Source organism: Hemiscyllium ocellatum, chromosome 46 (assembly GCF_020745735.1).
Source record: "Hemiscyllium ocellatum isolate sHemOce1 chromosome 46, sHemOce1.pat.X.cur, whole genome shotgun sequence".
Taxonomy (NCBI): Eukaryota; Metazoa; Chordata; class Chondrichthyes; order Orectolobiformes; family Hemiscylliidae; genus Hemiscyllium; species Hemiscyllium ocellatum.
In genome coordinates, this window is record NC_083446.1 from 15,159,742 (window position 1) to 15,231,830 (window position 72,089).

General features: G+C 41.4%; 3 protein-coding genes across 3 annotated transcripts; 1 reads left to right on the top strand and 2 right to left on the bottom strand.

The window, feature by feature from the left end:
* Window positions 1–912: 912 nt before the first annotated feature.
* On the top strand, window positions 913–1,758 carry LOC132836213 (probable G-protein coupled receptor 139). The gene has a single exon (XM_060855542.1). The coding sequence runs from the start codon at window positions 913–915 to the stop codon at window positions 1,756–1,758; it is 846 nt and encodes a 281-aa protein (XP_060711525.1).
* Window positions 1,759–25,470: 23,712 nt separating this feature from the next.
* Window positions 25,471–29,051, bottom strand: LOC132836214 (probable G-protein coupled receptor 142). The gene is made up of 2 exons (XM_060855543.1): window positions 28,982–29,051; window positions 25,471–26,372 (listed from the first exon to the last, which is right to left on the bottom strand). Exons 1-2 carry the CDS (start codon window positions 29,049–29,051, stop codon window positions 25,471–25,473), a joined length of 972 nt encoding a protein of 323 aa, XP_060711526.1.
* Window positions 29,052–40,926: 11,875 nt separating this feature from the next.
* Window positions 40,927–44,494, bottom strand: LOC132836215 (probable G-protein coupled receptor 139). Its single transcript, XM_060855544.1, has 2 exons — window positions 44,425–44,494; window positions 40,927–41,828 (listed from the first exon to the last, which is right to left on the bottom strand). Exons 1-2 carry the CDS (start codon window positions 44,492–44,494, stop codon window positions 40,927–40,929), a joined length of 972 nt encoding a protein of 323 aa, XP_060711527.1.
* Window positions 44,495–72,089: the final 27,595 nt, after the last annotated feature.

Consider the following 72,089-nt stretch of genomic DNA (forward strand, 5'->3'; position numbering starts at 1 on the left):
ACACCAACCCTCCAAAGAGTAACCGCCACCAGACCCATTCCCCTACCCTATTATCCGATATTTATCCCTAACTAAGACACCTAACCTGCACATCCCTGAACATTATGGGCAATTTAGCATGACCAATTCACCTAATCTGCACATCTTTGGATTGTAGAAGGAAACCGGAGCTCCCAGAGGAAACCCACGCAGACATGGGGAGAATATAATCATCTCGTGGATGTTGCAAGTTGTCGGCATAATAATGTGAGACAATCTGTTTCCTCATCAAACTCCAGCTGAAGTGCAAGTCAAAATTTAATTATGCCTCAGGAGACTCTCACTCTAAATAAATCAAGGCTGTTTCAATGTGTTTCTGAACTAAGTTCTTTTGTTACTGAAGGGCAATGCACGATCCAGCAAATGGACCTATTTTTGCAATTTGTTATCCAGTTATCGCTATTATTGGTGCCCCTGGTAAGTAGTGGATAGAAAATGAGAAATGTGTTTGAAATATAACTCTTTCCATTCAGGATTGGGCCAAGTTTTACTCACATTCATTACAATCTACGTGTATGAGATTTCAGCCAGGTTCCAGCAGATTTCAGTGAATTGAATGATAGAACGTTGTGTTCTGATGAACGACAGTGCATAATCTGTTTATTAAGAGACATTGTGAAAAATGTTATGCTATATGAAAGGATGTCCTTTTCTTTGATTGCTGGAGTATTAACTGCCAGCAATTAACAAAAGCTTGAGAGCAGTTAGTCTCTGGATGTGGAAAATGGGCGGATCTAGAGTAACAGGACTAAATGACAACGAAGTTGAATTGAAAACAGCCCTTTAGTAAGAACTCATCTCTCCTGATCTCTTACAGCCAATTTGATGGCGATTGTAATCTTACGCCAAGGACGATGTGGACTCTCACCATGCATGACTTGTTATTTGGTGGCAACAGCCGTAGCTGATTTCTTTGCCATCGTCTTTGGCTGCATCCTCAACCGTATCAGTGGCATTTATTTTCGGTACAGCATCTTGTCCACCACACCGTTATGCTCGCTCAGCCTTGTACTGATCCGGTGCACACGAGATGTCTCAGTCTGGCTAACAGTGGCCTTCACCTTTGACCGTTTCATAGCCATCTGCTGCCAGAGCCGAAAGGCCAATTACTGCACTGAGAGAAATGCATCGCTGGTCACAGGAATAGTTTGTGCGCTGAGCTGTATCAAAGATATCCCTTTCTACTTCATTTTTAAGCCCTTGTACATCCTGGAAGGGGTTGCCTGGTTCTGTGACATTAAGATGCCTTTTTATACCTTGCCAGTTTGGCAGGTGTACCACTGGATGGATCGCATCTTAACCCCATTTCTTCCGTTCTTCCTTATTCTGTTGCTCAATGTCTTGACGGTCAGGCACATCTTAATGGCCAGCAAAGCCCGTCAGAGGCTTCTGGGTGCCAAGAATTGTGGAGACGCGGAAATGGAAAACCGCAAGAGGTCCATTGTCCTGCTCTTTGCCATCTCGTTCAGCTTCCTCCTCCTGTGGGCCACTTATGTCGGACATTTCCTCTATGTGCAAGTCACAGGTGAGGGTTACTACAGCGGCCAGGATTCCACTGACCTACGTTTCATCCTTCAAGAGTCAGCAAACATGTTCCAGTTACTCAATTCCTGCAACAACGTTTTCATCTATGTAATATCTCAGAACAAATTCCGAGAAGAGCTGAAGAAGTTGCTGTTGTGTCCCTTCATGTCCTGCACTAGATGCTTTAAACGGTGAAAAGGAGAGAAAAAATACATTCTGGATTTTGTTACTTTTCCTTCCGGATGGCTCAGTTTGTAGAATTCTCTCACACACACACATTTAAATCAAAAAGCTGTGCATTGTCGTTCTTGCACTCAAAAGACATTGGGTCAATTCTCCAGCTTCGTCAACTTGAAAATAATGCAGAACTATTGGAAGTACTGCATGTCTGGATGAGTTTCTATACCACATTTCATGTTTCTGGTCATCATTTCAACGTCCCAGTCTTCTCGAACAATATATATTGATTCTTGCAGGTTTTTTTCCCCTTCCTTCTCTCACTTCCTTTTCTTCACTCAGACGTTCCCTTCAGACCCTCCTACATCCATCGGTTTCTTCCGGCTACTGTACCACCCATTTATCCTTCTTCCTCTATTCACTTCGTGAGGTAGGACTATCGTCATTACCTGTACCAATCTCTCCTTTGTGTGCCTTATTTTTTATCCCGAACATGAATGTGTGCTCACAAATTTGGTCTATATCCTTAAACTGTCCATAACATTAATATGGGCAGTTTTACTGTTGTCTCTCTGTGTGCTAAGGCTTGTCCTCCAGAAGATAAAACACTGATTTATTAAAATTTTGACGTATCAACAGATTATTTCTCATAAATCGCATCTGAACACAGATCTATTGATCATCCTTCCTTTCATTCATTCATTTTCATGATATTTCACATTTTGCTTCTTTTTTTTCCATGTTGGAAACCAAAACGAAATTTCCGTCATATACCTGATTTTTAATTCATTTGTACAATTGTGAGGTGATTGTCACCCGAGTGGGGTAAATGCACCCCAAACTCAATTCAGCTATTTTAGCAACTTCCTTTTAAATTGTTTGGGATGAAATATGCATCTTAAACCAATGCAAGAAGAAATTCTGTTTCTATATGTTTCAATGGTGACTATTCAGTGATGGGTGGTCCGTTATTGCAAAAGCAGAAGATTCTTGTAATTTTCACTGAAGAGCATTGAAATGGAAAGACACTGAGTTATCGATTACTTAAGGAAATTGACACATCGATTGAATAAGTTCACTTGCTCGATGGCGCCATGACTTATTTAAAATTCCTGCATTGTACACAGAGATTTTGGCTATTTTAATCCCAGCAGTGCATCCATTCCACTTCAGTTATTCCTTGGTCAAATTTTCCTACAATTATATGGTGTTCATCCAACGTGAAATCTGGTGGTGTATCTGTTAGTCTGGAATCTGTTAGTCGATGTCTGAGGAATCAGTAGCCATATTATGGTCGAATCCAACATTCAATGTGATAGTGAAAAATTTGGCTTGGAATTAAGTATGCCAAACTTAAACACTATCATCAGAAAGGATTAAGTACACGTTGACTACAATGAATGAGAACGTACATTAACTACAGGGGGAAAAAAAACTTGTTGCATAATGGCTGTTGCAGACATGTGTTCATGGGCTCACAAAAAATAAACCAAAGCGACGAGAATAGATTCTAGTAATAGATTAAAGAAACAATAGTTTTGCAAGGAAGTCAAGCACAAAATCAATTTGTAAAAAAACAAAACGGATATGAGGAAATTGCACAAGTACCGGGTATAATCCTATTTACGAAGAGTGTCCTTAAGTTCCCTGACGGTATATAGTTTAGGAGTATGCACTTTTACTGCAGCAACACTGGCTCGATTTGCATCTTGAGATGGAGACGTTTACTCTCGATGCATTCCTAAATTCCAGGAACAGAACATGCTACATAGACCCGTCAGGATTCTTGTTGTACCTCACATTATTCAAGTAAACCATACAGCTCCCGAATAAAACGCTGGGATGATTGAATGGCGGAGTGGACTCGATGGGCCGAATGGCCTTACTTCCACTCCTATGCCTTATGGTCTTATAAAGTGTCAGGATTAAAATGCTACAAGACATTGTCGGTTTCAGTAAGTTCTTTTTAGTTCAGACTGTTTAGCTCTTCTGTGATCGTTTGTTACAAAGTGGAGGATGATTGAATTATTCACTAACACCGATTCGCTGTGTAGCCCATTCGTTATAACAATAGCGATAACGTCTTCAATTCCATGGTCTTTCGTTCAAAATGTTCTGAATGAGTTTCATACGGTGCTGCAAATGTTAACTCTTAATTTGCTTCCACAGAGACGACCAGAACTGTTAAGCTTTTTTACTTTGCATTACCGTGTCCATCTGCAGTTTTTATTTCAGTTCTATCTTCAACTATTGCGGTACATGCAGTGCTGAAACTTCCCAGGAAGGGATTCAAACGACCCTCCATCTTAGTGGTAGCAGCGTGTTTCGAAGTCACTGCAGAGTGTGTATTTTGTTGTCAATTCAGGGTTGATAGTCTGGCAATATTAGGGTTGTTCATGCTGATTTCAACAATCTCATAAGAGGTCGAAATTGAATATTCTGGATATCTAGCTGGTTCAGTGTTCCCATGGTACTTTTAGAAAAGGTGGCTGCGATTTTCCTCTTTGTTCAAGAACTCATGACAGGGACTCAATGACAAGATAATTGCTGAAAATTATCAGGATGTTTGGCTGCATCTGTGGAGAGAAATCCAACTTAATATTTAGGCTCCAGTGGCCTTTTCTCAGAACTGATGACAACTAGAATTTTTTTTTGATTCAGAGGATAGGGTACGCGAGAGGGTAAGGAATAAATGATAGATGGAGATAGAGCCCAAAGCGAGATACAACAGCTGGTCAGACAAATGAGTGATAACGATCTGGCTAGGAGACTGAATAGCTACTAATGGGAACTGTTACTGTCAACAGTGGGTTGTGTGCAATAGCAGACCATGTGTTAATAAGGCCTGGTGTGTGGGCCTTGAAGTAAGCGGAGAAATTCAAACCCTAAAGTGTTTGAAGTCGACAGAGTCCAGAAGGCTGTAGAGTTCCCAAGCACGAAATGGAATGCTGTTCTTCCAGTATGCAGTGAGCGTCTATGGAACACTGTAGCAAGCCTGAGGCAGAGATGTTGGCCAGGGAACAAGGTGCTGTGTTGATCTGGCAGGCAACTAGAAGCTCAGAGGTTTTTTTTCGCGGAGAGAATGTAAATATTCCACAAAGTGGTCGTGCACTCGTTGCTTCGTTTCTCCAATATAGAGGAGATCACAACGTGACGAGCGAATACAGAAGCATAGATTGCGTGAAGTGCAGGTGAAACGCTGCGTCAACTGGAAGGTGTGTTTGAGCCTTGGTTAAATGAACTGGTGTAGCCACCTTATGTGATTGCAGGGGAAGGTGCCATATGGCTGCGGGGCGCGGGGGAAAGTGATGTGTGCCAGGGTGTCCTAGAAGGAACTGTATCAGCGGAAGGCTGACAAGGGAGGGAGGGGAATGCGTCTGGTTCTGTTCTTGTTGGAGGTGCCCGGACTGGCGGCTAATTTTCCTAAAGATTTTTATGTATGCATGTGCTAATTTAAACCTTTGTGTGTACCTTCCTTCTGTGTGTATCTGCATCGCTAAATGCAATGGAAGATGTTTTATTTGTGCGTTGAATGAATTAAAGAAAATGTCAAAATCACTCTCCCATTGTGTGGGGGAAACGACCTAAAAGGGAAATGTCAGAGTAGCCAGGTTTCTGGCATTGAGCCTGGCTCTGCGGCTTATAGGGGAAGGGGCGAGCATAGGGGAGAGAAAGAGATCATGATAGGAGATTTAAAGTTTAGAGGAACAAGAAGGAGATTATGTGGTAGCAAGCAAGACTCCAGGATGGTACGTTGTCTCCCCGTGCCAGGGTGAGGGAAAACCCAGATCGAGGCTGCATGATTCATAAGTGGAAGGGAGAGCAAGAAGAACTTATGGTACACATCGATAACAATGACATAGGTAGGGTAAGAGAGGAGGACCTGAATAGAGAATATACGGAGATGGTAGGAAGCCAGAAGACAGAACGAGCAGAGTAATAATCTCAAAGTTGCTACTGGTGTCACATGCTCATGAGGCTAGGAATGGAGAGCGAGTGCAGATGAACATGTAGCTGCACGGTTGGTGAAGGAGGGAGTGCTTCAGATATGTGAATCATTGGCATACCTTCTGATGAAGGAAGGAACTGAACAAGAAGGATAGATTGTACCTGAACTCCAGAGACACCAGTATCCTGTACGGTGGATTTGCTACAACTTTCTGGGTGGTTAAATCTAGATTGGCAGGGGTGTGGGAACTTGAGCTACCGATCACATGACAGAGTAGGTAGTGTAAAGCCAATTGCAGCTTGCGGAGAGTCTGTGAAGTGAGATAGGCACTTAATAGGACTCCGGTGCAGTCAGTGTGATTTCTTGAAGTATTTTAATGCAAGAAGTGTCAGGAATTAGAGTGACAAACTCAGAGCATGGATCCGTACTTGGAATAATGATGTTGTGGCCATTACGCAGACTTGGATGTCACAGGAGCAGAATTGGTTGTTAGATGTTCCAGACTTTAGATGTTTAAAAGAAACGGGGGGAGGGAAAAGAGGTGGAAGAGTCGCATTTCTAATTAGGGATAGCATCACAGCTGCAAAGATGGAGGTTGGCGAAGAGAGTTAGCACAGAGTCAGTATGGGTCCAATTCAGGAACAGGAAAGAAGCAGTTTCTTTTTTGGGATTTTCTCCAGGTCCCCTAATAGAATGGAGACACGGAGGAGAAGATTGGCAGGCTGATTTTGGAAAGGTTCAAAGGTAACAAGGTCATTGTCATGGGTGACTTTAACTTCCCTGACATTGATTGGAATCTACTTAGTTCAAATAGTTTAAATGCATCAGTTTTTGTCGTGAGTGTCCAGGAAGGGTTCCTGACGCAATGTGTAGATGAGCTGACTATAGAGGAACTGAAAATGTGTTGCTGGTTAATGCACAGCAGGTCAGGCAGCATCCAAGGAACAGGAAATTCGACGTTTCGAGCCAGAGCCCTTCATCAGGAATGTTCCTGTTCCTTGGATGCTGCCTGACCTGCTGAGCTTTAACCAGCAACACATTTTCAGCTCTGATCTCCAGCATCTGCAGACCTCACTTTTTACTTGACTATAGAGGAGGCCATATTAGATTTAGTGCTTGGCAACGACCATGCCAGGTGTCAGATCTGTTGGTGGGAGAGCATTTATCTGGTAATGACCACAACTCCCTTTTCTTTACTATACTCATGGAGTGGGATAGGAGCGGATGGTATGGGAAAACATTTAATTGGGGAAGGGGGAATTATAATGCTATTAGGTAACAACAGATCTTCTCAGGGAAAAGCACGAGAGAAAGGTAGTGGCTGTTAAGGAAGCACTTGCTAACAGTACTGGACAAGTTTGTGCCACTGAGGCAAGGAAGGATTGTCAGGTTGAAAAAACCTTGGGTGACAAGGGGTGTGGAACGTCTAGTCAAGAGGAAGAGAAAGCTTGCTTACAGTTGAGGAGGCAAGGATCAGACAGGGCTTTAAAGGGTTACATGTTAGTCAGGAAGGAACTGAAGAATGGACTTAGGAGAGGTAGGCAGGTCATGAAGAAGCTTTATTGGGTATGATTAAGGGAATCCTAAGGCGTTCTACACTTTTGTGAGGAACAAGAGGATGGCCAGAGTGAGGATAGGGCCGATCAGGGAGAGTGGGGGAACTTGTGCCTGGAATCGAAGGAAGATGGGGAGGTCCTTAATGAATACTTTGCTTCCGTATTCACTACTGAGAGGAACGTTGACGTTTGTGAGGACAGCATGAAGCAGACTGATATGCTAGAGCAGGTTGATGTTAGGAAGGAGGATGCGCTGAAAAGTTTGAAAAATAAATATAGATAAATCCCCTGGGAAAGACTGGGTATACACTAGGTGCGTTGGCTTTCATTTGCAGCCAGATTGAGTTTAAGAGCCGCTAGGTCATGCTGCACATCTATAGAGCCCCAGTTAGACCACACTTGGCATATTGTGATCAGTTCAGGGCGCTTCATTATAAAAGTATTGTGGAAGTTTCAGAGACGGTGCTGAGGAGATTTACCAGAATGCTGCCTGATCAGGAAAGAATGTCTTATGAAGAAAGCTTGAGGGAGCTAGGGATTTTCTCATTGTGGCGAAGAAGGATTAGAAGTGACTTGATAGTGGTTTACAAGATCTTGGTAGGCAAAGATAGAGGGGATAGCCAAAGATTTTTTCCCATGGCGAAAATGCCTACCATGAGCAGGCACAATTGTAAGATAATTGGAGAATGGCTTAGGGGAGATGTCAGAGGCAGGATCTTTGCTCCGAGAGTGGGGATGCGTGGAAAGCATTGCCTGCAATGGTAGTAGAGCCAAATACATTAGAGTTGAAAATGTGTTGCTGGTTAAAGCACAGCAGGTTAGGCAGCATCCAAGGAACAGGAAATTCGACGTTTCGGGCATAAGCCCTTCATTAGAGACATTTAAGTGACTCTTGGATAGGCACAGGGAAGAATGTGTAATGAAGGGTATGTAGGTTAGTCTGATCTTAGAGTAGAATAAATGGCACAACACCAAGGGCTGAAGGGCCTTTGCTGTACTATACTATTCTCTGTTCTATTATATATGCCTGCAATTCTTGGCACCCCGGGCCCTTTGACGGGTTTTGTTGGCTGCTAAGGCATCTGGACGTTGAAAAGCAGAATATGGAAGAAAGGCAGAAATGGGATTAAGTTGCCAACCAGCCAGTCGTATCCATGCCAGACAGACCACTTGTATAACGTGATACTAATGCCACTAAATCAGAGCACTTCCTCCAGGATGTACAAGGGCTTAAAATGACTTTGAAAGGGCTATGTTTGACACAGTTCAGTGTACAAACTATTCTTGGGACTAGCGATGCAGTTCTCTTTGAGCAGTATCTGGCATTTAGGCTCTAGCAGCAGATAGCCATGCATCAGATATGCATGAGGCTGAGAGTATATAACGGAATGATAGACAAGGCACTGCACCAAAAAGAGAGATAGTTATAGTAGATGACGGTTGTAGTTTTGTTCATAATTTCTACCAGCACATAGAAGATATTCATGTTTTTTTTGAAATGCTGATTACTATTAAGTACAAAAACCCGGTTCATGTTTTCTGTTAACTCAGGATTAACAGGTGAAGAGGATATTCTGCGAACATTGACATAATCTTCAACCTTTGGAATAACTCCAGTTAGAGTGGAGTGTGGCGCTAGACAGACATTCCACTCATACAGTTATGTTCACAAATGCAAATATGTAATTGTGCTCTGTCTTCAGAGGAATAACTGTGCCTCTATCTCTATATTTTGATCACACATTGAAACTTGATTTCACATTTCCAAAGTAACATGCAGTACAATGGGACCTTCATCAGATAGGCCAATGGGCCAAGGAATGGCAGACAGAATTAAATTCAGATAAATGTGTAATGTTGCATTTTCGTAAGGCAAATAAGGACATTTATATTCAATATTAGGGCCCTGGGGAGTGCTGCTGAGCAAAACGTCCTTTCAATGCAGGTTCATAGTTCTTGAAGGTGGATTCACAGATAGACAGAGTAGTATTATTCATTCACAGGATGAGGGCGTCGCTGGCCAGGCAGTATCAATTGCCCAGAGTGCAGTTAAGAGTCAACCAAGTTGCTTTGGGTCTGGAGTCACTTAGGCCAGACTAGATAAGGATGTCAGTGACCTTCCCTAAAGAGCAATAGTGAACCAGATGGGTTTTTCCAACAGCATTCAGTCATCATTAGATTCTTAATTCCAAATATTTATTGAATTCAAATTCCACACAGGATTCGAACCTGGATTTCCTGAACATTATCTGGGTCACTGGTTAAAAAGGCTATTGCCTCCCTATAATTAGGTATTAGTGAAGGCATTCGTGCACGTAGCTTTATTGGTCAGTGCATTGAATGTAGGAGTTGGAATGCCATGTTAACTCGGCTGTGTTCACTTTGTTGAGGTCACTTTTGGAAAAAAAATGAATTCAATTCTGGTCTTCCTGTGATCTAAAACTTGTTGCTAAATTTGAAAGAGTGCAAAAATATTTACAAGGATGTTACCAGGGTTAGACATTTTGAGCTAGAGGGAGAGGCTGAAATAGCTGTGACTAATTTTCCTGGAACATCTGATGCCAAAAGTTGCATGAATTCATGAGGAGCTTGAATCAGGTCTTTATTCCCCCCAGTACAGATGAGCCCAGAATTAGATAGCACAGATTTAAGGTGAGCAGGGAAAGATTTAAAAGTGAGCTAAGGAACAACGTTTACCTTCAGAGGACTGTTTGTGTATGGAATGAGCTGCCAAATGAAGTGACAAATGCTGGTACAATAAGATGGTATCAGGATGCGTACATTAATGGAAAGAGTTTACAGGATTATGGGCTAAATGCTTGTAAATGAGACTCGGTTGATTTAGAATTTCTGGTCGATATGGGCAGTTGGACCAAAGGGTCTATTTCTGTGCTGTTCAACTCTACGATTAACTCTATGACGACATTTTTAAAATGCTGAATACCTGGAGAGCACTCTTGGTTTTTGAGAATTAGGAAGAGTATATTACAGATCTCCATACATCACCTAGTCGGAGGGCACCCGGTATTAGCAGGTGTCTTGGCTCAACTAAGGATCATTACCTCTTGAGGAAAGTGAATGCAATACACAGTCTATGTTCAAATTATACAGTGAATGTGGAACCCATTCCAAGTTTAAATTAAACAAGTAAATATGTGTCTTATCAGTTGTTAAAGTTCCTTTGTTGTCCCGAAGTCGAGATAAAGTTTGAATTTCTGATGGCAGAAGCAAGAATTGTTTCAACGTTTCAGTTCAGTTAATGTCTTCAAGAACATCCGAGTCAATGTCACAGCTTCTTAAAATAGATGAAGGAGCCTGGACCATCTCTGTTCTGTCGATCAGTTCAACTTTCATTCTTCTCTGATTCCAGTGCCCAAATTGTTTCTAAACACTCACAAGGTTGGGGGCAATGTTTTCTGATCCCTTTTCTTTCGACTCACAGGAGATGCAGTGATTCCGTTGGTCGGTTTCAGAAATTGGAATTGCACATTAGCCCGATTTAGGGCCACTTCAGCTTAGAGCCCATGTCATGCCCTAACTCATTGTAATGGTCCTGGAGAAGAAGCTTGTATTTTACCGAAAGATGTGTTTTATGGGGTGTACTTTTGCCTGGGAATGGGGTGGAGGGAGCTGACGTGAATCAGATGGAGCATGTATAATCCTTGCTGTATACATCGCTGTCTGCTTTCCTGGTGGTCTAATGGCGCGGACTCAGCGCTTTAAGTGCCGGGGCCGAGTCAAGGAAAAAGCGTTGATGGCCTATATGAATGATTTTCATTCATCATAATGAACAACGAAATCTTGATTGACCTTTTGAAGCATAATTATGTCTTGGACCGTCGGGAACATCAGTTGCAAGTGCCTGACGTGTACTGGATTTAAAATATGATCAGAGGGCAGTCTGGATAAATCAAGGGCTATGATGGTTTATGGGAGGTTAACGCCTGTATAGTAGAGTAAGGTCAACGTGATTGCTGAAGATCGATTTTCAGTGTTTTCTCTGGCACACAGAGGAGCCCACATCAATCACCCTGAATGACTCTATCTTGTGTGTTTCCCTCCGCATGCTTCACCGTGGCGCAATTCCCTCAGAGACTGAGCGCTTCAGTCAGGTGAGCTGTGCGGCTTCATATTAAGACCATGGATGTAGATTCAGACGTAGTCCATTCAGCACATCATCGCTCCTTCACCATCCAATGAGTTCATGGATAATGTAATAATCGTTAAATTCACTTTGCCGCTCCACCCGCCTCCATAAACCTTGATTTCAGACTGATTAAAAAGCAGTCCACCTCAGCCTTGAAACTGACACATCAACGATAGTCGTCTATAGTAAAGAATTCCACAGATTTAGTATCCTCTGACAAAAGAAATGCTTCCTCATCTTTGTTTTAAATGTGAGACTGCTTATTCTGAGATTATGCCCGCGTCAGGTCGCCGAAGAATCTTGTTTGTATGTAATATTTTGGTGGAGCGGTCTAAAGAAGGTGATTGCCTCTGCCAGAATGCTGTCCTTTCTGATAGAAAGCCATTACTGATCGTGGCAGAATTGCTCTGTTTTCACTGTTTTCATTGTCATTGTACCAGTTTGTAAAAATTATCCATATGTCCTAAGAGCATGAGAGCACCACATTAGATTCAGCAGGGAAGGCATTGCCAATGTCTGTTCTTTATTCTCTCAGTGACACTGATTTTTGCGTTTTTCGAATTCAGATTACTTCCATCAGTGGTGCGTTCAGCACAAGAAAGAATATCATACAAGTTCTCAAGTCGATCTTCATTTTATTTCAGCCTAAGGGAAGATTTAATCAGAACGTTCCCTTTTGGTAATGTTGAAGGGAAGAGGGATTTAACAGCCCATTAGAGGTCCTGGTACCTTTATGACATAAACCAAGGCAGCCTAATGTATGACAACGGAGACAGGGCTGAGTGGAGTATATGCAAAAGGCTGGGAGATTTTGTTTTTATTCATTCATGTGACGAGGGCATCGCTGGAATGGTCAGAATTTGTGGCCCACCTCACACTACCGAGAGGGCAGTTAAGAATGAAGCGCATTATTGCCTCAGTCACACTGAGGCCAGACCAGGTAAAGATAGCAGATTGCTTCACTAAAGGGGATTAGGAAATGCAATGCCGAGTCAGTCACGGTCCAGGGAAACATAAATGGAGCCCTCGCCAATTGTGAGTGTGACCTTACTATGAGTCCAGAAAGTATATTTTGTCCTGTGCTTTTTTTTTTACATAGTAAGGTTGATACCGAGTTTGTTTTTAATTATTCATTCACAGGATGTGGGCGCCTCTGGCTAAGTCAGTATCTATTGCCCATCCCTAATGCACATTATTATGGACCAGGAGTGGTGTGTCGGCCAGACCACGTAAGAAGGACGGATTTCCTTCATTAAAGGGCATTCCTGAACCAGATGGGTTTGTCCAACAATCGACAATGGATTCGTGATTATTATTAGATCCAATTCAGGATAAATTTCAAATTCCACTATCTGCCATGGTGGAATTTGTACCTGGGTTCTCAGAACATTAGCTGAGCCTCTAGAATAATAATCTAGCGGTAATGCCATTAGGCCATCACCTTTCCAAAGCCCCAAAGCCAATACAATAAACAGTTTGTGTGGCCACGTTCTTTTTTTTTTAAAGTCGGAAGAATAGAAGCAACCTGAATGATGAGGGTCAAGCTCCCACAGAACCAAGAGTTTGTTTTAATTTTACTATTATGTAACAGTTTCTGTGTCCTTGAAGCTGGATGTTGGAAGACTTTATTCTTCTCTGGGCTAATGCTGGGGTTTTCATCCTGCTGCTGGAATTGCATGGGAGGCAATTTCAGTTTTCAGAATTTGTCTGTATTGGACGTATTTATGAGATGCTCTGGTTAATTAGCAATAATTAATATGACATTTTATTTTGTTAAACATTTCGATGAAGTTGCAATTAAGCCAGTTATTCCCCCTTTTCTATCGGTATTTTAACTGTAATGTAACAATGAAGTGTGTTTCGCTTATATTCAATAGTTTGGCCAATTGAATTCCAACTGGATGTAATACCTTACACTTACTTTTAAAATAAGAAAGGCAGATGTTCTGAACTATCTTCTAAATATACTTTGTGGAGGTCTAGTTCGTCCCATAACATGGGTTAATTTCATACGACCCAGTCTTAAAACCTGAAACCTAAACATTTTTTTAAGATAGGCCCAGACATTTCGACTATTTTAAGGGCTTACAGTAAAGACTATCCACATAACTGGGATAAAGGAATTCCTTTTGTAGTTTTTTTTATGATTAGAGACACACCAAATGAATTGATCAAATTCAATTCATTTGAATTAGTTTTTGGGTATGAAGTAAGAAGACCACTGAAATTGTTTAAGGAGAAATCAATGAGTCAGAAGTCAAAGGCCACATGCTTGTGTCAAACTTTCCGAACGATTAAGTAGAGCAGGGGAGTTGGTTTGACAGCATTTAAAAGAGTCGGAGCATGCAATGAAATAGGAAACGAGCAAGAGAAAAAAAACTTGCAATTTCACTATAGGGATAAGAAGTTCTGTTACTTCCAGAGATAGGTGAACCTTAAAAGACAAAGTTTAGTGGACTGTATCAAGTCGAAAGTAAATTGAATGAGGTGAACAATGTGATAGGAACTCCAGATAGAAAGAAATCTCACAGAGTCTGTCATGTGATTATGCTCAAAAGGTATTTTGATTGGGAAGGAAAACAAAATGAGAATATTTTGCTGGTTATAACACACAGTGAAGAACCAAATTGAGAGAATTCTGAACTGGACATTCCTCAAATTAAATTTGACAATGAGGAAGATTTCAAAAACTTCCCAAGGAAAATCGAAGTGCCCTGAAAGAGTTATTACTATCGTATGAAGAGATATATGGGAATAAGCTGAGAAGTATTAACCTAATTATGCATGATATCGAAACAGGAACTGCTGTTCCAAAAAAAGCAACATATTTGTAGACTTAACTCCCCAGAGTTAACAAAAGTTCAGAAAGAAATCAAACATATGTTCCAAGACAACATATTCGGCCTGATTTCAATGAGTAGAGCTCACCCGTGGTAATAGTGCCAAAACCATTTGGTATCTAATGGTTATATGTCATCAATGCAGTTACAAAGTCTGAATCAGATCTGATTCCATATTTGGAAGATTGTTTTGAAAAGGTGGGGCAAATAATTTATATTTCTGAGTTGGCCATACTCAGAAGATACTGGCAGGACCCTTTATCTGAAAGAACAAAGGTGGTTGTAACACTGAATGTACTGTATCAATTTAAATTCTTGCTATTTGTTATGAAAATTGCACCAGACACATTTCAAAGAAGAGCCAGTAAAGTAATATCTGGCTTACAATTTTGTGTGGTATACATTGACGACCTAGTGATTTTTATTCACACATGGAAGGAACATTTGCAGCATTTATTGGAATTATTCAGTCGACTTTAACATGCAGGATTGGTGATAAACCGTCTGAGAGTGAATTCACCAAAGCCCAAGTCACGTTATCGGACATTCACAGATGATTTCACGAAATGAGAAATCAAAAGTTATTAGCGAATTCCCCAGACATGGACGAAGAGAGCAGTATGATTCCTGGGACTGAGTAGGTTTCACTCGAAATACATGCGAATCTTTTACAATGTGGCTGCTTCCGTGACTGACTTATTGAAGAAGTGCCGAAAAGTTCAGTGAATAGAAGAATGTCAGAAGGCATTCGACAGCTTGAATGCAATGTTATTCACTGCCCCAGTATTAGCCACACTCAATTACGCAAAGTCATTGAAGGTGGCTATTGATGCGAGTGATTTGGGTTGGTGCTGTACTTTTACTTTGATGACAGTGATCACAATTTGGTTAAGTTTACTTTGCGATGCAAAGGGATAGGAGTATACAGCAGGGCAAAAGTTATATCTAGGGGCAAGACAACTATGATGTGATTAGGCAAGATTTAGGATGCGTAGGATGGGGAAGAAAACTGAAGGGGATGTGCACAATTGAAAGAATGTACCCATCAGGCATGGAGGAAGTGGTCCAACGAGGGAGCCATGGCTCACTAAAGAGGTTGAATCTCTTGTCAAGAGGAAGAAGAAGGGTTATGTAAAGATGAGACGTGAAGGCTCAGTAAGGGCGCTTGAGAGTTATAAGTTCGCCAAGAAGGACCTAAAGAGAGAGGTAAGAAGACTAGAAGGGGATATCAGATGAGATGGCAGGTAGAATCAAGGAAAATCCAAAAGCTTTCTGCAGGTATGTCAGGAGTAAAAGAATGACTAGAGGAAGATTAGGGCCAGTCATGGGCAGTAGTGGAAAGCTGTGTGTGGAATCCGAGGAGATGGGAGAAGCGCTAAATGAATATTTTTCATCAGTATTCTCATGGAACATGATAACATTGTCGAGGAGATACTGAGATACAGGCTATTACATTAGATGGGAATGAGGTTTATAAGGTCGAGGCGTTAGCAATTCTGGAAAGCATGACAAAAGGTAAGGCCTCTGTGCTGGATGGGTTTTATCCTAGGATTCTCAAGGAAGCTAAGGAGGAGACGGCAGAACCGTTGGCTGGGATATGTATGTCGTCGTTGTCTACAGGAATAGTGCCAGAAGACTGGAAGATGGAAAATGTTGTCCCCTTGTTCAAGAATAGGAGTAGGGACAATCCTGGTCATTATAGACAAGTGAGCCGTACTTCAGTTGTGAGTAAAGTGTTGGAAAGGATTATAACAGAAAGGATTTATAGTCATCTAAAAAGGAGTAATTTGATTAGGGATTGTCAACACTGTTTTATGAAGGGTAGATCATGCCTCACAAACCTTACTGAATTCTTTGAGATGGCCACCAAACAGGTGGATGAGGATAAAGCTGTTGATGTGGTGTGTATGGATTTCAGAAAAGCGAATGATAAGGTGCTGCACGGTAGACTATTGTATAAAATGCAGAGGCATGGGATTGAAGGTAATTTAGCGATTTAGATCAGAAATTGGCTGGCTGAAAGAAGTCAAAGGGTGGTGATTGATGGGAAATTTTCATCCTGGAGTTTAATTAATAGTGGTGTACCGGAAGGATTTGTTTTGGGGCCAATGTTGTTTGTTATTTTTATAAATGACCTGGATGACGGCACGGTTTAGTAAATTTGTGAATGACACTAAGGTCTGTGGCTTGTGGACAGTGCTGACGGATTACAGTTACAACGGGATATAGATAAGCTGCAGAGCTGAACTGAGCGGTGGCAAATGGAGTCTCATACAGAAAAGTGGGAAGTGATTCACCTTGTGAGAAGTAACACGAATACAGAGTACTGGGCTAATAGTAAGATTCTTGGTCGTGTGGGTAAGCAGAGAGATCTCTGTGTCCATGTAGACAGAAGCCTGAAAGTTGCTATCCAAGTTGATAGGGGTGTTAAGAAGGCATACGGTGTGTCAGCTTTTCCTGTTAGAGGGTTTAGGTTTCAGAGCCATGAGGTCATGTTGCAGCTGTACCTAACTCTAGTGCAGCCGCAGTTGGATATTGCGTACAGTTCTGGTCGCTGCATTATGGGAAAGACATGGATGCATTGGAAAGGGTGCAGAGAAGATTTGCCAGGATGTTGCCTGGTATGGAGGGAAGGTCTTATGAAGATAGGTTGATTGACTTGAGGCTGTTTTCATTTGAGAGAAGATGTTTGGGAGGTGACTTAATGGAGGCATACAGAATCACCAGAAGATTAGATAGAGTGGACAGTGAGTGCCCTTTTCCTTGGATGGCTTGCACGAAGGAACATAGCTTTAAATTGAAGGGTGCTAGATATAGGACAGATGCCAGAGGTACGTTCTTTACTCAGAGAGTAACAGTAATAGTCTCACCAACTTTAAGGGTATTTAAATGATCATTAAATAAACATATATATCATAATGGAATAGTGTAGGTTAGATGGGCTTCAGATTTGTTTCATGGGAAATCAAGGGCCGAAGGGCCTGTACTGTCCTGTAATCTTTCATGTTCTGCACTCTAATGTTCTATGATGTTACAAGAAGAGAGCGAGAAGAACGAAAGACCATTTTTTGTCGAGGAGATTGGACATTCACCAACAGAAATTTTCCACAATTGAGAAGGAGACTTTGAGCTTGGTCTTGGCATTTCAAAATTTGATGTACCATCGACACTTATATAAACTGATCACAGCCCATTCAAGTTTTTTTGGAAAAAAAAGACAACAAAAATTCCAGACTGTTTAGATGGAACTCATTACTGTAGCCATTCGATTTGAAAATTTTACGCGTGGCAGGATGAGAAAACGTAATCTCTTATGTACAGTCGAATCTTGAAATAAAAGAAAGAGGAAGCATTTGGTGGCAGGAGTAAATGGATTGAAATAGAATGCCGGGGTGCATTATTTGCATGCTTAGAGTCAATGTAAAATTCTGTGCTTGAATTTCCTTTTTCTTTCCAAGGGGTGTACTTAAGGTATGCTAATGTATTGGAACAGTTAACTTGTAATTGTTACTGTATTATGATTTGGAGGAGCCAGTGTTGAATTGGGGTGGGTAAAGGTAAAAATCACACAACACCAGGATTAGTCCAACAGGTTTATTTGGAAGCAGTAGCGTTTGAAACGCACTTCTTCATCAGGTGGTTGTGAAGCAGGACCATAAGACACAGAATTTATAGCAAAAGATTACTGTGCCATGATTTTTTTTATGGACCAGGCCCGACCCTTCAAAAAATTTTTAAGCAGGCAGTCCAGACTATAACTTTACTATTCGTTTTAAATAAGTGCACAGTCGATGTTCCCTGATTGAATTAGCCGGTACAACTGCCAAGTTTAAAACAAACTGAATTTATTTCCGAAATTACAGAATGAAACACAAAGAACAAAAAATAGAAGACCAGATAACTTATTCTGTCCAACCGCCTGACAGACTATCCCGACTTAATGATGCTGTTCACAAATACCCGCAACAATCCTCATAAACAAACCCCTTCGCACAAAAACCAAAATTGAAACAAAGCACTTAGAGGTTACGAAGTCAGAAGAAAGAGTTCAGCAGCCTTTTCACACATCCACTGCTGCAACTAAACGATGATTAGCTACACACCGAGCTGGACGCTCCCCTTCGATTATATTAATTTTTTTAGGACATGGAATTCTTAGGTTGGAGGCATTATCTGTTAGGGTTAAGCAAAAGGACCCAATAAAACCATTCAAAGACAGTCTAGTTGCAGCCTGGCCAATTACCCCCTCTCTGAAAAAAAACCTCAAGGGCATAGTAACCTTGTAAAAGACCAGCATTGTGACAAGCTAAAATGTTATATTGCCAGGTCTTTCATCTTTTAGAATGGGTTTGCTGATTTCGGTTCTTTAATGTATAAATCCAAGAACTTATTTTATGTCACATTCTCAAGATAACTTAAGGTTTTATAAAAAAAAAGGTTGCTATCTCAGCTCAGACAATGTATTAAAGTTGTGAGGTTAGAGTCTATCGGCATCTTCATCTTTCGTCACTCTTGTCCTACTTCCAAAGTAGAACGTACAAAATATTACTTGGATTGACTGCCTGCATGTTGTGCATTTCTGTGAAAAAAATAGAATGCATCTGCAAATATAATTCTGCAAATACAAATTCAAACCATAAACATGTATGTGTGTGCACATGCAGGAAAGAGAGAGAGACAAAGTGAGTATGTACGTGTGAGTGTGAGTGCACGTGAGAGAGTATGTTTGCAAGCTTGGTAAAGTCTGTGTTTAAATGTCCCAAAATCTATTACTGAGGCATACAGGGTTTAATTACAATAGATGTTGTTTATCTAATCACTATTAAGCTACTTTCACTTTAGTATTTTAAAATGAAAGTCACATCTGTCTCATTCCCAGAGCTTTAACCGTGGGTTCTGGATGATTAAATCAGTTAAGTTATCACAACAGTACTGCCTCCCGACATTGATTGTAAGATCATGCTTGGAGACCATGTAATTTTGGTCATGCGCATCTTGATGATTGAACTTAGGTTTGTTTCAAGCGTAGTACAGGACTTCTGGAAAATTTCTGAAATAGAAAATCAAGTAAATAGATCTTATTTGTTAACTGTATTTCGGAGGTGAATTTGAATACGCAAATATGCTCAGTAAAACATGTAATTAAATTCTACATAGCTGCAGATCCATCCATGGCAGATGGTGAAATTTGAACTCAATTTTTTAAAGTCTAGAATTTAAATTCTAACAATCATCACGAATTCATTGTTGTTTATTGGAAACACCAATCTGATGCCTTGATGTCCTTGAAGGAAGGAAAATGCCATGCTTATCTGCTCTGGCCGACATGTGACTCCCGATCCACAGCAATATGGTTGACTCTGAGCTGCCCTCTGGGTAATTTAGAATAGGCAATACTTGTTGGCTTAGCCAACGATGCCCTCATCCTCTGAATGAATGAATTTTTAAAGAAGAAAACGTTGTTGGCCAATGGGCAATTTTAATCAGTTGCAACAGTCATTTCCCGGTACTTACGTGGTAAGCATATTATTTTCACTTATCAGGCCAGACATCAAAGTTTTCCACGTCTACCTGTATGCAAACATAAGTGCTTCAGTCAGTGACGAGCTGATAATGATGCTATGCATTGTGTAGACATTAAGAAGCATCAATGCTTCTAATTTGAAGCTGGTGAATATGTTGAGAAATAGAAAATTATTCTGATGAAATTCTGCTATGGTTTTTCTGCAACTTAAATGAGTGGCTTTGGAAATACACTGTTAAAAATCACTCAACACCAGGTTATAGTCCAACAGGTTTATTTGGAAGCACCTGCTTTCAGAGAGCTGCTCCTTTATCAGGTGGTTTGCTATAAATTATGTGTCTTACGATCTTATACTTCACAACCACCTGATGAAGGAGCAGTGCTCCAAAAGCTAGTGCATCCAAATAAACCTGTTGGACTGTAACCTGGTGTTGTGTGATTTTTACCTTTATACACTACAGTGCAACACTGGCATCTCCAAATTTTGGAAATCCACAATCATCTTTCTTTGGGCTAACTACCATGGCTACTACCAGAGTTCAGCTAGGTTTTGTTAAACAGTCAACTGCCACTTGGATGCCAAAGAGTCATAGAGTCTTATAGCACAGAGACAGCCCTTTGGTCCAATCTGGTCCATGCCGAACAAAATGTCCATCCACGCTAACCCCATTTTCCTGAACTTGACCTGAATCCTTCTAGTCCTTTCCAATCCATGTACTTGTCCAAATGCCTTTTAAGTAATGTTAATGTATTTATCACAACCACTTCTGCTGGGAGCTCATTTATTATGCAAACACCTTCTGTGCAATAACGTTGTCCCTTAGGTTCCTCTTTATTCTTTTTCCTCTAATCTTAAACCTCGATTCTAGTGCATTCACCTTATCCATGCATCTCAGAGCCCTCATATCTATCCAACCCAAATTTTGGGTCCACTACGTGGATTACATCTGTGTCATCAAAAATTGGAACAAATTAGGGGAAACATACAACACCATCAACGATATCCTGACTGGCATAAAATTCAGCTGAAAATGTGTTGCTGGTTAAAGCACAGCAGGTTAGGCAGCATCCAAGGAATCGGAAATTCGATGTTCCGGGCACAAGCCCTTCATCAGGAATGATGAAGGGCTTGTGCCCGAAACGTCGAATTTCCTATTCCTTGGATGCTGCCTAACCTGCTGTGCTTTAACCAGCAACACATTTTCAGCTGTGATCTCCAGCATCTGCAGACCTCATTTTTTTACCCGAAGGCATAAAATTCACAAAAGACGAGGGGAATGACAACATTCCTCGACGTGACAGTTGGACAGAGTTAATGGAGAACTTCAAACAACAGTCTACAGAAAAACAAACAGGAACACAGACAAAATACTTAACTTCAGAAGCAATCATCCCAACATCCTCAAACGGAATTTCATCAAGACATTATTTCAAGGAGCTACATCACACTGCAGCACCCAAGGACTACAAAAAGTAGAAAAATAATACAACGTTTTTAAGGTAAATGGGTACCCGATAAATACAATTCGCCGATTCCTCAGAAGCAAACTCAAACATGTATATACAAAATCTATAGCCACATGACCTTACATCAAAGACATACCCGAAATAACTTTCAGACTATTCAAACCATTTGGCATCATGGTAGCCCACAAACCTACCAAGCATTTAAACAGCGACTAATGAACCAAAAGGGTCCATTAGATACTACCAGTAAAACTAACAGAATTTACAAAATACCATGCATGAACTGTAAAAAGCACTGCATCGGACAAATAAGCAGGACACTTGTCACCATGATACATGAACACCAAAAAACATCATCCACTATCACTAGTTTCCATTTATCCAGACAAAGAAAGACACCACGTTGACTGGGACCATACACAAATTCTGAGACAAGCCAAGCAAGACGCGCACGAGAATTCTTAGACATCTGGCATTCCAACCGGAACTCCATCAATAAACATATCTATTTACAACCCAGCTACCTTAAAGAACCGGAAGTGACATCACCCACCTTAAGAAACCAAGACCAAAAAAAAAGAGGCCGGACATACCACCAGCGCTTCATTGGGCTCTCATTGATGATGTTAGCTAGTCATGGTGACGAAATGTCTAAAAACAAACTTTTCAGCTCAGCGAGCTAACTTACATCCATATCTTATACACCTTTATAATGTCTGTCCATCAGTCTCCTACAGTCTAAAGAAAAAGGTCCTAGATGTCCAACCTCTCCATATAACGCACACCATTGAGTCCAGACAACATCCTTGTAAATTTCTTCTGCACTCTTTCCAGTTTAATAACATCATTCACCAAAACTGCACACAATACTCCAAATGTGGCCTCAACAACACTGTGTATAACTGCTACATAACTTCCCAACTTCTATAATCAATGCCTTGATTAATGAAAGCCAGTGTTCCAAAGTGTTGCCTACCTGTGACTGCACTTTCATAGAACTGTGAACCTGAAATACCAAGACCATTCTGTTCCATTGCACTCCTTGAGGCCTTACCATTCACCATTAAACTCTTACTTTGATTTGACTTTGAAAACGCAAGACTTCACACTTATCTATATTAAACTCCATTTGCCATTTCTGGGCCCATTTCCCCAGCTGATCAAGGCCCCGCTGCAATTTCTGATAACCTTCCTTCCTGTCCACAATGCCACCTATTTTAGTATCATCAGCAAACGTACTAATCAAACCTTCCACATTCGCATCCAAATTGTTGATATAGGTACAAACAGGAAAGGTTCAGCACTGACCCCTGAGGCACTCCAATAGTCACAGGCCTCCAGTCTTACAAGCAACTTTCAACTATTAGCCTCTGCCTCCTACCATCAAACCAATTTTGTATCCAACTTCCTAGCTCGCTCTGCATACCATACGATCTAACATCCCTGAGCAGCCGATAATGTGAAATTTATCAACCGTCTTATTGAAATCCATATACACCAGGTCCGAAAAATATTTTAGTAATTATTCCACTCTTTACTGAGCGAATTACTTTGCCGAATTTGTTAACTGGAAGTAACCCTGTTGTGTGTGCATGTTTTTGTTTATTCTTGGAACGTGGAAGTCACTTTCTGAGCCAGAGTTCATTGTCTATCCATAGTTGCCAATCTGAAGGTGGTGACGAACTACCTTCCTTAACTGCTGCACTCCATTGGGTACAAATACACTCACAGTGCCGTTAAAGAGCGATTTTGTAGATTTTAAGATATCTTTCCAAGTCGAATGGTAATTGGATGTTTAAAAATCTGCAGGTGGAGGTTTTCCCGTGCATTTTTGTTATATGATTGACTGCAGAAAGATTCCATAGAATCCAATGAAGTTTACACTATCATCAATTTAATAATCATCGACTAAAATCACAGAATGATTACGCAATAGGAGATCATTTGACCCGTTGTTAACGTGCTGACTTTCTTAAGGAGCAGCCCAACGAGCGACACTGACAATTTGAAACGATATTCCAGGAACATTATAATTCAATTCAATTTTGAATGCTCCAGTTAAACATAACCCCTTTCCAGTAGTGAATTTCACATTACTCCCACTCTTGCTTCTACTCTAAAGAAAAAGACACAACATAAATTAACTTCTCTTCAAAGTTAAAAGCTGATGAATCCCTCTTTATGCCCTGAAGTGAAATCACACCTTGTCTCTGATGTGGCTATGACAAGTGCACACAATTATCCAGCTGTGGCTTAAACAATGTTGTACATTGGCAAACATAGAACACAGAACATAGAAAAATTAAGCGCAGCACAGGCCCTTCGACCCTCGATGGTGCGCCAACCGAAGCCTACCTAACCTACACTAGCCCAATAACCTCCATATGCTTATCCAATGCCCGCTTAAATGACCATAAAGAGGGAGAGTCCAACACTGCTACTGGCAGAGCATTCCATGAACTCACAACCCGCTGAGTAAAGAATCTACCCCTAACATCTGTCCTATACCTACCACCCCTTAATTTAAAGCTGTGTCCCCTAGTAACAGCTGACTCCATTAGCGGAAAAAGGTTCTCTCTGTCAACCCTATCTAAACCCCTAATCATCTTGTACACCTCTCTCAAATCTCCCCTAAACCTTCTTTTCTCCAATGAGAACAGCCCCAAGTGCCTCAGCCTTTCCTCATACGATCTTCCTGCCATGCCAGGCAACATCCTGGTAAACCTCCTCTGCACCAGTTCCAATGCCTCCACATCCTTCCTATAGTATGGCGACCAAAACTGCACACAATACTCCAGATGAGGCCGCACCAGAGTCTTATACAACTGCAACATGACCTTAGGACTCCGGAACTCAATTCCTCTACCAATAAAGCCCAGTACACCATATGCCTTCTTCACAGCACTATTTACCTGGGTGGCAACTTTTAGAGATCTATGTACATGGACACCAAGATCCCTCTGCTCATCCACACTACCAAGTAGCCTACCATTAGCCCAGTAATCCATCTTCTTGTTACTACTACCAAAGTGAATGACTTCACACTTAGCTACTTTGAACTCCATTTGCCACCTTTCTGCCCAGCTCTGCAACTATTCTATATCCCGCTGTAACCTGCCACATCCTTCTTCGCTGTCCACAACTCCACTGACTTTCGTGTCATCCGTAAACTTGCTCACCCAGCCTTCAAGCCCCTCCTCTAGGTCATTTATAAAAATGACAAACAGCAATGGTCCCAAAGCAGATCCTTGTGGAACACCGCTAGTAACTGCACTCCAAGATGAACCTATTCCATCAATTACTACCCTCTGTCTCCTTCCAGCCAGCCAATTCCTAATCCAAACCTCTAATGTACCCTCAATGCCATACCTCCGTAGTTTTTGCATTAGCCTGCCATGGGGTACCTTATCGAACGCCTTGCTAAAATCCATATACACCACATCTACTGCTTTACCCTCGTCCACTTCCTTGGTCACCTTCTCAAAGAACTCAACAAGGTTTGTGAGGCACGACCTGCCCTTCACAAAACCACGCTGACTATCCTTGATCACATTATTCCTATCCAGATGTTCATTAATCCTATCCCTTACAATTCTCTCTAAGACTTTGCCCACAACAGAAGTGAGACTCACTAGCCTATAGTTACTAGGGCTATCCCTACTCCCCTTCTTGAACAAGGGGACCATATTCGCTATCCTCCAGTCTTCTGGCACTATTCCCGTAGAAAATGACGATATAAAAATCAAGGCCAATGGCTCCGCTATCTCCTCCCTAGCTTCCCAGAGGATCCTAGGATAAATGCCATCAGGCCCAGGGTACTTATCTATTTTCATCCTTTCCAGCATTCCCCAGACCTCTTCCCTATATACCTCAAGGCCATCCATTCTAATCACTTGTGACTCAATATTCACATCAGCAACAGTGTCCTGTTCCTGAGTGAATACTGACGAAAAGTATTGATTTAGTGTCTCTCCAATCTCCTCCGCCTCCACGCACAACTTCCCACTACTATCCTTGACAGGGCCGATACCTACCCTAGTCATCCTTTTATTCCTGAAGTTATACTCTCCTGTCTTGTTAATCCACCAAAGTGCACAGAGAACTGGCGAAACTGGAGAATGAGCTTTTCATATCTATAGTGGACCAAATTGAATGAAAACCCTGATGCAGGTTTGTCAAAATGTGTTATCAGCTGAAACACTGCTGATAGCAGAAAAAGGAAAATATGAGACGACAGCTTGGTCTTTTTACCATTTTATACAAATTCTGAAGGTGGTGAATGGAAAGATCAGCACGTTCTTCAGCTCTTGGCGGAACTGTTTTTGGGCTACAGTGTAGATCAAGATATTATTGCAGGAACTGAGGAATTGGAGCATGATAGCCGTCTCTTGAAGGATATATTGCGGGTCATTGAATTCCAAGCCACCAAAGTAGCCATCACCTGAAATCTGCACGTACAAGAAACGTCCAACATACGTGGCCCACAGGAAAAGGAAGCTGAGAGAGACCGCAACGAGTAGTACTATAGACTTCTTGCGATTGGACACTTCCTGGTCTGCACGATTCTCGGCGCCCCGGATCCTCTCGCGTGCTCTGTTGGCTGCTAATATGCTACTTATAGTCAGCACATTGAGCAGCAGAATGAGAAGGAAAGGGAAAAACGGTACTAAGATGTGGTGCAGCCAGTCGTAGGCTTGCCAGAAGGGCGAATTATAATAGATTGATTTAATAATGCAAAACCAGGGCACGCCGTTCAGGTTGTACAATGGCCTAAAAATGAAGTAAAAAGGGGTGTTCTTGATGCAGCTCAGGGTACACACGATTCCGATCACTACTGAGGCGGTTTTCTGAGTACAATATCTGTTCTTCATGCTCTGGTGGCAGATGGCCACGAAACGGTCGAAGGTAAAGGCCACCGTCAACCAAACTGAGCCATCTCGGACTGCAAAAATCAGAAAACTGCTGAGTCTGCATGCAAACGTGGTGCCAAGGGCAGTGTCTCGAAAGTAGATCCCGCCGATCCGGTTCAGGATGCACCCATTGACGATGACAAGGAAATCACTCACCGCTATTGCCACCAAGTAGTAGGTGACGCAACAGGAGAGTCCACACCGACCTCGTTTTAGAACGACAATCGCCAACAAATTTGCTGTGAGAGATGAGAAAGGAATTGTTTGCTACAAGTGTATTTTTTCGGTGAAACTTTAGTATTAATCTTCGACCAAATTTTAACTATAACCTTCTACGTTTCTCAACTCTAGACATCATCAGTTCCAAAGCTATTGATAATTATCTGACATATAATGCTGGATCAATTACTTCCCATGGTAAGAGACGTTGCAATCAATCCGCAGCATACATCCCGTTCTCCGCTCACTGTCTTAATTACTGTGGCTAGTTACCAAACTTAAATCATCTCAGCCATTTACTGCCCGTGATCTTATGCATGAACACCTCATGTATTCGTCAAACATATGTTCACTGATGTGCAGTAACTTTCCAAATTGTCTTCGATAATGTCTTTATTTCAACAGACTCCTTACCCAATCGTGAGTGCAGGAATGTTCAATTTAATTTTTTGTAAGATTTAAGTACTGTACTGACACATTAGCACATTCTTTGGTTCCTCAAGGATTTTGTTTTTTCCAAGTTATTCTGGGGAGAAATATTGCCGAGTTTACTTTCCACTTTGGACCAGGTACGACAGCACACACTGAGTATGTGAATATTAAATCCCACAAATTCATTATTTTAATGTTTATCAGAATAAAGACAAAGAAGGGACTTTAAAAAGGCAATTGTCCAGCCTCTTCATACATCAACTCACAATTTCTGGCTGACAATACATATATCTTGCATCCTGTCATTTTGACAGAAATTCTTCTGTCTATTCTTTTTATTGGGTGCCTGGATTCTATATATCAATGCTGAGCCATTACTTTGGTTTTCAAGCCATTCGAAACATATAATCATTCTCATCCCTGACCACCTAATGTTTTGATAATGCAGAAAAAAAGTGATTGCTCTCAGATCTTCGAGGTACATGAACGTTCAAGTTTCCCAAGTTAGCTCATTGTCCTCTTATCTTCTGATTTGTCTCTGAAGATCTCAATCATTTATAGGAACATCCTTCTCAACTAAGTTATTCATTTTGTTTACCAAATTTACAACTCTGGACGTATCGACAGAGTTGCAGCATCCCAACTTATGAGGAAGGTAAGACTGGGGTTTAAATCACAACTGGAGTTTAAATCACAACTACTCTAGCACTGTGCAACAAGATCTCTGAAAGTGTTGATTAAAAAAACTACTCCTCTCACTCCACATTCCTCTCCTTCCCAGAAGAGACGTCTTGATTTTTGGCATCAGCTGTACGAAACAGATTTCAAGTCTTTCAGTCTTTGGGGTGGTAAACCCTTTCTATCTCCCTCCCTATTTGCTCTCTCCCCTTAACACTATGACATTCTCTTCGTGCTTCATTTGAATGGCGCTCCTGACCATGATTCCTAATGTGTTTCATTTGTCCTCCCGGAATCTGTAGTCTCATTCATACTGAGAGCAAATTCCTCTACCTACAAGATAAATGTACAGCTGATGCTCCAGCAAAGCTAAATTCTGCATCCTCTCGTGGCTCCCTCATTCGCAGTCACACCCTCCTGTCTCTGAGTGTGATTGACTGCATAAGCTGTATCCAAGCATATCCATCCAACACTGATGTGTTGCAGTGCCTGCAGCTCAGACTCCAGATCATCAACTCTCATCTAACTGTCGTTGCATGGTGTCATAGAACATGGAAAATTACAGCGCAGCACAGGCCCTTTGGCCCTTGATATTGCGCCGACCCAAGCCACCTAACCTACACCAGCCCACTATCCTCCATATGCCTATCCAATGCCCGTTTAAATGCCCATAAAGAGGGAGAATCCACCACTGCTACTGGCAGGGCATTCCTGTCCAGCAGTTCTCATATCCTGCACCTTCAACACATCACCTGCTCAGGTATTTCTAATTACTTTATTAAATGGAATTGAAATAATTTAAGGTTGAATGTCTTAACTGTATTCTTCAGTTAAATTAAAGTCTCTGATTTAAACTAATTAGCCAATTGCAAGTTTGGTGTGATGTCACATATTAGCTCTTTCAGAAAGAAACAAGCTGGAAAGTCTTTCTGCCAATGATTGTTTCTTTTTTCTCTCCCAGTTACACGCAAGTTACACAACATCTTTCCGATAGGAAGGAGACCAGAATTCCACGCAATATTCCAACAGTGGCCTAAACAATGTCCTGTACAGCCGCAACATGACCTTCCAACTCCTATACTCAATACTCTGACCAATAAGGAAAGCATACCAAATGCCTTCTTCGCTATCCTGTCTGCGTGCGACTCCACTTTCAAGGAGCTATGAACCTGCACTCCAAGGTCTCTTTGTTCAGCAACACTCCTTAGAACCTTACCATTATGTGTATAAGTCCTGCTAAGATTTTAGCTATCTAATAAACAGCATTCCCGTTAAGTTGCACCATTATCAATCAAGCAGTACCTTGTGGTTTCCCATAAGATAATTTAAAGTAACATGCCATATTTGTTCATGGCATAGTATAGTTTCATCCAACACACTTGTTTACCGTAATAATTATTCGAATTTTCTTACGTCCAGGCAGTGATGAATATCAGAACAAAATCCTGTTCCGGACAGGGAAGATACAAAATATCCGATATTTATAACATACGAACATTTTAAAGAATCCGTTTCTTACCAGGGGCACCAATAGCAGCGAGAATAGGATAGCAAATGGCAAAGATACGTCCATTCGCTGGCACGTGCATCCTGCTTTCAGAAAGAATAAGTTTTCCTAAAGCAATTGATCTTTGCATTATGTCGTATTGAAATCATCCAACATATATTCCAAGAGAGAGTCTCCAGAGACTGGATTAATTTGCAATATCTACCTCATTCCAAGTGAGTGAACAAACAGATTAATATATTCCCCGTTAAATCTTTGACAGAGCAATTGCATTTATAGAAGAACAGATGTTTGCAGATTCTGTGTTTGTCCCCATGCCAGCAACCATATTTTACATTGACATCACTGGAATCGTTGATGGGAGATTCTGGCTTGAAATCTCACCTCAGACTTCAACCTGACTCTTCTTTCTCTGCCACCTTTACCAATGTTTTTTTTGTTTGAAGTTGTCAGATCATTTTATTTATTGTTTTCATTACCCGATGATTTCACATTACCTATGTCGTAAATAGTTTCAGTCTGAAACATTTGAAACCACAATTATTCAAATTGGAGGGAAAATCAGATGCCGAGCATCCATTACATGGAAATAGTGGATCACATTTACAGTGCATAATTTGTTCTGCTCAGCTAAAAATGCTGAAGAAACCTCAAATTCTCATGTCTAGATTCTGAGTTTTTATTTCAAAGTAGCCACTGGCAAATATCCTGATGTAACAAAACAAACAGATCACCCAGTGAACTAACAGTGTTTCGATTATTAGCAATAAGACCACTGCCATCAACGATAGTGTTCTTGCAATGTGGAAAGGCAAATGTTCCTACTGAGACTGAGCCATGCATGAAGACTGGTAGGTGTAGAGAATGCCTGATGTTGAAAGAAATTGAGAGTCTACTCAAGGAAAAGAAGGAGGCAGATATCAGATGTAGACAGCTGGGATGGAGTGAATACCAAGAAAGTTGTAAGGGCAGCAGGAATATACCAAAAAAGGAAATCAGTACAGTAAAAAAGGACATAAAATAGTTTTGGTAATTAGAGTAATGAAGAATCCAAAGAGATTAAATAATTATATTAAGCATAAAAGAGTAACTAGGGAGAGCATACAGCCCCTTAATGATCATTGTGGCCGTCTATGAGTGGAATCACAGGAGATGAGTGAGACACTAAACTAATATTTTGCATCAGTATTTACTGTACACAGGCACACGGAGGCTAAGGATCTTGGGAAATAAATAGTAATGTCTTGAAAAGAAGTACTCTCACAGAGAGGAGGTGTCAGAAGTCTTAAAGTGGAAAAATGGAGATAAATCCCTAAGACCTGATCAGGCGTTTCTCGGACCTTCGTGACAAACTGGAAAAGGTTTTTTTGGGCGCCTTGCTGAGACATTTGTATCATTGACAATCATGGTTGAAGTGCCGGAAGACCAGAGACTATCTGATGTGGTGCCATTATTTAAGAGGTCTTTAAAGAAATGCCAAGAAACTATAGATGGGGGAGCTTCCGCCACCACCTCCCCCCACCCCCACAGATACTGCTAAACCTGCTGAGCTTTTCCAGCAGTTTCACTTTGGTATCTGATACACAACATCTGCAATTCTGTTGGTTTTTATTTAGTCGTCCTGAGTACTACCTTTTGGATTGGAGGATTGTTAGAACAGAACAATATAAGAGCAGGAGAAATACGAGCAGGAGTAGGCCATTTGACCCCACAAGCCTCCTTCACCATTCAATAAGATCATTTTTATGGACGAAGTTCCACTTACTCGCCCACTCACCATAACCCTTAATTCCTTTACTGTTCAAAAATCTCTCAAACGCTGTTTTAAAAAAATTAAACAAGGTAGCCGCAACGACTTCACTGGGCAGAGGTTTCCACAGATTCACAACCCTTTGGGTGAATTAGGTCTTCCTGAATTCAGCCCTAAATCTGCTCCCCCTTATTATGGGGCTACGCCTCTTAGTTCTAATTTCACCCGCCATTGGAAACAATCTCGTTGCTTCTGTCTCATCCCTTCATAATTGTATATGTTTCTACAAGATCCCACCACCCCCTTATTCTTCTAAATTCCAATGAATACAGATTCAGTCTACTCAATCTCTCCTCATAAGTCAACCCTCTCATTTCCCGAATCAACGTAGTCAACCTCCTCTGAACCACCTCCAGCGCCAGGAAATCCTTTTTCATGCAAGGAGGAGAAAACTGTACACAATGAGATGTTGCCTCATCAGCATCATATGCAGCTGCAACATAACGTTCCTATTTTAAATTCCATCCTTCTAACAATGAAGGGCAATATTACGTTTGCCTTCTTAATTAACTGCTGTACCTGCAAACCAACTTTTCTGTGCTTCATACACAATGGCACCCATGTCCCTCTTTAACCACTTAATAATAGTCCATTTTGTTGTTATTCCTACCAAACTTGATGACCTCACGTTCATCAACGTTGTGCTGTATCTGCCAGACCCTTGCCCACTCACTTAACCTATGTCTATCCCTCTGCATACTTCCACTGTCCTCTCACACTTTGCTCTACCACTCATTTTAGTATCATCTGTGAATTTTGACAAACTCCACTTTGTCCTTATCTCTAAGTCATTTATGTAATTGTAAACAATTGCAGTTCCAAGATTAATGTCTCAGACATACTACTAGCCATTGGTTGCCAACCAGTAAACGCCCATTTATTCCAACTGTTCACTTTCTATTAGTTAATCAATCTTTTATCTATGTTAATACAGTGCCCATAACATCGTGCACTTTATTCTATGCAGGAGCCTTCTATTCAGCACCTTGTTGAATGCCTTCTCTAAGTCCAGATATGTTACATCCCCCACATTCGTAGTGATCTGAACGAATTCCAATAAATTAGTTAAATTGGACCTGCCTTTCATGAATCCATGCTTCACCTACCCGCTGGGATAACTTCTATCAGACACCTCCCTATTTCTTCTTTGAAGATGGATTCAATCGTTTTCTCCCCTAGATAGGTGAAGCTAACGAGCCTAACATTGTTATTTTCCATTCTCTGAAACAGCCACAAAATCAACTGAATTTTGTTTAATTACCACAAGGGCATTTGCCATTTCCTCTGCCATCTCTATTAGTACCCCAGGTGCTCATCAGGCATCGGTTCTAGGTCTGCTTTTGTTCATCATTTATGTGAATGATTTAGATGAGAAAGTGAAATGCATGGTGAGTAAGTTTGCGGACACCAAAAGTAGTCGTTTAACAGAGAGATTATCAAAGAACATTGAGTATAGGAATTGGGACGGCATGTTAATGTTGTACAGGGCACTGGTGAGATCAATTTTAGAACAGTCTGTACAATGTTGGCTGGCCTGCCATAGGAAACATAAAATTAAATTGGCGAAAAAGCTTTACCAGTATGATTCCAGGTTTGCACGTTTTCTGTTATAAGGCTAGGCTGGTTTAATATAGATGTGTGAGGTCTTGCGTTTTCAAAGTCAAATCAAAGTAAGAGTTTAATGGTGAATGGTAGGGCCTTAAGGAGTGTAGTGGAACAGAATAGTCTTGGATTTCAGGTTCACAGTTCTATGAAAGTGGAGTCACAGGTAGGCAACGCTTTGAAACACTGGCTTTCATTAATCAAGGCATTGATTATAGAAGTTGGGAAGTTATGCAACAGTTATACACAGCGTTGGTGAGGCCACATTTGGAGTATTGTGTGCAGTTTTGGTGAATGATTTTATTAAATTGGAAAGAGTGCGGAAGAAATTTATAAGGATGTTGTCTGGACTCAATGGTCTGGACGCATTTAGACCGTAGGAGACTGATGGACGGACATTATAAAGGTGTATAAGATATGGATGTAAGTTAGCTCGCTGAGCTGAAAGGTTTGTTTTTAGACATTTCGTCACCATGACTAGCTAACATCATCAATGAGAGCCTCCAGTGAAGCGCTGGTGGTATGTCCGACCTCTTCTTTTTTTGGTCTTGGTTTCTTAAGGTGGGTGATGTCACTTCCGGTTCTTTAAGGTAGCTGGGTTCTAAATAGATATGTTTATTGATGGAGTTCCGGTTGGAATGCCAGATGTCTAAGAATTCTCGTGCGCGTCTTGCTTGGCTTGTCTCAGAATTTGTGTATTGTCCCAGTCAACGTGGTGTCTTTCTTTGTCTGGATAAATGGAAACTAGTGATAGTGGATGATGTTTTTTGGTGTTCATGTATCATGGTGACAAATGTCCTGCTTATGTGTCCGATGCAGTGCTTTTTACAGTTCTTGCATAGTATCTTGTAAATTCTGTTAGTTCTGCTGGTAGTATCTAATGGACCCTTTTGGTTCATTAGTCGCTGTTTAAATGCTTGGTAGGTTTGTGGGCTACCATGATGCAAATGGTCTGAATAGTCTGAAAGTTATTTCGGGTATGTCTTTGATGTAAGGTAATTTGGCTATAGATTTTGTATATACCTGTTTGAGTTTGTTTCTGAGGAATTGACGGATTGTATTTATTGGGTACCCATTTACCTTGAAAACGTTGTTTTATTCTTCTACTGTTTGCAGTCCTTGGGTGCTGCAGTGTGATGTAGCTCCTTCAAATAATGTCTTGATGAAATTCCGTGTGAGGATGTTGGGATGATTGCTTCTGAAGTTAAGTATTTGGTCTGCGTTCCTGTTTGTTTTTCTGTAGACGTTGTTTGAAGTTCTCCATTAACTGTATGTCCAACTGTCACGTTGAGGAATGGGAGTCTGTTGTCGTTCTTCTCCTCTTTTGTGAATTTTATGCCTGTCAGGATATCGTTGATGGTGTTGTATGTTTCCCCTAATTTGTTCCAATTTTTGATGACAAAGGTGTTATCCACGTAGTGGACCCAAAATTTTGTTTGGATAGATTGGAGGGCTCTGAGAGGCATGGATAAGGTGAATGTACTAGAATCGAGGACTAGAGGTTTAAGAGTAGAGGGAAAAGAATAAAGAGGAACCTAAGGGACAACGTTTTTGCACAGAGGGTGTTTGCATATAGAATGAGATCCCAGCGAAGTGGTTGTGATCAATACATTAACATTATTTAAAAGGCATTTGGACAAGTACATGGATTGGAAAGGACTAGAAGGATTCAGATCAAGTGCCAGGAAATGGGGTTAGCGTGGATAGACATTTTGTTCGGCATGGACCAGTGAAACTAAGATGTTCTTCCTCTCTATTAACCACACTGCCTCTTCAGTAACCCAAAAAAAAATTACATTCGCCCCAACCATTCATCTGTACAGTTTAAATGTATGTCATGAACAATAAGGGACCCACCATTGAAGTTTATGGTACACCACTGCACACCAAGTTTCAGTCACACAAACACACTTCCCCAGTCTCCTACCACTAACCCAATTTTGAATCCAAATTGCCACAGTATCATGGATGCCATTTTTATTAACATTCTCTATAAGTCTCCTGTGTGGGCTTTTCAGAAGATCATACAAATTCCAACAACGTATCTCACAAGTAGCCTTGCCACACAAGCGATCACCACCTCAATAAATTCCATTAATTTGTTCGACATGTCCTCCATCACTGCTGGTGATGTCCAATCGACCCTTGCTTCTTCAAGTGGAGATTAATTCTCTAATTCCCTTCCACTGATGTGAAAGCTTCTGTGCTATGATTTCCTGGTTTATGCACACCATGCTTTCTGAAAAGTGAAACCACATTTGCTGTTGTCCAGTCTTCTGACACCCGCCAGTTCCCAGAGAGAAATTGATAACTTTACACAGGTCACTGTGATTACCTCTGTCATTCCCTCCACCAGGTAAAATCAATGACTGCAGATGCTGGAAACCAGATTCTGGAGTAGAGTGGTGCTGGAAAGGTACAGCAGTTCAGGCATCATCCGCGGAGCAGGAAAATAGACGTTTCGGGCAAAAGCCATTCAACAGGAACACAGGCAGAGTACCTGAAGGGTGGAGAGATAAATGAGAGGAGGATGGGGGTGGGAAGAGAGTAGCATAGAGTACGATGGGTGAGTCAGGGTGGGGATGAAGGTGATAGGTCAGAGAGGAGGGTGGAGTGGATAGGTGGAAAAGAAAATAGGCCGGTAGGACAGGTCATGGGGATAGTGCTGAGCTGGAAGTTTGGAACTGGAGTGAGGTGGGGGAAGGGGAAATGAGGAAACTGGTGAAGTCCACATTGATGCCCTGGGGTTGAAGTGTCTTGGAGGCGGAACATGTCCGAGGCCATTCAGGCACTTTGCCTGTATTCCTGATGAAGGTCTTTTGCCCGAAACGTCGATTTTCCTGCTCCTCGGATGCTGCCTGAACTGCTGTGCTTTTCCAGCACCACTCTACTCCATTTCTTCCACCAGCCTGGGTCATAATTCGTCTGGACCTCAAAATTCTCACCTAACCTCCCACAACAAGACTTATGTGCTCCAGATTACAAAAAAACAGAATGCTGGTGAGCATTGCCTGAGGCAGTCAGTAACACAGTGAATCAATGACCTGGGATGACAGTCACTATGGTCCCGGGTCCATCCACAGTAAAATGCTTCTGGCATCGGGGCACAGCTTATCGTCACCGTCATACAAAAACTAACAATACATTTTCTGATGGCCGCATGTACGAGATACTGGCCCCCGAGGATTTACATCAATTAACAATATTCAATATTAATAAACCTCTTTAGTTTAAACTGTTATTTGTGAGACTCAGAGGTCTTAACACGTAATCCAGGAATGTGGATTGGGCATGAACACTTCATGGAAATGGAGACCATTGTCACAAGGAGATGTCAGAAAATTGTCCACGGATTTCGGAAATTAATAAATATATTTCACAGTCCGGAATGGCAAGCAATATATTTAAATTTAATGTGACATTTGGTTAGGTCTCATCCTGCCCAAAATTGAGCAGTCTTTCCAATCATGAATAAAACCCAAGGCATTGGTGAGATGTGGAAATAATGATTAAACTGCAAAGGTTGTGTCTCCATGTTCTGGATCACAATTCATGTTCTGGATCACAATGCATGTTCGGGACTCGGGACTGGATTCAACATTCCCGACATTTCAGCGCAGACTCAAATTGCAAGATTAAAAAAAAGAATGTGCACGCAGGCTTAACATTTTGAAAATTCGATATGTTAACACCAAGATCATTAAAGTAGAAATTAGACTGCAATGCAAACGGAATGAGCTATGACGACATGTTTGTTTAGTTTTTAAACTAAGATTAATTGTCTCTTTTCATTTGCTGCTATGAAAATCTGGAGAGAAGCTTGGAACGTATGATGCATTGGGCCAACGCTGACTTTGCAGCAGTAATGAACCCTCATACTTATACGGCGGTGCTTCAATTCTCACATCTCGAATACACAGCGAGTATGTCTTTTTTTTTACTCAACTGTATTCAGCTGGAGATCAGCTCCTCTTCTGTATCTGTCTGGATTTTCCTGAGGAAATATCTGTTTTGGAAAGGACAGTATCAGTTGTGACTGTTGTAAACGGCTGGTGATCACGGGACTCTGACATTCCTTTCAGTCCATTGTTCCTGGGGTTTGTGTCACTTAGTGACTGAAAGACCGCGGAAAATAAACAGTGAGGTTATTGGGTGGAATCAATAATAGAACCCGTTTAGAGTGTAAGCTTGGTTTAGGAGACCAGGAGGTTCCACTTCCCGTCTTCTTCCCCCAGTTCTAGGAACTCTAGCATCTTCCGGAATACGCTGGCTGGATGTTGGCTCAATGCCTAATCGGAGAAAGGCGGCTCGGCTCAGTGGTACGTCCAGCTCCAGGCAGAAAGAAGCAACACACACAAACAATAAACAAAAAAACAGAAACTGTTCGAAAAGATCAGCAGGTCTGGCAGAATATGTGGAGAAAAATCAGAGTTCTGAGGAAGAGTCAATAGACCCGAAACATTAACACTGATTTCTCTACACAGAGGCTGCCAGGCCTGCTGAGTCTTTCCTGCATTATTTGTTTTTGTTTCTGATTTACAGCATCCGCAGTGCTTTCGGATCTAACACAAAAAAATAATTTTCTCATGAAAAGTTCCTGAATCACTTCCCAACGCAGATGGCATCGAAAACCTGGTTTCTGTTGAGAAATTATTGATTCCGCCTCCATATGAAGCACCTCTCACAGTCACAGTGATCGAAAATGAAGTGGGGCACCGATAGTCCATGGGTATTTGGGTAACACATATCCTTTTAATTCATTCTTTGGACGTGGATATCACTGGCTTCATGCCCAGTTGCATTTGAGAGGATGTTAGTGAACTGCATTAGTAATCGCTGCAGATTGTTCAGTTTGAGTGCTGTGGAAGTTTTAGTAATTTCGATGTAGCACGGCCTCATTGTGTAGTTTTTTTTCCTGACACAATACCATATTTAAATACGCCATATGGACGTGTCGCTATCAAATCCTTCTGTATGCCGTTAGGTGAGGTGGACAAATAACTGTTTAATACAGACACCTAATAGGCAGGAAATAACAGTTTCCTTGCAATTAATGTCTCGTAAACCCTGACTAACATTGTTTTTATCCTGTCGCTTTCTTTTTCGTTATACAGAGTTGTTTATTTAATGATTAGCCAGACCCTGGTTATTACTGCATTAGTCTCTGGAAAATCAGACGTTCTGTGTTTTTGTTAAGCCAATTCATTATTATTGTATTTATCCCTGGCACCAAGTTTGAGTCTAGACTTGTTATGGACTGTGTGAACTGGACCCGTTTCCATTTATGTCATACTTCACACTTTCGAGGTTTGTATTCAGCAAACCCGTGTCTTTATTTCAATTAAACTGCATTATTTATCAAATGATAGAACATCAGTTCATGCCGAGGACCTTTGGTGTTCTTTCTGTTACCTTTGTTTCTATTGCTGTAAACAACATCTTTTTTAAAAATCGGAATAGGCCACTTCATTTCTCTGCAAATTTTGCCGTTAATTTTGTTTCTGTTTCCATTGCTTCATAGTTCTTGATATTACCCAGGCTTTGTCTCAGCGGTATGTGTTACAGAGAACGTATTGAATTGACTTCTCTCTCTGTTATAGCTGAACGTGTCGCCATGCCTCGTGTGATTACTTGACATGGCTATATTTCAGTTTACATGATACCATAGGACTTGCCTCTGTGACGTTTTATGGAATCATGTCTTTGTTCCTATTCAGCTCGTGTGTGGATGAGCTACTATCACAGTCAGCCTGGACCTAACTGCTACTATGCTGGAAGACCATATTATCTTTATATTACATTATTTACGAAAGCTGTTTGATTACAATCAGCTCCGTTGCAGTTATTACTACACTAGGTCAGGCATCAATTTATGTAATATTGATCATGTGTCTATTTCCTTCACACTTGGTGCTATAATTTCTAAGGCGTGTTTTAGTAGTAACTCTCTACGTCTTTATCTATTTTTAATTCACACTGTCCTGGGGTCAATTGTTCACTGCCTAATAGAGATGAAGAACAATGTGGAGAAAAGTGAGGTTTGGCCCGAAGAAACGCATGCATAGTTACGTCTTAAATGGCGTGAGCTTGGATAGTGATAATGTCCTTGCCTATGAGTCACTGAAGGTGAAAATGCAGCTGCAATAAGATCTTTATAGGATAACAGAATGTTAGTCTTATAACCTTAGAGTTTGAGGATAAGAGTGGTGAATTCCAGTTCATGTGTATTTGGACATGTACCTGAAGGGGAAAACGCAGGCAAATGGAATTAGTTTAGTTAGGGAAAACTAGTCGGCATGAACTAGTACTGAAGGGTCTGTTTCCATGCTGGATGACTCGATTACTCTATGACCTTGGATAGATAATACGTGGAGTACTGACTGCATTTTTTCTGCTGCCTAATCTCATGAACTTGGTGTTCATGTTGCACACAGATGACCCCACTACACTATGCAGTCTCTCTCACACACACACACATACACATACGCGCACGCGCGCACACACACACATACACAATCATTCGCGTAGACTCAGGCTCATATATAGAAAAACCTACACTCACACCTATATGCACACCCTCTCATAGGTTTATACTCGGTCACGCGAACACACTCCAGCAAGCACACACATGCACGCAAACACTCACACTCATACTCTCTCCCTCTCTTCTCTCCCTCTGTCTCTCCTTCGCGTGTATGCACGCACACATGTAAGTCTATGTGATGAATCTGCATTTGCAGGATTATATTTGCAGATGCATTCCATTTTGCTCAAAAACACACAATTAGCAGGTAGTCAATGCAGGCAGTAAATCCATGTGACATTTTATAAATACCTACTTTGGAAATAGAACCGTTCTGACTCAAGGTTGGAACACGATGGACTCTAACCTTACACTTCAAATGTATTGTCTGAACTGAGATGTCACTTTAAACAAAAACTTAAGTTATCAGTGGAAGAAGTTCTGGGAATTACATCGTAATGAATCGAAACCTGCAACCCACCCTAAAAGATGAGAGACTTAAATGCAATCTAGACTTTTAAAATTTCACGTGCTTTCAATTGCGTGTCTTATGATCCTGCCCGACTAGGTACCTGAGGAAGGAAATTTGCCCAGAAAGCTAGCACTTCCAAACAAACCTATTGGAGTATAAAATGGTGTTATGAGATTTTTAAATTTAACTTCATGCAAGATGTTATTGTCATAGAGGAGTGCAACAAAGGCACCCCAGATTGGTTCCCAGGACGATGAGATTGTCTTCTGAACACAGACAAACTGGGTGCATGTTCTCTAGAGTTTAACAGAATGAAAAGTGATCACGTTGATATGTACAATGTACTTAAACAGCTACATCAGAAAGTTGCAGAGGTGGGGTTCCCATAGATGGAAATCTGGAATCACATCGCAATTTAAAATTGAGGTGTCTGCCACTAACGTCCAAGATGGGAGAATTAATTTTAATTTCCTTGGTTGTGAAATTTTGGAGTTTTCTCCTGTAGAGAGCTGTGATGCTCAGTCTTTGCGAATGTTTAAGGTATAGCTTAATATATTTGCGATCATTAATAGTGTACAGGGCCATTTGGTTGGGGTGGTCAAATGCATTACAGTAACAATGCATATGGTGGGTACCATGGTCATACTATCCCATATATTCACACAGATGGAGAAGCCACAATTCAACCAGGAATTATTGAATTGGTAAGTCCGTTCTAACGTCTTTTACAACTAAAATATGGATTTATTGTAAGGAAATCATCAATATATTGCTGTCATTGTGTCAAGGAAATGTGTTTATTTTTAAAATTGAGTTAGAATGCAGAAAATGAGGAATAAACTCCTGAAGCTTGAAGAATTCAACAACGGTTTGCAAATCGACAGGAAATAGGATGTTGAACATGGAGCAACATCAATAATGCTGTTTACAGTATTATTGAAGACAATAATATCATTGAAGATAGTTCTTACCAAAAAGGCATTGAGCAGCATAATTAGGAGAAATTGGAGAAAGGGTCATAAGGTGTGACCCATCTAGCCATAGTTTTAGCAGTTAGGAGAAACACAATCGATAGACTTGACAATGCAGAACGAGGGCACGCCATTCCAGCACTTGAATGAATATCACAATATTTTCATTTGGGTCCTATCAAAGTGAGTGAAAGTGCAGAAGGGAGATTGGACCAGATTATGGTATTGAGACAACAAAAAAGGGGAGCGAAAAAGAAGAGGCGTAAGGAAGGAAAAATGGGAAATAAATGCAGAAAAGATTGAACATTAGTCTATAGCAATGGGGTCTTGGAATACAGACTGATGACAGAGAGCATGGCACAGCATCATTCTTTTAAAAATACAGCAGTTCCAGAAGTTACACAATCCTTTAGTGTTGGCAACATAACAGAGAACTGGTGAAACTGGAGAATTAGCTTTTCATAATTATAGTGGACCAAATTGAATGAAAGCCCTGTTGCAGGTTTGTCAAAATGTATTATCAGCTGAGACACTGCTGACAGCAGAAAAAGGAAAATATGAAACTACTGCTTGGTCTTTTCACCATTTTATACAAATTCTGAAGGTGGTGAATGGAAAGATTAGCATGTTCTTCAGCTCTTGGCGGAATTGTTTTTGGGCTACAGTGTAGATCAAGATATTATTGCAGGAACTGAGGAATTGGAGCATGATAGCCGTCTCTTGAAGGATATATTGCGGGTCATTGAATTCCAGGCCACCAAAGTAGCCATCACCTGAAATCTGCACGTACAAGAAACGTCCAACATAGGTTGCCCACAGGAAAAGGAAGCTGAGAGAGACCGCAACGAGTAGTACAATAGACTTCTTGCGATTGGACACTTCCTGGTCTGCACGATTCTCGGCGCCCCGGATCCTCTTGCGCGCTCTGTTGGCTGCTAATATGCTACTTATAGTCAGCACATTGAGCAGCAGAATGAGAAGGAAAGGGAAAAACGGTACTAAGATGTGGTGCAGCCAGTCGTAGACTTGCCAGAAGGGCGAATTATAATAGATTGATTTAATAATGCAAAACCAGGGCACGCCGTTCAGGTTGTACAATGGCCTAAAAATGAAGTAAAGAGGGGTGCTCTTGATGCAGCTCAGGGTACACACGATTCCGATCACTACTGAGGCGGTTTTCTGAGTACAATATCTGTTCTTCATGCTCTGGTGGCAGATGGCCACGAAACGGTCGAAGGTAAAGGCCACCGTCAACCAAACTGAGCCATCTCGGACTGCAAAAATCAGAAAACTGCTGAGTCTGCATGCAAACGTGGTGCCAAGGGCAGTGTCTCGAAAGTAGATCCCGCCGATCCGGTTCAGGATGCACCCATTGACGATGACAAGGAAATCACTCACCGCTATTGCCACCAAGTAGTAGGTGACGCAACAGGAGAGTCCACACCGACCTCGTTTTAGAACGACAATCGCCAACAAATTTGCTGTGAGAGATGAGAAAGGAATTGTTTGCTACAAGTGTATTTTTTCGGTGAAACTTTAGTATTAATCTTCGACCAAATTTTAACTATAACCTTCTACGTTTCTCAACTCTAGACATCATCAGTTCCAAAGCTATTGATAATTATCTGACATGTAATGCTGGATCAATTACTTCCCATGGTAAGAGACGTTGCACAGTCCTCAGCATACACTCCGTTCTCCACTCACTGTATTAATTACTGTGGCTAGTTACCAAACTTAAATCATCTCAGCCATTTACTGCCCGGGATCTTATGCATGAACACCTCATGTATTCGTCAAACATATGTTCACTGATGTGCAGTAACTTTCCAAATTGTCTTCGATAATGTCTTTATTTCAACAGACTCCTTACCCAATCGTGAGTGCAGGAATGTTCAATTTAATTTTTTGTAAGACTTAAGTACTGTACTGACACATTAGCACATTCTTTGGTTCCTCAAGGATTTTGTTTTTTCCAAGCTATTCTGGGGAGAAACATTGCCGAGTTTACTTTCCACTTTGGACCAGGTACGACAGCACACACTGAGTATGTGAATATTAAACGTCACAAATTCATTATTTTAATGTTTATCAGAATAAAGACAAAGAAAGGACTTTAAAAAGGCAATTGTCCAGCCTCTTCATACATCAACTCACAATTTCTGGCTGACAATGCATATGTCTTGCATCCTGTCATTTTGACAGAAATTCTTCTGTCTATTCTTTTTATTGGGAGCCTGGATTCTATGTATCTTTGCTAAGTCATTACTTTGGTTTTCAAGCCATTCAAAACATTCTCATCCCTGACCACCTAATGTTTTGATAATGCAGAAAAAAAGTGATTGCTCTCAGATCTTCGAGGCACATGAACGTTCAAGTTTCCCAAGTTAGCTCATTGTCCTCTTATCTTCTGATTTGTCTCTGAAGATCTCAATCATTTATAGGAACATCCTTCTCAACTAAGTTATTCATTTTGTTTACCAAGTTTACAGCTCTGGACATACCGACAGAGTTGCAGCATCCCAACTTATGAGGAAGGTAAGACTGGGGTTTAAATCACAACTACTCTTGCACTGTGCAACAAGATCTCTGAAAGTGTTGATTAAAAAATCTACTCCTCTCACTCCACATTCCTCTCCTTTCCAGACGAGATGTCTTGATTTTTGGCATCAGCTGTACGAAACAGATTTCAAGTCTTTCAGTCTTTGGGGTGGTAAGCCCTTTCTATCGCCCATCCTATTTGCTCTCTCCCCTTATCACTATGACTTTCTCTTCGTGCTTCATTTGAATGGCTCTCTTGACCATGATTCCTAATGTGTTTCATTTATCCTCCCGGAATCTGTAGTCTCATTCATACTGAGAGCAAATTCCTCTACCTACAAGATAAAGGTACAGCTGATGCTCCAGTAAAGCTAAATTCTGCATCCTCTCGTGGCTCCCTCATTCGCAGTCACACCCTCCTGTCTCTGAGTGTGATTGACTGCACAAGCTGTATCCAAGCATATCCATCCAACACTGATGTGTTGCAGTGCCTGCAGCTCAGACTCCAGATCATCAACTCTCATCTAACTGTCGCTGCACTGGTGTCACAGAACATAGAAAACTACAGCGCAGCACAGGCCCTTTGGCCCTCGATGTTGCGCTGACCCAAGCCCACCTAACCTACACCAGCCCACTATCCTTCATATACCTATCCAATGCCCGTTTAAATGCCCATAAAGAGGGAGAATCCACCACTGCTACTGGCAGGGCATTCCTGTCCAGCAGTTCTCATATCCTGCACCTTCAACACATCATCTGCTCAGGTATTTCTAATTACTTTATTAAATGGAACTGAAATAATTTAAGGTTGAATGTCTTAACTGTATTCTTCAGCTAAATTAAAGTCTCTAACTTAAACTAATTAGCCAATTGCAAGTTTGGTGTGATGTCACATATTAGCTTTTGCAGAAAGAAACAAGCTGGAAAGTATTTCTGCCAATGACTGTTTTTTTCTCTCTCTCCCAGCATCACTGTTCTTTTTACGCAAGTTACACAACATCTTTCCGATAGGAAGGAGACCAGAATTCCACGCAATATTCCAACACAGGACTAAACAATGTCCCGTACAGCCGCAACATGACCTCCCAACTCCTGTACTCAATACTCTGAGCAATAAGGAAAGCATACCAAACGCCTTCTTCACTATCCTATCTACGTGCGACTCCACTTTCAAGGAGCTACGAACCTGCACTCCAAGGTCTCTTTATTCAGCAACACTCTTTAGGACCTTACCATTATGTGTATAAGTCCTGCTAAGATTTTAGCTATCTAATAAACAGCATTCCCGTTAAGTTGCACCATTATCAATCAAGCAGTACCTTGTGGTTTCCCATAAGGTAATTCAAAGTAACATGCCATATTTGTTCATGGCATAGTATAGTATCATCCAACACACTTGTTTGCAGTAATAATCATTCGAATTTTCTTACGTCCAGGCAGTGATGAATATCAGAACAAAATCCTGATCCGGACAGGGAAGATACAAAATATCCGATATGTATAACATACGAACATTTTAAAGAATCCGTTTCTTACCAGGGGCACCAATAGCAGCGAGAATAGGATAGCAAATGGCAAAGATACGTCCATTCGCTGGCACGTGCATCCTGCTTTCAGAAAGAATAAGTTTTCCTAAAGCAGTTAATCTTTGCATTATGTCGTATTGAAATCATCCAACATATATTCCAAGAGAGAGTCTCTAGAGACTGGATTAATTTGCAATATCTACCTCATTCCAATGAGTGAACAAACAGATTAATTTATTTCCCGTTAAAACGTTGACAGAGCAATTGTATTTATAGAAGAACAGATGTTTGCAGATTCTGTGTTTGTCCCCATGCCAGCAACCATATTTTACATTGACATCACTGGAATCGTTGATGGGAGATTCTGGCTTGAAATCTCACCTCAGACTTCAACCTGACTCTTCTTTCTCTGCCACCTTTACCAATGTTTTTTTTGTTTGAAGTTGTCAGATAATTTTATGTATAGTTTTCATTACCCGATGATTTCACGTTCAAAGATCTCAGGTTACCTATGTCGTAAATGGTTTTAGTCTGAAATATTTGAAGCTACAATTAGTCAAATTGAAGGGAAAATTAGGTGCAGAACATCCATTACATGGAAATAGTGGATCACATTTACAGTGCATAATTTGTTCTGCTAAGCTAAAAATGCTGAAGAAACCTCAAATTCTCATGTCTAGATTCTGAGTTTTTATTTCAAAATAGCCATTGGCAAATATCCTGATGTAACAACACAGAGATCGCCCAGTGAAGTAACTGCGGAAACATGGTTTCGATTATTAGCATTAAGACCACTGCCATCAATGATAGTGTTATTGCAATGTGGAAAGGCAAATGTTCCTACTGAGACTGAGCCATGCATAAAGACTGGTAGGTGTAGAGAATGCCTGATGTCGAAAGAAATTGAGACTCTACTCAAGGAAAGGAAGGAGGCACATATCAGATGTAGACAGCTGGGCTGGAGTGAATACCAAGAAAAGTATAAGCGCAGCAGGAATATTCTGAAGAAGGAAATCAGGACAGTAAAAAAGGGCATAAAATAGTTTTGACAATTAGAGTAATGAAGAATCCAAAGAGATTAAATAATTACATTAAGCATAAAAGAGTAACTAGGGAGAGCATACAGCCCCTTAATGATCATTGTGGCCGTCTATGAGTGGAATCACAGGAGATGAGTGAGACACTAAACTAATATTTTGCATCAGTATTTACTGTACAAAGGCACACGGAGGCTAAGGATCTTGGGAAATAAATAGTAATGTCTTGAAAAGAAGTACTCTCACAGAGAGGATGTGTCAGAAGTCTTAAAGTGGAAAAATGGAGATAACTCCCTTAGACCTGATCAGGTGTTTCTCGGAACTTGGTGAGAAATTGGAAAAGGTTTTTTTGGGCGCCTTGCTGAGACATTTGTATCATTGACAATCATGGTTGAAGTGCCGGAAGACCAGAGACTATCTGATGTGGTGCCATTATTTCAGAGGTCTTTAAAGAAATGCCAAGAAACTATAGATGGGGGAGCTTTTCCCCCCACAGATACTGCCAAACCTGCAGAGCTTTTCCAGCAGTTTCTGCTTTGCTTTCTGATACACAACATCTGCAATTCTGTTGGTTTTTATTTAGTCGTCCTGAGTACTGCCTTTTGGATTGGAGGACTGTTAGAACAGAACAATATAAGAGCAGGAGAAATACGAGCAGGAGTAGGCCATTTGACCCCACCAAATGGCTTACTCCTTCACCATTCAATAAGATCATGAATGGTCTTTCTGTGGACGAGGTTCCACTTACTCGCCCACTCACCATAACCCTTAAATCCTTTACTGTTCAAAAATCTAATAATCGCTGTTTTAAAAACATGAAACAAGGTAGCCGCAACGACTTCACTGGGCAGAGGTTTCCACAGATTCACAACCCTTTGGGTGAATAAGGTCTTCCTGAATTCAGTCCTAGATCTGCCCCCCACCCCTTATTATGGGGCTACGCCTCTTAGTTCTAATTTCACCCACTATTGGAAACAATCTCGTTGCTTCTGTCTCATCCCTTCATAATTGTATATGTTTCTACAAGATCCCACCACCCCCTTAATCTTCTAAATTCCAATGAATACAGATTCAGTCTACTCAATCCCTCCTCATAAGTCAACCCTCTCATTTCCCGAATCAACATAGTCAACCTCCTCTGAACCACCTCCAGTGCCAGGAAATCCTTTTTTATGTAAGGAGGAGAAAACTGTACACAATGAGATTTTGCCTCATCAGCATCATATGCAGTTGCAACATAACGTTCCTAGTTTAAATTCCATCCTTCTAACAATGAAGGGCAATATTACATTTGCCTTCTTAATTAACTGCTGTACCTGCAAACCAATTTTTCTGTGCTTCATACACAATGGCACCCATGTCCCTCTTTAACCACTTAATAATAGTCCATTTTGTTGTTATTCCTACCAAACTTGATGACCTCACGTTTATCAACGTTGTGCTGTATCTGCCAGACTCACTTAACCTATCTCTATCCCTCTGCATACTTCCACTGTCCTCTCACACTTTGCTCTTCCTCTCATTTTAGTATCATCTGTGAATTTTGACAAACTGCACTTTGTCCCTAACTCTAAGTCGTTTATGTAATTGTAAACAATTGCAGTTCCAACATTAATGCCTCAGACACACTACTAGCCATTGGTTGCCAACCAGTAAACGCCCATTTATTCCCACTGTTCACTTTCTATTAGTTAATCAATCTTCGATCCATGTTAATACAGTGCCCATAACATCGTGCACTTTATTCTATGCAGGATCCTTCTATTCAGCACCTTGTTGAATGCCTTCACCAAATCCAGATATGTCACATCCACCACATTCGTAGTGATCTGAACGAATTCCAATAAATTAGTTAAATTGGACCTGCCTTTCATGAATCCATGCTTCATCTGCCCGCTGGGATAATTTCTATCAGACACCTCGCTATTTCTTCTTTGAAGATAGATTCAAGCATTTTCTCCCCTACATAGGTTAAGCTAACGAGCCTAACATTGTTGTTTTCCATTCTCTGAAACAGCCGCAAAATCAACTGAATTTTGTTTAATTACCACGAGCGCATTTGCCATTTCCTCTGCCATCTCTATTCGTACCCTAGGTGCTCATCAGGCATCGGTTCTTGGTCTGCTTTTGTTCATCATTTATGTGAATGATTTAGATGAGAAAATGAAATGCATAGTGAGTAAGTTTGCGGACACCAAAAGTAGTGGTTTAACAGAGAGATTATCAAAGACCATTGAGTTTAGGAATTGGGACGGCATGTTAATGTTGTACAGGGCACTGATGAGATCAATTTTGGAACACTCTGTACAATGTTGGCTGGCCTACCATAAGAAGCATATAACTAAATTGGCGAGGACTCAAAAAAGCTTTACCAGTATGTTTCCAGGCTTGCAAGGTTTCTGTTATAAGGCTAGGCTGGACAGGCTGGGACTTTTTTTTACTGGAACACAGGAAATTGAAGGGTGATCTTATAGAGCTTTATAAAATCAGTAGAAATAAGGTGAAGAATAAAGGTCTTTCCCACAGGACGGGTAAGTTCAAAATTAGGGGGCATATTTTTTCACGTGAGAGGAGAGAAATTTAATAGGCAGTGGAGGGATAATCTTTCCACACAGATGTGTTCATATGTGGAATGAATTGCCAGAAGTTACAGGTGTCGGTACAGTTAAAACATTTAAAAGGTATTTGTGCAGCTAAATGAATATGGAAGGTAATGTGGCAAAGTGGGATTAGGTTAGTTTCGAAAACTTGGTCTGTTTCTGTGCTATGACTGGATGTAATACAATATGGGAATACATTTTCTTACGTTAAAATTCTAGTCTTTCAGTTGTTGTTGCAGTTACTGCTGCAGTTCAATAAGGTATCATGGGTGGAGTGAATGAGGCTGCATCAATTTAACTCAGAGACACCTCTTGGTAGAATGGCCCTTGAAAAAAGGAAACTCTAAGCTCACCACTCGACTTACTCTTCTCCACAATTAGCAATAAGTGATACTTTCTAAACATTCAAAATTACGAATCGTCATATTGAAGATGACCTGCTGTTGAGGTTTGCATTATTTGGTGAATTTGAGTGAAACAATCGGATTGGCCGACGGCCGGAGTCGCCACTTGAAGGACAGAAGAGTGAGAATTTGGAGAGGAGAAAAAAATTATTAGGAGCCCAGCCCAGTATTATAAACAATGAGCAGGGAGGAGAAGGAGCGTTATTTGGGATCGGGATTTATAGATTTATGGAGATGAATGGAGAAAGTGTATTCCATAGAAACACTTCTGATTTTTCTGATATGTTCTGATTTTTAATGCTATGCTAACAGTGATTTCTCTTTTTCAGATGGTGCTAAGGTCGAGCTGTGAGCTTTCTAACAACTGACATGGTTTTTCTAAAAGCTGCCATTGTTGGCACTTTATTGATGAGAAACAGAGGAGGCCAAGGCTGGATGCTCCTTGTTGACATCTCGTGATGGTGGTTAACTTCATGTTAGGATATTAACAGAATAGTGACTGGTGAGGTATTTCATGCGCTGGTTTTTAGTTTCCAAAATTCACGAGTGTCAAAAAATATCCCAGTGGGTTACAAAATTGTGGATTAAAACCCTTTATTACAAAGAAATAGAAAACTACAAAGAAATAGTTAACTTAGCATCTGGCATAAGGAACTATTATTATGGACTGTCAAAGTAATCAGGTGCAATCAATATTACTTTGTAATGGGAAAATAATGCCTACAGTTCATTGCAGGTTTTTGACAAATTGCAACATGTGTAGTTCATAAAGGAGGTACAAATCATGCATTGCAGTTAGATACAGGAATCATAGAAACATATGAAAATAGAAACTAGGCTATACACATCACGAACTTCTCCTGTGATTCAATACAATCATGGCTGATGGAAGCCTGGTGAACTTTCATACCATTCCCTCTATGGTAATAATATCTTACCTTAGATAAGGCGACCTTATCATGCATCAGCTGTGGACTAACCAAAGTCCGAAGCAATTCAAGTTCACTTTCATTGCTCCTGTATTCAAACTGTCTTGCAATAATAGCTAATATTCAATTAGCTTTCCGAATGTACATGGAATGAAATGTCACTTTTATTTTGCTTCAGAACACAGCAGCTTGTAGTGAAGCGATTATATTTTGGATTTGAAAGAATATTGGCAAGCTTACCTGGCCCAAAGAGCAATTTAGTAGTATTCTGATTGCAAAGATCAATGGGTCGAGTGGCACGTGATCTGTATTGTGAAATCAACGTTTTACAGTTTCTTTAAATAACTTGGTGAAAGTGGGGAGAATAATGGTTAATAATTGGCTGACTACACATTGATACGAAGGAATGGTACTTGTGAAAAGTGCATAAGGAAACTAAAACTAGATAGATATTGGGTAAATGAATGGGAAAACATTCTAACAAATGGGGCATCATGGCGAAAATCTGAATGTGTCTATTTTTCGAGAAGAGTAAAGTGGAAGTCAATGATGCAGAGGCATCAGGATGTTTTTGTGCATCAATTGCTAAAGGTGAGAATGCAGGAACTGTAATTCCGTAATAAAACTGTTACATCCACCTAACTTCCTGTCTATTTAGCAGAAACAGTGGTGTTATAAAAAATATGCACTTTACGGAAATTCAATATCTTGTGTTAAAATATTCATTAATGTTGAATTACCCATTTGGGTCACCATAGGTTTGGCTCTCTCTTGTTAAATTGGATCTTATGCTTAAGAGTATTAAGTTCGGGTTTCTTGCACTTATATGTGTTTATTTACATTAATAGCCAAACATACAACCAGTACACTCGTTGTCTACTTCTGTCTACCTATTGTTTACTGCAGTTAACTGAGGCAACTATTGGGTGAAAGTGAGACGGAAAGATAAGTTGTGATAGTTGGTCAAATACCGTTATGTCCATGCACGAACGAGTCATGCTGAACACAGCAAAGCCTTAGATGAAGTAAAATTCAATATTAAGAGAGACATTCTGTAGCGTACCAGCAGCTCAGAAATTGTCACTTCTCCAACTATTAGTGGGATAGCCTCCTGTATCCAGAAGAAATTCAATTGCAGTTTTAAAAATTACTTAATGGGATGTAGATGTCGCTGACATGGCTTGCATTTGTAAAACATCCCGAACTCTCTTCAAGTTGAGTGGCTACTTGCGTCATTCCAGTATGCAGTTGAGAGTCAATAACTTTATAGACGTTTGCTGAGAATATTCTCTGGACCCCAAACAGACAGGAAAAGATAGAAAGGCGGATAGATGGCATATTTCAGGCAAGTACACAAACCAAAGGTTAATAATAGCAATTGATTTCAATTTTAGCAGAATGAAATGGGATAATCACAATTTGACGTGCCCAGAAGTGGCTGAATTCTTAAAATTGCCCAGGAAAGTTTTGAAAACTCTGCAAAGTCCTGCAATATTGGGCCTATTTTTAGGTAAATAGGTAAGTAAAAGAAGTATTAATTGGAGAGAATTTTGGTAATAGTGACTGAGATCCTGTAAGATATTATATCTCCATGGAAAATGACAAAAATCAATGACAAATAAACTTTTTGAATTGGTGCAAGGCCGACATTATTCTGACAAGACTGGTTCTAGTCAAAGTGGTTTGGGAGCAACTATTTGTAAGAAACGTACATCGGAGTACTGGGAATTTTTCCCATGGGAAATAATGAATTTGTAGGGGCATAATTTTCCTCAACGGTGAAGACTGGCAGCAAAAATTCTGAAGATTGTGATATATGAAGGAGTGCCAAAGTCAAAACCTTACCTTGTGAATAGGCATAGCACACGCTGAGCAGGAGTGGACATGGGACTGCTGAGTAAGTGAAGTAATGTATTTGGGTGGTTGTGTTACTCAAAGCACTACTTTTAAGTAGTGTCACCACCCCCCCATCCTCCGCCTCTAACCAAAAAGAATGTTTCTGTGCATCGGATTGGTAAGGTAGCTAGTTTTTAAAAATTCTTTATTTTTCAATAGTGTCTTTGAAAGTTTAGAATAATGGGAATGGCAGTTAGGGCAGTTGCATGTTACTCCCGTAAAATGTGGGAGGTAAGGTTCACCACTAGTGTTCCTACTGACTGAATCTGTGGGAAGTGCACCCAACTCCATCTCCTCAAAAACCACATTAGGAAATTGGTACTGGAGCTGGATGAACTTCGGATCATTCGGGAGGCAGAGGGGATTATTGCAAGCAGACACAGGGAGGTTGTCACACCTCAGGTGCAAGAAAAAGGCAGATGGGTTACAGTCAGGGGACAGAAAGGGAACTGGCAGGCAGTGCAGGGAACCCCTGTGGCTGTTCCCCTCAATAACAAGTATTCCATTTTGGATACTGTTGGGTGGGACGACTTACTGGGGTAAACCATGGGGTACAGGTCTCTGGCACAGCATCTGTCCCAATTACTCAGAAGGGAAGTTTGGAGATGAGCAAAGCATGAGTCCTTGGGGACTCCATAGTTAGGGGGACAGACAGGAGTTTCGGTGGGAATGAGAGAGACTCATGGTTGGTGTGTTGCCTCCCAGGTGCCAGGTCTGAGATTATGTTTTCAGGATCCTTAAGAGGGAGGGGGAGGGGGAGCAGAACTAAGTCGTGGTCCACTATCAGCGCTAACAATATAGATAGGAAAAAGAATGAGGATTTAAGGCAGGCATTTAGGGAGCTAGGTTAGAACAGAGTTGTTATCTCTGACTTGTTACCCATGTCACATGCTAGCTAGATGAGGAATAGGGAGAGAGAGGAGTTGAGCAAGTGGCTACATGGATGGTGAAGGAGGGAGGGTTTCGGATACCTGGATAATTAGGTCTCGTTCTGGGGTAGGTGGGATCTCTACAAACAGGATGGTCTACTCCTGAGCCAGAGGGATGCCAATATCCTGGGGGGATATTTGCTAATGCCCTTCAGGGGGGTCTAAGCTAATTCAGCAGCGGGGTCAGAACCTAAATCCTGGTTCCAGTGTCCAGGATCTTGAAATAAGTGAGGACAGAAATGAGTTTCAAGGTCACAAAAGTTCACTGGCAAGCAGAAAGGTGGTTTGAAGTATGCCTACTTCAATGCCAGGAGCATCCAGAATAAGGTGGGTGAACCTGCAGCATGGGTTGGTACCTGGGACTTCGATGTTGTGGCCATTTTGGAGAAATGGATAGAGCAGGGACAGGAATGGTTGTTGCGGATTCTGGGATTTAGATGTTTCAGTAAGAACAGAGAAGATCATAAAAGGGGGGAGGTGTGGTATTGTTATTCAAGGACAGTATGACAGTTGCAGAAAGGAAGTTTGAGGACTCATCTACAGAGGTAGTATGGGCTGAGGTTAGAAACAGGAAAGGAGAGGTTACCCTGATGGGAGTTTTCTATGGGCCTCTGAATAGTCTAGAGATGTAAAGGACAGGATAGCAAAGATAATTCTGGAAGGGTGCAAGAATAACAGGGTAGTTGTTATGCGGAACTTTAACTTTCCAAATGTTGATGTAAGTATGATAGTTCAAGTATTTTAGATAGGTCAGTTTTTGTCCAATGTGTGCAGGATGGTTTCCTGACACAGTATGCAGACAAGTCAACAAGGGGTAAGACCATTTTGGATTTGGTACTGGGTAATGAACCTGGCCAATGTTAGATTTGAAGGTAGGTGAGCACTTTGGTGATAGTGACCACTATTCATTTATCTTAACTTTAGCAATAGAAAGGGATGGGTATATACTGCAGGTTAAGAGTTATTGCTGGATGAAAGGTAATTACTGAGATTAGGTAAGATTTGGGATGCATAGGATGGGGATGGGCACAATTGGAATGTTGGTCTTATTTAAGGAACAGCTACTGCGGGTCCTTAATACCATGTACTATCAGTCTGGGAGGAAGTGGTCATGTGGAGGAGCCTAGTTTACTAAAGAAGTTGAATCTCAAGAGGAAGAAGAAGCCTTATGTTAGGATGAGACATGGAAGCTCAGTTAGGGCACTTGAGAATTACAGGCTAGCCAAGAAAGACCTAAAGAGAGAGCTAACAAGAGCCAGAAGGTGACATGAGAAGTCGTTGGCAGGTAGGATCAAGGAAAACCCAAAAGCTTCCTCTGGGTATATCAGGAATAAAAGAATGACTAGAAAAAGATTAAGGCCAATCAAGGATAGTAGTGGGAAGTTGTACATGGAATCTGAGGAGGGAGAGGAAGCATTGAAAAAATATTTTTTATTATTATTCACAACAGGAAAAAGACAATGTTGTCAAGGACAATACTGAGATACAGGCTGCTAGACTTGATGGGATTGAAGTTCATAAAGAGAAGATTAAATTATATTTGATTCTCTATAGTGTGGAAACAGGCCCTGCAGCCCAACAAGTCCACACTAACCCTTCGAAGAGCAACCTACCCAGACCCATTCCCCCCAACTAATGCATCCAACACTACAGGTAATTTAGCATGGCCAATTCACCTAACCTGCACTTCTTTGACTGTGGGAGAAAGCCAGAGCACCTGGAGGAAATCCATGCAGACATGGGAAATCCATGCAGACAGTTACCTGAGGCAGGAATTGAACCCAGGTCCCTGGGGCTTTAAGGCAGCAGTGCTAACTACTGAACCACCATGCCGCCCTAGCAATTCTGGAATGTGTTAAAATGGATAAGACCCCTGAGCCAGATGGAATCTATCCTGGGATTCTCTGGGAAGTCAGGTAGAGATTACAGAGCCTTTGGCTTTGATCTTTATGTTGTCATTGTCTACAGAAATAGTGCCAGAATACTTGAGGATAACAAATGTTGTCCCCTTGTTCAAAAAGGAGAAGACAACCATGGTAATTCCAGACCAGTGAGCCTTACCTCAGCTGTGGGTAAAGTGTTGGAAAATGTTATAATCATCTGTAGAGAAATAAGTTGATTCGGGATAGTCAAGACAGTTTTGTGAAGGGAAGGTCATGCCTCACAAAGTTCTTTGAGATGGTGGTCAAACGGACTGATGAGGGTGAAGTGGTTGATGTGGCATATGTGGATTTCAGTAAGGCGTCTGATAAGGTGACGCATGGTAGTGTATTTCACAAAATGCAGAGGCATACAATTGAGGGTGATTTAATGGTTTGGATCAGAAATTGACCAGCTGAAAGATGACAGTGTGGTGGTTAATGAGAAATGTTTATCCTGAAGTTCAGTTACTCGTGGTGTACTGCAAGGATCTGTTTTGGGGCCACTGCTGTTTGCTATTTTTATAAATGGTAGAGATGAAATGAGGATCGGTTAGTAAACTTGTTGATGACACTAATGTCGTAGAGTTGTGGATCGTGATATTGTAAGTTACAGAGGGACATTGATAAGCTGCAGAGCTGGGCTGCAAGGTGGCAAATAGAGTTAATGTGGAAAAGTGAGCATTCGTTCACTTTGGATGGAGCAACATGAATAAAGAGTATTGGGCTAATTTTAAGATTCTTGGTAGTGTAGATGAGCAGGGAGATCTTGCTGTCTATGTACGTAGATACGTGAAAGTTGCCGCCCAGCTTGATAGGGTTGTTGAGACAGCATATGGTGTATTAGCTTTAATTCATGGAAGGATTGAGTTTCAGAGCAATAAGGTCATCCTGCCCGATGTACAAAACTCTGGTGCAGCTGCACTTGGAGTATTGCCTACAAATCTGGCCACAACATTATAGGAAGGATGTGGAAGATTTGGAAAGGGTGCAGAGGAGATTTACTAGGATGTTGCCTTGTATGGAGAGAAGGTCTTATTAGGAAAGAATGAGGGAGTTGAGGTAGTTTTTGTTAGAGAGAGGTTGAGAGGTGACTTCATTGAGATGTATAAGATAATCAGAAAGTTAGATGGGGTGGGCACTGAGAGCATTTTTTCCTCGGATGGTGATGGCTAGCATGAGGGGACATATCTTTAAATTGAGGTGAGATGGATATAGGACAGATGTCAAAGGTAGTTTCTTTACTCAGAGAGTAGTGGGGGTGTGGAATGCACTGCCTGAAACAATTGTAGACTCGCCAAATTTAAGGACATTTAAATGGTCATTGAATGAACATATGGATGAAAATGGAACAGTGTAGGACAGATAGGCTTCAGATTGGTTCCACAGGTTGGCACAACATCAAGGGCTGAAGGGCCTATACTGTGCTGCCATGTTCTATGTTCTTTGTTCCATAAAGTGAGGTTGAGTTAGCTGGGGCTTTTTACTCTGGAGAGAAGAAGGAAGAGAGGTGACTTGATAGAGGTGTACAAGGTAATGAGAGGCATAGATAGAATAGATAGCCAGAGATTTTTCTGCAGGACAGAATTTCATGAGGGGTCATAATTTTAAGGTGATTGGACAAAATTATAGGGGAGATGTCAGAGGTAAATTCTTTACGCAAAAAGTGCACTGCCAGCAGTTGTACTAGAGTCAGAGACATTAGGGAAATTTAAGCGACTGCTAAACAAGCAGATGATGGCAGCAAATTGAGGGTTGTGTAGGTTAGGTTCATCATAGAATAAGATAAAGGCTCAGTACAACATCGTGGGCTGAAGGGCCTGTACTATGCTGCATTGTTTTATGTCCTATGTTCTATGTTTGTGCAAAATTAGTGAATGATTATAGCAGAGAAAGACAGTTACCAGCTCGTCTTGTCTGTGTCATTCTGGATACAGAATTGGCTGGCACATAGAAGACAGAGGGTGGTAGTAAATGGAATATATTCAGCCTGGAGCTTGCTGACCAGTGTTTTTCCATAAGAATCTCTGCTATCTGTGATTTTTATAAATGACTTGGATGACGAAGTGGAAGGGTGGGTTAGTAAGTTTGCTGATGTCGCAAAGGTTGGTGGAGTTCTGAATAGTATGGAGGGCTGTTGCAGACTGCAATGGGACATTGTTAGGATGCAGAGCTGGGCTGTTAAGTGGCAGATGGAGTTCAACCAAGAAAAGTGAGAAGTGATTCATTTTGAATTTGAATGCAGATTACAAAGTTAAAGACAGAATTCTTGGCAGTGTGGAGGAACAGAAGGATCATGGGATTCATGTCTGTAGGTCCCTCAAAGTTGCCACCCAAGTTGTTGGGTTTTTAAGAAGGCATGTAGTGTATTGGTTTTCATTAGTGGAGGGTTGAGTTTAAGAGCCTTGAGATTATGTTTCAACTTTATAAAGTCCTGATTAGACCACACTTGGAATATTGTATTCAGTTGTGGTTGCCCCATTATGGGAAGGAAGTGGAAGCTTTAGATATGGTGCCGAGGAGAATTACCAGGTACTGCCTGATCTGGAGGACATGTCTTATTAAGAAAGGTTGAGGGAGCCAGGGCTTTTCTCATTAGAACGAAGAAGAATGAGAGGTGGTTTGATAGATATGTACGGGATGATGAGAGGCATAGACTGAATGGATAGCCAGAGACTTTATTTTCCCAGAGCAGAAATGGCTGTTATGAGGGTGCATACTTTAAAGGTGATTGGAGAAAGGTTTATGGGAGATTTAAGAGGTAGGATCTTTTCGCAGAAAATGGTGAGTGCATGGAATGCACTGGCAGTAGTGGTAGTTGAGTTAGGTACACTCGGGAAATTTAAGCAACGCTTGGAAAAGCACATGGATGATACTGAAATAAGGAATATGTAGGTTTGTTTGATCTTACAACAAGATTAGTGGTCAGCTCAACATCGATGGCCAAAGGGCCTGTAAAGTGCTGTACTCTTCTATGTTCTATTACCACCCTATTCCCTAGACATTCTGTAGTTTATCCTGCCTCTCCTTGTAATTCCCACAAAACGGGGATTAAAGGAACAAAACTAAAAGTGGAGAAGAAGTGTTTGTCAGAAAGGGGAAATAAACTTCAGAATCAATTCGTTGTTACAGTTCAGCATTTTCATATGGGGCCATAGTGGAAGCTCCAAATAATATCATGGTCAGTTCAAGTGTAAGAAGTCTGTTCAGTCAATAGCTGCCTCAGGTTAGCTCAACAGCATAGCTTTTGAGAGAAATTTAAATGAAGACTCTTTAATGAACGATGAAGGGTCTGCTGGGAACTCAATCTTAGGACCTCCTGGTTTAATAATCAACTGCTTTTACCATCTAAATCATGTCACATTCAGTGCTGAGCTGCAGCTACGGGGCAGCATCAGTAAAAGTGTCATTCAACACACCTGATTCCAGACTGTTGGCTAGAAATGACCAGGAGTTTCTCACTGAATTTGTTCAGAGTCTTGACTCGAAGAGACTATCACTCAAAGTATGAAAGTACATTTCACTAAAGTGAATCATAAAATAATACAGCGGCTATGAATGAAATGATGGAAAGTTCCAGAAAAGAAGGAGGTCACCCTGCAACAGGCAACTGAGGACATGTGTGTCCTTTGCCAATGAAAGTCACTGCTTTGCAGAGTGGGGACTATTGAAGTGAAGCAGTGACAGCGATTATCTTTGCTGCTTGTTCATCTTGTGAATGTGACCATTCTCACTTATGTCCCTGTTAATACCACAGTTCTGCAGCATGTAGGTCTTAGGCTGCATGGGGCCAGTGGTGCAATGGATAACACGCCTGACTCGGGAACAGAAGATTGTAGCTTCCACCACTGGCTTGCAAGACCAATGTTCTATCCAATGAGCTATGGAGTCAACATTGGAAGTGTGCACTTTTAAATGGACAAAGATTGAGTATAGTATGATTATAATTGGGTGCGGGAGAAGCATAATGCAATCTGAGACAAATCCAAAACTCTGTCCACTGAGTGATGGTCTTGTGCATTAGAAATTGCAATGTAACAGATGACTGGGTAGCCTGTGTATGAAAAACCAAGAAATGCAACAAAACAGAGACAGGGTAGAGTGGGTTACATCCATGGTGTTAGAAACAGAGTTCCTCTCCGATGGTCCCATGGTCAGGATTCAGTGCTTTCACTGCCATGATCTGTTAATGATGAACATTTATCGTAATAAGTAGAAAATATTGACTGATCATTAGATGCAGAATTATGGTGTGGACCAATCAGAATCCCTTCACTGCATGTTACAGTTCCACATTAACAATGTCAGCTGCAGATGGCTGACATGCAATTGGCTGAAAACAAGAATAGTCTTGAAAAGTGAACTGCAATATTGGTTTCAAAGAGGTGACTGCAGGCCTAGTGAAGCCAGGATCAATATGGGTACAGAAGACTGGTTTTTACTGTTTACCCTTGCGTACAGATCACTCTGAATCAATCATCCACAATTACTCTCCCTTGTTGTTATGCCCTCTGCATATCTCACAACAGTTCCATGTCCCGAAGGGATCCATTCATTTTTAATTTGGTAAACCTTATGAAAGGTTTGGCAGCCTCACATTAAGACTATAAATTTTAGGAGCAGAAAGGTCATTCAACCAGCTTATGTCTGATCTGTTAAGACTCAACTGCATTTTCTTACCTTTCTGGAGAACCCTTGGAACTCTTACTAATGAAAACCTGTCCATCTTAGTCTTGAATATACTTAATGACCCAGTCTTGATACCTTCTGCCGTGAAGAATTCCACAGATTCACAACCTCTGAAAGAATAAATTCCACCTCACCTCTGTCTTAAATGTGAAACTTTGTGAGATTATATCCTGTCAACTTAAACTTTCTTGGATCAGGAACCCACTTTTCCACATCCAACTTATCAAATTTGCAAAAACCTACATGCTTCAACGGAATAGACTTTTGTTTCTGTTGTGCTATGGCTGGCTGTCAAAGACGATGGCTTTCGGGGCTGCCTTCCATTTGTTTTCATCTCTGACAATGAGCTCTCACGCATTCTGAGAGATCTTCTCTCTTTGCTGGTATTAAAGTAAGGAATTCCTGTTCATTTTAAGAGTTTGTACCAAAACAATTCCTCCTCATTCCCTGATCAGGAATCATACCCACGAAACAGCAGGGAGTGCATCAAATCATAACCACCAGAACACCAAGGATGTTGCAGCGGGATGCTCGCAACATTTCTTAATGACACAGTTCTTGGCATTTTTTTTTCATTTAAGTTGTGAAATGATTGCGAATCACTGAATTTTAAACAGCATGGAAAGAGATCTTTTAAACCTTCATATCAATGCTGGTCATCAAGTTACCATTGCTTCTAAACCCTGGATCTCGCACTTGGCTTGTAGCCTTGTCTGCTCTGACGTTTGAAGAGTCATAGAGTCCGACAGCATGGAGACAGCCCCTCTGGCCCGAGCTGATCCATATCAACCAAACTGTCCATCCACTCTAATCCAAGTTCCCTGCCCTTGGCCTAGATCCTTCTTAACTTTTCCTATCTGTGTATTTGTCCAAATGCCTTTTAAATGCTGTTAATGTACCCTCCTCAATCACTTCCATTGACAGCTCATTCCATGTGCGTACCACCCTCTGTGTTAAAAACATTGCCTCTCAGGTTCCCTTTTATTCTTTCTCTCTAAATGATGCCTTCTAGTCCTCGATTGCCCAACCCTGGGAAAAAGAGAGTTACTTCACCCTGTCCATGCCTCTCATGATTTTGCACACTTCTGTATTCCTCTCTCTGTCTACTATGTTCGAAAGAAAAAGGTCCTCGCTTGTCCAACCTCTCCCTATTACTCAAACCATTGAATCCTGGCAACATCCTTATAAATTTCTTCTGCACTCTTTCCAGTTTAATAATATTCTTTTTAAGAGCAAAGTGATCAAAACTGAGCACAATACTCCAAATGCACACTCCTGCATAACTGCAATATAACTTCCCAAACTCTATACTCAATGCCCTGGCTGATGAAGACCAGTGTGCCAAAAGCATTCTTCACTGTCCTGTCTACCTGTGACTCCACTTTCAGAGAACAGTACACCTGAACTCCAAGGTCCCAGTACACTCCTTAAGTTACTACCATTCACCATGAGTTGACTTTTCAAAATGGAAGACCTCACATTTATCTGTATTAAACTCTATTTTCCATTTCTCAGCACACTTCCCAGCTGATCAAGGTCCTGCTGCAATTTCTGACAACTTGCCTCACTGTCCATGATACCACTTATTTCAGTGTCATCTGCAAACTTACCAACCATGCCTTGTATATTCTCAACCAAATCATTGATATACATAACTACCAGCAATGGGCCCAACACTGACCCCCGAGTCACTCCACTACTCCTAGGCCTCTGGTCTGACAAGCATCCTTCCACTATTACCCTCTTCTTCCTACCATCAAGCCAATTGTGTATGCAATTTGCTAGCTCCCCATGGATTCCAAGCGATCTAACCTCCCAGGGCAATCTTCCATGTAGAACCTTATCAAAGGCCTGACTGAAATCTACATAGACTATGTCTACTGCCCTGCTGTCACCAACCTTCCTGGTCACTCCATCAAAGAACTTTAACAAATTTTGTGAGGCACAATCTCCCATGCACAAAGCCTTGCTGACTCCTCATCAAACCGTCTTTCCAAATGTATAAATATCTTACCTCAGAATTTTCTCAAGTAACTTGCTCATCTAAATAGTTTGTCAATATCTTGAGGTTTTTAGTAGAACACCAACAGTTCTTTCAGCCCATGACAGTAAACATTGCCATTTGGTGGGACGTGGAACCCACATTTTCTTTCTTAAAGACAGTTCTGAAAGCCAGGAATCTTTCTTTGAGCTGTTTCGTACATTTTCTGATGATGCCAACAGTGTCGCTTGAATTCCCTAACTGGTTGAGTTACCATGAGTTACTCTCCTTCGCAGGGTCTCTGCTCATCAAATGTGTGATATCCCACAGGCTAAACCACCATGAACCATTTCTGTCTAATGAGAGTCCAGTATGAATTTGGAGACTTCATCTTTTAATAAGTGGCTCAATGTCAGACGTTGTTACATAACATCCCTGGGGAGTGAAAGGGACTTTTAATTCTTCATTCAATGGTATTCTTATACCACTTGTCTTTGTAGGAGATAATAGAAAGATTGCTGTTACATACTGAAAGAAATAAATTCAAAACAACAATGGCCAATTTGCCCAGTATTCCCAATACTGGTCAATGCCCATCTGCAGCAGTGATGATCTCTGGGCATGCGCAGTGTTTTGCCCACCTTCAGATCACTTGGCTCATACGCTGTGGGAGAAATCCAAGTGGCCTTTTTTGCCTCTTCTCCACAAAAGGTCTCTTTTGAGAAGGAGGAGTGGTGAGGCAATGGACAGGGTGGTTGAATGCAGAAGCTTTTTATAAACACTTCGTGGGTGGGGCAGACCCCGAATAAATAAACTATTTGTTCCTGTTTCACAAAATGGGACAACAGTAAGCCTCCTCTTGGCATAAAACGGCTGCCATCTTTGTAAGTCGACAAGCAGAACGCTGGAAGAACACAGCAAGCCAGGCATCAGCAGGTGGAGAAGTCGACATTTCAGGTGTAACCCTTCTTCAGGTCTGGGGGTAGTTGTAACAGAAGCTGTAGATAAAGGGGGTGGGGGGCTTTTGTGGTGAGGTGGGGTTAGGTGAAGACAGGTAGAGGGTATGACCTGGTTGGTCAATGGGAGGAGTGAAGTGGATTGGTGGCTTAGAGGAATGGGAAGGAGGGGGAAGGACTGGGAAGGGAGATTACTTGAAATTGGAGAGTTGAGTCCTCAGGGCTGTACGCTGCCCAGGCAGAAGATGAGGTGCTGTTCCTCCAATTTGCAGTAGGATTCATTGTGGAAATGGGAAGGAGAATTAAAATGGGTGGTGACTGGGATGTCCGGGCGGTCCCTGTGGGCCCGGCTGAGATGCTCAGGAAAACATTCCTTTAGTTTGCATTTGGTCTCTCCGATGTAGTGAAGACCACATCGGGAGCACCAGATAAGGAAATCTAAGTTGGAGGAGAGGCAGGTGAACCTCTGTGTCACCTGGAAGGACTGTTTGGGGCCATGAATGGAGGTGAGGGGGATGGTGTACTGGCAGGTTTTGCATCTTTTCCAATTGCAGGGGAAGGTACTTGGAGGTTTTGGGTGCAGTTGGTGGGGACACTGGCACAAACCAAGGATTGGCGAAGCTCCTTGCGGAAAGTAGGGAGGGGTGGAGAGGGGAAGAGGTCCTTGGTGATATGATCCAAACTGTTCATACAAAGGGTACACATGATATTCGTATCCTGAAGGCATTCAGAATAAGACAGACTTGATGCAACACAGTTTTAATGAAAAGCTGATTTGTATTATTCTTATCCCAAATAAGAATAATACAAACATCATCAAAAACAGGTCCAGAAAACATAGATTGAAAATAAACAACAGCATCAAAATCCAACACTGAAAGTTCTTACAAAGCCCTTTGCTGTTTAAGCAGTCCTGATGAACCACAAAAATACTTGACAAACAATATGCAGGTAGACAGTCTATACCCAGTGTAAACATATTGATGTACAGAAACATTGATCACTTTCAAAACTTACCATAAAAGATACACAACTGTATCAACATTTCATTGACAATATCAACACCTTAAAGAAAACAGGGTTTAATAATATCAATACAAACAGCCCGATGACTGAGGTTCATTCCTTTGTGTAAGTAAAAGCAAAACCCTACACCTGTGATTCTTTGTGAACTCGCGGGTGTGTTTGCAAACTGCATATCTTTTTACACAAACAGAGCAAGTTCAATTCTAGTCTCCTTGATTTCGAAAAGATGTTAACAGAGTAGGTTTTAAACACTTAATCGAAAGTTCCTGGGAAGTGATGCTGAACAAAGAGACCCTGGAGTGCAGGTTCATAGTTCCTCGAAAGTGGAGTCGCAGGTAGACAGAATAGTGAAGAAGGCATCTGATACGTGAGCTGTTATTGGTCAGCGCATTTATTAAAGGAGCTGGATGCACATGTTGCAGCTGTAAATGACATTGATTAAGCCACTTTTGGTGTACTGCATTCAATTCTGGTCTCCCTGCTAGAGGAAGGCTGTTAGAAAACTTGAAACAGTTCAGAAAAGATCTACAAGGATGTTGTCAGGGTTGGAGGGTTTGAACTACCGTTGAGGCTGAATAATAGGCTGGGGCTATTTTCCCGAGAACATTGGAGGAGGAGAGAGGCCTTACGTAATAAGTCTTTAAAATCATGAGGAGCACGGATAGTGTGAATAGTCAAGGTATTTTTTCCAGGCTAGGGGAGTACAAAACTAGAGGGGATCAGTTTAACGTGATAAGGAAAGTTTTAAAAGTGCATGTGTAGAATGAGCTGGTCAGCATGGACGGGTTGAACTAAAAGGTCCGTTTCTCTCTTGACTCTATGTTGTTAAACTTGAAAGATTTCATGAAAACATAGAAAATAGGTGCAAGAGTAAGCTATTCCACCCTTCGATCCTGCACCACCATTCAATCCAAAACATGGACGATCATGCATTCTCAGTATCTCTTTCCTGCCCTCTCCCCAAACCTCTTGATCTCTTTAGCTGCAAGGGCCATGTTTAGTTCCCTTTTGAATATATCCAATTAATTGGCCTCAACAGCTTCCTGTGGGAGAGAATTACACAGGTTCACAACTCTGAAAAAACTCTTCCTCATCTCAGTCCTCACAGGCTTACCCCTTGGTCTTAGACTGTGACCCCTTGTTCTGGGCTTGCTAACATCGGGAACATTCTTCCTGCATCGAGCTAATTCAGACTTATCATGATTTTATATATTTCCATGAGATAGTCCCTCATTCGTCTACATTCCAGCGAATACAAGCCCAGTCAATCCAGTCTTTCCTCATGTCAGTCTTGCAATCCCAGAAATCAGTCTGGTGAACTTTCGCTGGATTCCGTCAATAGCAAAAATGTCTTTCCTCAGACTAATAGATTAAAACTGCACATAATACCCAAGGTGTGGCCTCACCAAGGACCTGCATAACTGCAACAAGACATCCGTCCTCCAATACTCAAATTGTCCTTCTGAAGGAGCATGAATATAGTGAATAGCCAAGGTCTTTCTCCCCGCAGGGCAAGGGAGTTCAAAACTAGAGGGGAGAGACTTAGTGTGAGAGGGGAAAAGATTTAAAAGGAATGGGAGAGGTAATCTCTTCACTCAGAGGTCGGTGTGTGTGTGAAACTAGCTGCCAGAGTTGCTGGTGAATGTAGCACAATTACAACATTTAACTGGCATCTGGAAGGGTCCATGAATAGGAAATGTTGAGAGTGATATGGGCCAAATGCTCACAAATGGGTCTAGATCAGTTTAGGGTATCTCGTCAATATGGATGAGTTGGTGCTGTATAACTCTATGACGTTTAAGCAAAATGGTGGAAATCTGAAATAATCTGAAGCAATTAATAAGTTTATAAAATAATGAGGTATAAATAGAGTTGATGGCAGTTGTCTTTTCCCTAAGATGTAAATTTCAACACCGAGGGAGGATATTTTTAAGGTGAGAGGAGAGAGACTTTAAGAAGTCTTAAGAGGCAATATTTTTGCACAGAGGGTGGTTTGTGTGTGGAATGAACTTCCTGAGGAAGTGGTGAGTGCTGATACAATTGCAACATTTAAAAGACACATGGATGGATACATGATTAGGAAAGGTTTGGAGGGATATGGATCAGGAGCAGGCAGGTGGGACTAGTTTAGTTTTGAATTATTTTGGCATGGACTTGTTGAACCAAAGGGTCTGTTTGCGTGCACTATGACTCAATGACTAAAATCAAAAAGAGTTGGAGATACTCAGCAGGTCTGCTAACATCTGGAAGGGTGACACACGCAGGAAACATTGGAACCTTGAAGTGTTTAGATGATTATACAAGGCACTACAGTTTAGATTACTTGCCAAGTACTGGAACATGAGATTCAAGTTAGTAGGTGCTTGATGACCAGCATGGATATGATGGGGATATTATGTTCAACAATTTTCTATCAGACTCTGACCCCATTTGGCTCAGTGTTTCTCTGGGGCTCTCTCTTTTAAGAAGCAGACAGGAGGAGCAAGCAGCGAAGAATACAAGTGACATGCTGGTCGTCACAGTGAAAGGATCTAATAACAGGAGCAGGAACATCTTTCTGCAATGGCTTTGGTGAGATCATAGTTGGAATAGTGTGAACCTTTGTTCTCCTTTTCCAAGGAGGGATGCCCTGGCTATTGAGAGAATGTAAAGAAGGTTCACCAGATTGATTCATGGGATGTCAGGACTAATGTATGAAGAGAGACTTGATCCTCATTTAATTCTCCTTTCTTCTGTCTTTCTGAGCAGCTACTGCACCACTAATATTCTGTCTCCCATTTTCTGATCTGAATCTGACCCATCTAAGCCTACACTTTGGTCTCCATCTCCTACTAGTTTGAAACCTCACTGTCACAAAGCTAGTCCCTTTTTTTCCCTAAAAGTTGTTCCTTGGCTCAAGGGCACTCTGATCTTCTTCAGAGGGTTATAAACTGGGCTGGGGTCTGATCAGTGGTTTGGTACGGAGATGAAAAGGATTTTGAGAGGCCTTTTGTTTAAATGTAAACAGATGAGACTTCAGGCCAAAGTGATCATGTTTTGGAAGTGATCTATATAATTAAATTGGAGTGGTTAGCTCTCTAGCTGAAATATGCAGTTCTAGTTCAATTTTTGACCTGGTGAGAAGTTCAACAGGGAGCTGTGTGGAAACTCTCTCACTCTCTCTTTCTGCCTCTCAACTTCAACCTGTAAGCATGTGTTCCAATTATACTGGTTTTTAAAGGAAATGTGCTTATTGGGGCTGTTGTCAATATTCAGAACAGCGTAATTAAGTCTTGTTGGATAGGCTGAGTTCTGCAGGGGGTCCTTATTCTGTTCTTTGTATTTCATTGTGTAATTTAGTGAATACATTTTTGTGTGTTTTAAAATCTAGTAGTCAACCTAGCTAACTTATTCCGGGTAATTTTCACTGTACGCTTACTGAAACAAATTGCAAAATTATGGTCTGAGCTGCCTGCTTAAGAATGTTCTGAGTGGTCTGGCTTAGTCCATAACACTCATCAACTGATCAAGCAAAAGCCCCTAAGTGGAGATTTGTCCCAGCTCTGCCCGAGGGCAACTGGTCAGGCTTGTACAGGTCCCAACTAACCCAGAAATGGTTCCAATGCCTGATGAGTCTAAATCCTTCCCTGGTACACCAATTCTCCAACCATATATTCAGCTGATCTCTCGTCTTATTCCTGCTCATGCTAGGATGTGGCATTGGGAGCAGGTCTGATGTTATTACATTTGAGGACTTACATTTTCATGGGTTGTCTATTCTCCTATATTCAGCTTTCAGGTCCTCATCTCTTTGTTTAGCTTTGCCATTGATACCTGCCTGTTTGGCCTCCAGCTCCAGAAGATCCTGCAGCTGCTCCATGATATTGTGGATCCTGACACTAGGAAGGTAACACACCATCTTAGATTCATGCCTGCGGCCACATACGTGCCTGTTTGTACCTCTGTCTATTTAATTCCCTGTCATTGCTGCCCTGCCAGTCTCATTCCTCCCCTTCTGTGTAGAAGAGCTATCTGTGGTGTCATGAACCTAACCATTGCTGATTTCCCTGAGAGGCCACTCCACTCGCACTCGCACCCCCTCTCCTCCCCACCCCCCCGACAATCCCAAAAGAGTCCAAAGTGGTATATCTGTTTGAGAAGGGGATGACGACTAGGGATTCCTGCACTCCCTCCTCAGCTTTTTACTTCACTTTATCCTTTCTGCCTGAGTAGTCCTCACGTGCGGTGAGACCAACTCACTAAATGTGCTGTCCACAATTATCTCAGGTTCACAGATGCTCCACGGCGAGTTTGCCCACAGCTCCAAAAAGCAGTTACTCAGTAGCTGCAGATGGATACACTGCTGGCACACATAGCCATCAGGGACACTGGAAGCAGCCCTTATTTCCCAAATCGTCTGAGATCTCCTGTCACGACCTCTCTCTAGATTCAGCTAGTTACTTCTGTTAAGAGAATTTGAATGAGCTAGTGATCTTCCTTAATTTCAAACACTTCCAGCATAATCAAAAGCCCCTCCCTTTCAGTTGATAAATTACACTTTCAAAACTGTAGGAAAATACTCTGCTGGCATCACTTACAAATTAGCAGCTCCAATTGTGACCATGTGAGTTTCTGAACTGCCTGAACAGAGATTGAACACTATGCTCAATCTTTCAGCTTCACCATCTTCCTGTCTCATTTGTCTATTTTCACCCAACCACAAAGCACTCTATTGAGTCAAGCAGAAACTGAAGTGCAGCCTTGTCATTTAATTGTCTGCTCATACCTACACTGATCTCAGCTGCCTGCACTGTTCCATGAGCGCTCAGGGAGCAGCATCTCATCTTTCAATTCAGCTCTTTATAACCTCCACATTCAACATGGACTTGAGCAGTTTCTGGACCAACAGACAGTTGTCAGGATCTGGAATGTTCCACCTGAAAAGAGAACATAGAACATAGGTGGTGGAATTCAAGTCCGTAGAAATTTTAAAAGGAAATTTTCAGGTAGTTCAGAACGAGAAGCTTAATAGGCTAAATCAGGAAGTGGGTGATTGGGACTAAACATGACTCTGCTTTCAAAGAGATGAGGTGTAAGTTGGATAACTCCGTGCTCCCTCTCAGGACATCTTTCTCAGCAAACTGAGCACATACCCCAAGGGTGATCTAATCACCAATATGAAGATCTTGCTGCTTTCCGATTTACAAACATATCAGAGATATTTTCCCGCAGTCACAACAGACAAATCTTTTTTTCCCATCCAGAGTTAAATGCCAATTATGTTCAGATCCGTATTCAGATCTGATAGCTATGCTGACTATTAGAACTTGCTTGGAGAATGTGGTCTCAATTATTCTCAAGCAATACCCTGTAAAACGATTTCACTAAAGAAAAATCACTGTCTGTCCAGTATAGAAATCTGGAAAAGATAAAACACTTCTTTTGGCTTCAGTTTGCTGTGTACAGTAAATACTCCTTTTCAAATCGCCCGCCTCCACCAAGGAAGAGCATGCGCGTTCCTCTCCACTGTCCTCAACAAAGATGGCGGCGGCAACCTGGTTTCTCTACACGCCTGGGGCCCGCAGCTGTTTTCACGTTTATTGCGGGACAGAGAGTTTCTAATTCGGGATCAGCGGCCCTCACCAAATCATCAGAAAACCTCGCAGTCCAGAATGACTCCATTTGTCTCCCGACTTCTACGGTTTCGCTCTACCTTTCCCGTATCCTCTTCTTGCACTCACCCCGTCACCACTCACGCAGCACAACGCCAGCGGAATTGATTGTCACGTGTCGTCACGCTCGCCCCCGCCCCTCATTCACTCCCATTGGTTGAAGGACCAGCCGCAGCCGCCAGGCCCGCCCACTCTGCCGTCAATCAGCGGGGCCCCATTGTGAGGTGTGAATAAACTCATCTCTGGGTTGAAGTACATCTTTCACTGTGACGCGGACAGTATCACAGAGCACAGGGGCTGGTGGCTATTGGGGCTGCACATTCTCCCTCCGGCGATGCTGCAAATCTGTCCCAACTCCCCAGCCATTTGTCAAAACTATTCCAAATCTTTCTTTCAAAGGTTAAATTCCAAAGTTCTTTTGAAACAAAAAACCGTCGAATCTGCATCCAATTGCCGTTCAGACTGTTTCAGATGCTCAGATGTTGCTGAATGAAATAATCTTCACCTTGCATTATTTGCCATTTACTTAAAAGTGGTGACCAATAATTGCGACATTTTGTCATTGTGAAAATTAAGTATCCTCGAAACATATCTGCATCTCAAGTAAATCTTAGATTCACCTTCTCAATGCGAATTAAGCTGCTACCTCTCCACAAAACAAAAACCCATCTTAATTTTAATTCAATTGACGGAATGTGGATTTTGCTGTCCAGACCAGTATTTATTGGCTATCTATTTATTGGTGGTGAAATGCCTTCTTCAACTAATGTAGTCCATGTAGTGTTGATGCATCAATGCTGTTTGGAAGATAATCTGCAGTCTCACAAACTTCTCTTACGTGGTTTGTGGAAAGAACCTTGATCTGGATCCACTGCACACATATCTTCTCATTCGGCTTTGTTCTAATGAATTTTTTTCTTCACCTTCCTCATGGATAAGTGAAGTTGGAGCCGAGTTAGAATCTCAAACTGCAGCTTCAGAGCAGACAGGACATTCTGAGAAACATTTCATTCTACAATGAGTTGTTATAATCTGGAATGCAGTGCCTGAAGCTTTGGTGCAGTAACAGGAACTTCCGAGATAAAATTGGTGTATGAAGGAAAACACTTTCGGACTGATGTGGAAATCGCAGTGGAGTGGGCAGAGTTAGAAACACACACAAGTCACATCACTGTACATATGAAGTTGCCATGACAACACTGTCCAATCACTCATTGGAAATTAAGGTAAAATCTAAGGTAATTGGAAAGTGAAGGAATGGAGGCATGAGGAGAAAGTGAATGTTAAGTTCTTGAATATGCTGCCTGAGAGGATGGTGGAGGCAGATTCAATCGAGATATTCAAGAGGAATTTGGCTTATTATCTGTAAAGGAAGAAGTTGGGGGAATGTCACTCAGTGAATTTCTCAGGCAGCTACCCAGTGTTACAGGGAGAAGCTGAGGGATTAAGGCTTGGTGAAATGGTGATTCAAATATCAGCACCATTTCCCACCTCACCCACTCATTCTCTAGGCATATTGCTATCACCGTAAGGACATGGTAAAATGGAGGTTGGTGCTTGTTCAGCACTTCCCTGCAGCTGCCACTGTGCAGTTTCTGTTCTGCAGCCTCTGAGCTGAATGGCCTGAAATGGTGCCTGTCCTTACTTGGCCTGTTTGGGGCCACCACATTCTGGAAAGTTCCTGGATGGGGTCTGGTGAAAACCACTGCTCACCTGAATTGAGGTTTGTGTCTCTTATCTTGTTACCTGGACCAGTCGAATCCGATTGCTAGGCTTCAAGTCTGAGCCCTTCACCCGCTGCTCTCTGCTGCTACTGATCCTGTCCTCAAGCATTTTCTTGTTTCTAATCACCATTTCCCTGGTGTAGTCACCAACTGCCTCTGGGTATGAGTATCACTACCAGCTTCTGACTGCTTGGGACAGACTAGATCGGCCACAATACCATTTAAAAACTAGTACCATTGTTCACTATAAACCAAAAGCATCTGGATGGTCCGATCCTGTATTGTTATGACCATTTTTTTGTTTAAATGTTTATTTATTTATTCTATTTTCTCCACAATAAAATAGGGCATACTTAGAAAGATGATAGAGGACATTCTTTATATGGAAATTGAGAGTGTACCTGAGATTATAAGGCTCCTGTGGACTCCTCCATCAGTTATTTTAATGTAGACTTTAAACAGTTTCTTTCAAAAAAGGTCTATTTTTAGAGTTCGCACCAGCCTTAAAGTGGCGCTTACTCTGTAATGGCTCCAGTCAATTTCAAACTGAAAGTTTAAACCAATTATTTTACTTTCAGTTAGGAACAGATCACAGTTTGACACCAGTCTCTGATTTGACAGCACATTTCCAGCATTCACTGATGTTCCCCCTGACTCTGAACATAATTATAAAGGAGCTTCTGTTCAGTGTCTAGGGGTTAGAACCATTGAAAAGTGCAGCTGGGAAACATTTCTTAGCACACGTCAAGAGAAGAGAAATGAGAAGGATCAAAGTGCTATTCATTCCTTTCAGTGTGACCCTGAGGACTGTATCCAGGCTGAAGTTCTGTTCCTGCGAAAGATCCATTCCCAGATTATCCTTTTTGAGCTCCAGCGAGTGATGTTAAACATGGATGGAAAAGAAAAATGCACAACACTGTCATAGAGATCTGATACATGGAAGTAGACCCTTCGGTCCAACTCATCCATGCTGACCAAATATCCTAAATTAATCTAGTCCAATTTGCCAGCATTTAGCCCATATCCCTCTAACCGCTTCCTAAACACTCCTGCATCTGCAGTCTTCACCTTCTCCTAGCTACAAATGCATGGTAACAATGGTATCACCAAATTCACCTCAACGTCCCACCTTTTTGATATTATATTCTGAATGAACAGAAATTGCCTCCATTTAACTTCTGAACATTGAGATGCCTGAAGTTAGTGTCTTTAGTCCAGCTACAAACTCCACTCTGATGCCACTGGTTTCATCTCTCTTCCTGATCATCATCTGAGGCTGAGTACTCTGCAAAATCATACAAATGTAGGGCAACGTGGTGGCTCAGTGGTTAGCATAACAGCCTCACATTGCTAGGGACTTGGGTTCAATTCCAGCCTTGGGTGACTGTCTGTATGGAGTTTGCATGTTCTCCCCATGTCTGCTGGGTTTCCTCCCACAATCCAAAGATGTGCAGGTCAGGTGGATTGGCCATGGAAAATTGCACATGGTGTTAAGTGCATTAGTCAGAGAGAATGGGTCTGGGTGGGTTACTGTTTGGAAGGTTGGTATGGACTTGTTGGGCCAAATGGCCTGTTTGGGTATAATCTAATCATGTACCCATCAGATGCCCTTTAAATGTTGTATTTGTACCAGCTTCCACCATTTCCTCTGCCAGCTTATTCCATACTCTCCAAGAAAAAGTTGCCCTGAGGTGTCTCAAATCTTTCCCCTCGATCCTAAACCTATGCTGTCCCCCTCAATCCCACTGAAATGACCTTGGCTACTCAGACTATCCATGTCCCTCATGATGCTATAAGGTCACCCCTTAGCCGCCAATGCTCCAGGGAAAATAGCCCCAGCTTATTCAGCCTCTCCCTGTAGCTTAAACTCTCCAATCCTGGCAATACCCTTGAAAATCTTATCTGAACCCTTTCAAAGTTTCACAACATCCTTC

Bases quoted from the DNA above. Each gene is read 5' to 3' on its own strand.
- LOC132836213 (XM_060855542.1), top strand. From the start codon at position 913: ATGACTTGTTATTTGGTGGCAACAGCCGTAGCTGATTTCTTTGCCATC.
- LOC132836214 (XM_060855543.1), bottom strand. From the start codon at position 29,051: ATGCACGTGCCAGCGAATGGACGTATCTTTGCCATTTGCTATCCTATT. The intron at 26,373-28,981 runs GTAAGAAACGGA...CATCTCTCACAG, and splicing joins CGCTGCTATTGGTGCCCCTG to CAAATTTGTTGGCGATTGTC.
- LOC132836215 (XM_060855544.1), bottom strand. From the start codon at position 44,494: ATGCACGTGCCAGCGAATGGACGTATCTTTGCCATTTGCTATCCTATT. The intron at 41,829-44,424 runs GTAAGAAACGGA...CATCTCTCACAG, and splicing joins CGCTGCTATTGGTGCCCCTG to CAAATTTGTTGGCGATTGTC.